We start from the raw sequence: 72,089 nt of genomic DNA on the forward strand, positions 1-72,089 counted from the left end.
CAGATACTCCCTTACGGAATGAATTTTGCGCTGGAAGGCTGGCAGAGAGAAGTTACAATGGGAATGCCAGTACTAGTGAGACTTCAATGTATATTTATTTTCAAATATGCCATACATATATTCATTTTGCATATATGTACTGATAGAGATACTATGATATAGATTTATATACCTTACAATATTCTGTTACATTTGAGATGATGCTCATATCCTTTTCTCTGTGTATATAATTAAATACATACACACTATATGAATCACACAACCAGTAATGTGCCAATAAATGCTTAACAAGCAACTTTCAAAGTCATCTATTGCATGACACATGTAGATTATTATTATTAACATTTTGTCTGTCACTTTCTCAAACAAGACAATCGATGGAACAAAAAAACAAACTTTGATGTGCAGTACTTGATAATTTCCTAGGTGTAAAGACTCATACTGAAACTTTAATAATTACCTCTCCAAAGCAGTCTATAGCTGGTTAATGATACAGTTATTTATTAATTATTTATTATTTCATCATTGTATCATATATGATGTATATGAACATATGAATAATATATCATTATGTTATATTATTATTATATATTTATAAATATATAATAAAGTTGATCAGATATCTATAGCATGCATATGCATATATACATATGCATAGATCATTAACCTGTCATTGACTAACTATGTGATCTTAGGTAAATAGTTTAACCTCTCTGAACCTCAGCACCCTCATGTGAAAAATTAATCTAACCTTTTACTTAAGATCCTTTAGTGTTTTAAAATGATGTAAAGTTTATTCATTTAGAAATAAACAAAGGTCCATCATCTGAACAATATTATCCAGTGACGTTATATGCCTGTGAGGCATCTAAAGGAATAAAGTTCAGATTAATCCAAAGTGCAACGGAGATACCCCTGGTGAGTAAGAGTAGGATTCATCAGATGACTAAGCAAGAACTGAACCATGGAAACCAAGCAAAATGTTATCAGAAATGCAGGACTAGAAAAGTCGGTGAGATGGTCATATAGGGAGAACATGAAATAATTTATATAGTGCCAAAAGAATTAAAGTGAGGCTGCTCATATACAATGGATGGACCTCTAATGGATGATCAATAGGAAAACACGGAAAAAAATCCTCCAGTATTATGGTTCCAGGGTATGGGGTTTGGAGACTATTGAAATGTTTAGACCAATTCTGTTATTGCTCTCTCTCTCTTTCTCTCCTTATTTTCTTCTCTGTCTCTTTTTTTTGTCTTTCTCCCTATATCTGTCTTTCTGTCTGTCTGCCTTTGACAAGTGTTCTGGGATTCTCTAACACTTAGACTGCTATCAAAGCAGGAAAAGGACATTTATCCAAGACTTTATTGTTGCTCAGCAAGAGGTGACCTCTAAAACAACCTTTCAGAGAAGATCATCACTGCCAGAAGGATAAGTCATGTCTGATCTTGCCAGAAAGTCAGATTGAGTTGCTTAGATAATTCTTGCTAGAATGAAGTTGAAATACTTTCAGTAGCTGCACAAAGTCTTCCATGTTTTAATGCTTTATCAGCCGCCTAGAAGAGTAATTAGTTGTGTTATACCATGCTTTAATACAGAGCATACCTAAAGTCTTAGTTCAGGTTTAAGCTTTAATAATTTCAGAAGTATGAATGCGACATACTTACAAAGACAATGTTTGAAAGTATATTTATTTAAAATTTTCGAGTATCTAAGTTTCTCCTTAAAATTCATTACAACAAACCTCTTTTGTTTTATATGCCTGTGTGTGTGTGTGGTGTGTAAACTCTACTTGATTTTTGAACTTTTAAAAAACTTTTTATCAGTTGTTGCTCAATGATTGAAAAAATTTCCTTAGTAATCTTAGCCTTAAAATCATTCGAAGAATCAGATTTTGATGTACCCACAACAGTTCTGATGTCATCCAACAGGAAAAATTCTAATGGACATAGATAAGATGACTATGGTGGCCATGCATTGAACGGCCTCTATTGATTCTGGGAAAGTGTCATCCAGATCATCAAGTTAAAATTTTATAAATTATTTTTCAAATTCACAAACTAATTGGGAAATCAATTTAAATAAATAAATGATTTTTAGGGGAAAGTATATTCTTTATGCTTCTGAAGTTAATTAAGTTTAAAACTAATATTTTTGTAATGCACTGAATTTGTCAATGTATACTAATAAGTCTTTCATAGCTTAAGCATTTCTGTAGGAAGATATAAATGACCTGAGAAAAACAGAAATAAATAAATTACCTGAAAATTCATACAGGATGAGTGGACAGAAATAGATTTTGATTTACAAACACTGTTGGATGGAGTACCCACATGAATAAAATCAAAGGTCTATCAAAGTAACAAAGTATGAGAAATATGTAACATATGTTACAGACTACATTCTTTTTTCAGAACCTATAAGCAATATAGCCGTAATATTGAGATAAAGATGATAATGATAACAATAATAAGAGTAGATATGGCATTTATATGATACCTAATATGTGATAGGCATTGTGCTAAGTGCTTTACCAATATTATCTCAGAAAAACATGACCAACATAAATAGTAAGGTATGATTTCATGAAGACCATATATGCATACTATGCATTGACTCCCTCACATGATTATAACCTATTTAAAAACAGAACTACATTTCCCCTTTATAATTCTCTGTAGGACTTAATAAGCAAGTGTAAGCTCATCAGTGCTGTTGTTTCTTGACTGGCAGACTTGCCTTCAAAGGAATTTCATGATATTTGTTGTGGAATATTTCTTTTTCATTGAAATAATAATTTCCATGGATAAAAGTTTAATGGTCTAAAGTATAGGTACAGACATTTCTCCAAAAAAAAAATAACTTTGAAACTATTAACAACTATACAGAAGATGGCTCTGTATCACTAATCATAAGAGAAATGGAAATTTCAAAAGGTCCAAGGTATTACCTCATACCCGGAAAATTGTCAAAAAAGGCAAAAGGTAGAAATAAGTCAGTTTTGAAGGAGAGTCAAGAAAACGGACACTAATGCATTAATAGTTGAGCCATGGATATGTGCAAACTTTCTAGAAAGCATTTTTGAATTATGGGAGAAAGTTGCTAAACCTTTGATCTTAAGATCCACTACTGGATATGTAAGGGAGTCAAAGACAGAAATAAAGCTGCCATGTAAATGAAATTATTCATAATAGCAATTTTAAGAAAAGAATTGGAAATGGAAACAAAGAAGTGCAAAAAATATATAGGTTCTAATTATCTTGATACTACTTAAGAATATTCTGCTAGATGAATATATTCTTACAATATAAGAAAAGGGAAATGTAAGGAGTTCAATAAAACTTGGGAAAATTCATATGAACTATTGAACAGTAAAATAAGCATAACGAGGGAAACGTGATACACCATGATTAAAATAAAATAAATGAAGACAATACAACAAAGCTGCAGATTGTATTTCATTAGGTCCAATCTTGGCTCTAGAGAAGACATAAGGAAAGGTATCATCACCTTTTTTTTTATAAAGTGTGTGTATGTGTGTGTGTGTGTGTGTGTGTGTGTGTGTGTGTGTGTGTGTCTAGACACGGTGGGACATCATGGTTGTATAATGTAGTATATACTGTAAGATTGGTCCTTGTGTTGATTAGTTAGACTTTTCAGTTTTTCTTTACTGGAAGAAAAGTTTACATTGTGTATGTGAGGGAGGAGGTAGTGTTGGAGAAATATAGGGATCAGAGAGAGCTAAGGGAGAATTTATCTAGAAATTACTTTGGTGTTAAAAATACATTAATAAACTAAAGAAAAAAATTAAAGAAATTAATGACACACCAAATTTCCAAGGACCTGAGGTAGGACCTTAAGCCTTTATCCCAAGGTTAGTAATTGACGAGGCTAGTTGACCTGGATGCCATTTTTGCTTTCGGAAGTACAAATATATGAAAAAGGAAAAGTAATCAACTCTTTCTGAGCTATAAAACAAAATGCTGAGAGCATTTCCTGGCATTCTACTTGCCCTCATCTCCCCAGCCAGAGCAGAAACCAGCACAGTAAATAGTAAATTGATTATCAACTTTCAATTAAGTTTTAAGACGCATAATCAATTCTCTGTATGTATCTCAACATGAAGGTCCCTAGTGATAGCAATCTTACATATTTTGTAGTCATTGGGGAAGCAAAAACAAAAATTATTGCAACAACTGGGTATAGGCACCAGCACAGAGTTGTTATTTGCCACCAATTTGTATTGACTTGCTAACTTGAGGAAATTTTTCTCTTCCAAAGTCCAAACAGACTAGCCTTAGGGACAAGGGCAGATTTGCCAATTCTTAGAACCATATTAATAAATGCGTGTAAATGAATATCATTGAGAACAGGTGGCTACATGTTTTGACAGGTAATAGGTGACCATGGGAGGGTACTATTTCCCTTTCTATTATGCAGCTTTGTGAGAAACGCTCAAATAGCATCCCCTGAGCCTCTCCTTTATTATAATCCATCATGTTTAGCTGGTCTAATTTGACACTAGCTACTGCTTGCTGCCAAAGCATTCATGGACAATTCCACATCGTTGCCGCTAATCTCTAGAATGTAACCACAGCGGCTGGCTGACATGATGGAGAGAGGCCATAACGCAATCCAGTCATTCTGAATTATATACCTCCTCCCTGTCCTCATTCCTAGGAAATGTGAGGGGTGTGTGTGTGTGTGTGTGTGTGTCTGTGTGTGTGTTCTGCTGGGCTATTTTTCCTCCCTTAAAGAGAGAAAACTAATCATAAAAGCTGAGAAATGGGCTGTCTGGTTGGTTTTACTTTAACACTGAAAAACTAGGATGACATGCAGATATTTCAGTATATGTACAAATGCTTGAAATACATTATCAAAATAAAAGTTTAAGAGAATAAATTGTAATAAGCAATAATTTTTTTTGCAGTTATGGAACTGAAGCCATGCCAAGGCTGATTCAAATGATTGGAAAAATGGGTTTACCACTACAGCAATCAGATGAAATAAGAGAACATACCAGATGGAACATTGGACTAAAAGTCAGACGATCTAGTTCCTATTCTTGGAAGTATCATTTATGAGGACCATGCTCTTGAGCTGTTTCCTTGATCTTTCTCAATGTAAGATTCTTCATTTGTGAAACTGAGGCAAGAATACTTAGCTTACCTGGCAGGCTTGTGATATCAAGTGAGATAACAAAATTTTAAAAATGCTGGACCCATGTATTAGAAACAGTGCTAAATGTAAATGCTTGATCCTAGACATAGGTAAATGTAAATTTGAATTTTCATATTTAAAAAAGATGCCATTGTAGATTGTTCATGCAACTCTTGCCATAAGTCTTTCAATGAAGAATACTGGAACAATTATGGTATTAACATAAATTGGGTGATTTGAAAGAATTGCCAGCATTCAGAGGAGATGATGAGTCCAATTTTTAATGTGGTGAGTTTGAAGTGAGAGTGAACCATCCAAAAGGGGACATTTGAAAGGCACTTTGAAACTGGTTTGGAACAGGTCAGAACTTTGGCCTGGATATGTAGATTTCAGTCATCTACATAGATGTGAAAGATGAAGTCATAAGAGTGGATGAAATCTGTGAGAGGAGGAGTCTATATTGAAACAGAGAAGTCTAGAGCTGGACAGTCTAGCTCAGGTGTTTCATTTTACAGATAAATAATGTAAGATGAAGAGAGGTTAAGAGACTTGCCCAAGATCATACAACTATTTAATGGAAAAGTCAGGAGTAGAGTAAGGGCCCTTGACTTCCAAATCAGCATTTTTTCCTCAATATTCTTAAAACAGTATTATTATGTTTGGGAAGAAAATCATCTAGTTTATTTTTGTTCTTTCATATGTATATTACAATGAACTTAACCAAATCTTTCTTTAATGACCGATAATCTTGTGAGGATTCAGAGTTGGCATTCTGAACATGGGTTCTCATTGCATGGGATGATAGACTGTAAATATAGATATTGGAGACTTGAGGGAATGTGGGCTGACACACGACATCACCCCACTCCATACTTTATTAAAATTTTAGTAGGAGCTTATTTTCATGGGATTTGCTTTTTTTATCCTAAAAATGGACTGTGTGTGAAGGGTGGGGGTGGGGAGGTGTTAGTTAAGCCTTCAGTGAATTAAGAATTATGATTTATTGAGTTTTGTATAATCAAGATTTTATAAAAATTAAGATAAATGGAGAAGTGGAAAACAAACTAAATACATCATGCATTATAAATGTCACGGCCCAGGGCCTCCCAAGATTTGAGCTGGGACCTTAACTCCAAAAGGTCATTTTCTGTCTCTGGCTCATGACCCCACCCAGATTTATCCAGGAATAATTTTTAAAGTAATGTTTAGCTGTATACCGTGTCTAGCTCTTGCTACAACTGGATAATAGAGCCCCCAAAGCTTGCAATGGCACTCAAGGTACAATGCAAGTATTATGTATGGGACTGTCTTTATTTCCTCTACCATAGAAAACAAATAAAGTGTAAAAGACTCATTGGAGCCCATGAATGAATGCAGAAATTGAAAGATTCAAATATCCCTTCAGACTTCTTGGATTCCTTCTATATTCCATGAAGGTGAGAGACTTTGGACTGCTAAACAAGTATTCCATATCTGGCAGGGGTGCCCTACCTCCTTGCCTATTTGTCAAACTTCCACTAACCAGATCTATGGGCAACAAGAAAATCAACATGACTATTTGTAGTATTTGGATGGAATAAGTCATCAGCTACAAACCTTCTGGTGGAATGGAGAACCACTAGGCTTCACTATCTCCCATTATGTCCTCCAGAACCCTAAGGGTGTGTTAAAATTGCTACTTGTTCTGATTCTTCCCCCTTATCCTCCCCCCATCTGATGAGTTTAGTAAATAAGTTGCCAGTATAAAGTAATAATAGTTGAAAGTAAGGCTCAAACTGTCCCAAATATCAAAGGAGCATAATTTACAAAACTGTATCATATGTTAACCACAAATTATACCCTGATGATTAGTGTTGAATCAGGGGAAGCCATTTAGGTTTAGAGGTCAGAGACTCGTAATCCCATGGTATGTAAATCTCAGATAAATTCCAGATATTCTCAACTGAAACCAGCAGAACACGAAATGTTACTGATAACTTTGGGTTGATATGGATGTGTTAACTGTAAAGTTTTACTGACAACTTTGAGATGATCTGTATGTGTTAATGAACTAACCCCAAGATGGCACAGATAAGAGGTAGTCTTCTACCCAAAATCCTATAAAAATGAGACCCTAAACCTCTTTCTCTTCAAACCGTTGAATGTTCCCAGCTCTAATTCATAGTTACATGTGGAATTCTCTGTGCCTCTTCCTCTGCCTGTCCTCTATCCCACAGTATTTTCTTTCCTCTACCAACCTATCCTTAACACCACACCATATATGCCTCTATAGCCCTTTTTGCCACTTTTCTCTGTACTTTCTGTTCTGCTTGCCTTTACATCTACTCAGTGCTTTGTTGAAATAAGGTTGCAGCCTTATTTCCTGCTGCCATTAAGGTCTTTTCCAATGAATATACTAAGAACTAGGAGTGCCTGTTCCATGTCATAGTTTCCTAGATTAATTAGCAATTCACGTGGGCACTGTCATCTGACTTGCCATACAGAATGATGGAACTTGCCATCTGACTGATGCCACTCTCTTAAAATCTGAGGGTCTTTCCATTAAGAACTGAGTTCTTAATTTAGATTTTGAGTTCCTAGAAAGTAGAGATAGTTACATTGGTGCTATTTGCTTTATTTACTCCTTTCTTTCTAGATTACAATGCATATTTCTTTGTCTCCCACCCCACCCTTTTCTTTTTATATGTTGTCTTCCCCATCACAAATATAAACTGTTGGAGAGCAATGACTGTCTTTATTGTGGTTGTACTGTGTTTATATTTTCAGCATTTATCCTTCTCACTGGACTTTGATGAGAGGGTGAGGCTGATGACTTTGTGCACTTCTGCTTCACTTAAATCCAATCTTTGTGCAAGTCAAGACCACACCCTCATGTTGTCATTGGTCCTCTTTCAGAAAGAAAGATGAACAGTAGCAACAACTGTACCTGGCACATAGTAGGTGCTTAATAAGTGGTGATTGACTGACTCAGCCCTAATTATAATCTAGTCTGGAACTGCATTACAGCTAGCTCTTACAAACTGTGTGTTGGGGGATGTATGGGAGAAGGCCAAGAGAATCAGATCTTTGGACAAGAGTAGTATTCTCCCTGGGGCAGGTAGGTGGTACAGTCTGTAGAGCATTGGGCTTGGAATCAAGACTTATCTTCCTAACAGTTCAAATCTGGTCTTAGAAACCTACTAGCTGTGTGATCCTGGGCAATTCACATAACCCTATTTACCTCAGTTTCCTTGTCTGTAAAATGAGCTGGAGAAGGAAATGACAAATCACTCCAGTATCTTTGCCAAGGAAACCACAAATGAGGTCACAAAGAGTCAGGCACGACTGAAAAATGACTCAACAACAATATTTCCTTGGCTGTTGGTCATTAATCATCTTGGAGGCAGTCCTAGGAATTGTGGATTAACCAAGGAATTTCTTTGATTCTCAACATGGGGCTAAGGAGATAGATGATCTACCTCCTTAGGAGGTTCCCATCTGCCAAATGCCATAGTCCTATAATCACATCAAATTGGTTGAGTGACTCAGAACATTGATCAAAGGCTGCTCTAGTCAGCTTTTATTACATAGGGAAACAAGAGCAGCTAGACCTTTGGTCTCTTAGTACCCCTAGTGCTCTGAGCTTAAAAAAAAATCTTAAGGAACTGAATTGCTTGTAAGGTTGATTGAACTCTCAGCAATAAAGACATTTAAAAACAATAGGACCCCCCAGTTCATTGTAGACATTGTCCTTGTCCATCTCGTAGTGATCGTGTTGCTGTTTAGAGTTAATAATCAGTAGGAAAGGAACCTTTAATTCTCCTCCATCATCACTCCTCCCAGCATAATGGAAGTATCTGATATTCAATCACACACACACACACCAGTTTTAAATGACTCTTATTTGCAAGCCTGTGAAGATACTATTACACAATACAATATAGTCTCCATCATCAATAACTTTATAATCAAATGGAATGATAAAAATGCACTGAAATTATCATGATAAAAGGTATGACATAATAAAGCTAATGGAGAGATCCAGATGAAATGCCCTGGGAAAATTTAAAATGAGAAACTTTTGTATGGGGAAGAAGAGGATAGAGATTAGTGTAATTTGGGGTGAGTGGGTTGTGGAAGGTTACTTATGTAGCATTTGAAGGAAGGGAAGAGAATGGTTTCAGGAGGTGAAACTGTGGAGGGAACACCTCCCAGGTATAAATAGAGGAGGAACCCGATTTTGGTGTGAACATGGTGTTTCTCTAGGAGAGTAAGGGTCTATTGTTGATATGTCTGAAAAACTGATTTCATTTTTTGGGGTATGTCTGATTAACATGAAAGAGCTGAGATGGCTCTGGAGACAAAAAAGGGTACAGAAAATAACTATATTTTTTAAAAATATTATAGAATTTTGGAATTGGAAGGGACCCATAAGTCATCTGGTGTAACCCACACTTGCTAAAGGATCTCTTCAGTGACATATCTGACAAATGATCACCTAACCTTTACCTTAAGACCAACATTATAGCAGAAAACACTAGCTTCCAGGGTAGCCCATTCCACTGTGGTGTAGTCTTACTTATCACGAAATTCTTTTTTGGGCAACAGAAGGGAAAGAGATCTTTTTTCTCCCTAAGTCAAGCTTTAATAAGACAATAATCTTCACCTGTTGATCTTCTCCAAATCTAAAAGACCAAGTCATATTCTCTTCAATGTCCTTCAGATAGTTGCATAACTATCACATTCCTTCTAAATTCTCTCTTCTGTGGTGTTGGCATCTCTCGTTTTTTAAATTAGGCCTTCATGGAATGATTTTAAGGTCCTTCATCCTATTAGCCTTTCTCTGGGTACTCTCCAGCTTATCTATATATTTGAAAAAAGGAAGAACCCAGAACTCCATGAACTACTCCAGATATGGCTTGATCAGACCAGAGTAAAACTTGGTACCACTTATTATTCCTTTAACAATACAAGGTAGCAATAATATCTTCTTGAATAGTTAGGTCTTATCTACCTAATTACATTTAAGTTCTTGGTGGCCTTACACATCTTTATAATGCCTATAGCAACTAGTGAATAGTATTTTGCGTATAGTTGGTGCTCAGTGAGCAATTATTGAATGAAAAATATTATAATTATTTTTCCTAATGAAGATAAACCTATGATTCTGGGAAATGTAGTCATTTCATTTTAAACAAAGAACTACAATATAAGTACCTTTAACATCGGCCCTGGGGTTGCAATTTTGTGTTGTATTATTTTTCTCTTTAAAAATTAATCATCTTGTACCATAGCAGCTGCCTTTTAAAATTTATTGGCATTGATTCAAGTCCACTCCAGGGCTATGATGGATAGCTTTGATTTGGAGCTAGCTGCAGGAAACAGGACAAAATGAAGGCCTTGCCAACAGTACAAGGGCTGAGAATTTAAATAAGAATATATTTCTATTTTGGTTTTATAAAAAATACCTGCCCTTACAGAAACATCCACAGGGATCCCAAGAATTGGTTTGTTACTTTTTCTCAATTGTTTTTAAACAAAGGAATATTGTAGTGGTCTTTCTTTTCCATTCCTTAGTAGAAAGGTTGATGCGAACCAGGGAGGTTGTTAGAGATCTATAAACTAGCCCTTAACCTTCCATTCACATCCTCTTTTATTACCCATATCTCCCATTTGTTAATTGAATAAAGAAGATGGAGAATGTGGGTTAGATAATAATATACTTAGGTGAGTTTGGAATTGATTGAAAATCAAGATAAAGAATGTAATCATTAATAGTTTGATGTCAACTTAGATGAGAGTCTTTGGTGGATTACCTTAGGAAACTGTGCTTGGCCTTATGCTATTAAACATTTTTATCAATGATGTAGAAAAGGCAGATAGTAAACTTATTAAAATTTACAAAATTTGTTGACAAAAAAGCTATGAAGGTTAATGCAGTGGATAATGTTGGATTGAGGAGCTAAAAAAGATCTTGGTAGTCTAGAACAGTGGGTCAAATCAAATAAGAATACACTGATTATGGATGAATTTTATGTTAAATATATTTTTAAAATCAATTTCATAATAAAGATGGGAAAATTAGAGCTAGAAAGTGGCTCAACTTTAAAAAAAATCTGGTCATTATAGATTTAGCAGAGGGTAAAGGGAGAAAGGGAAGCCTCTCCCTTGTTGCTTTCAACTCCATTTTCAACTGAGAAAAGGAAAACAAAAACTAAAACTTTGCAAGAAATAAACATAATCAAGTGAAACAAATTGCTACTTGGGTCAAGTTAAAAAATCTGTCTCATTCAACATCTTGAGACTATCATGTCTTTGTCAGGAAGTGAGTAATGTGATCCTGTGCTGTGGCTGGGAGCTTGGAGTGAGTGCACGGTGGGGTGAGTGTGATGCCTGTACCTCAGGCATTTCAGAAAAATCTAGCTTGGACCCTTAACTGTGACTTGGGGAGGAGAGGAGTATCTGAGGTTGGGAACCTGGAAAGAATTCAGAAAATAATAGTAAGGAGTGCCTGAGACCTGGGGCACTGTTACCCACAACTAGGGATTAAGTACAATAATAAAGTATGAAGAAATAATACAAAGAAAAAGAAGAAAGAAAAAATGAGTAAGCAATGGACAAAGAACCTGACCATAGATGGCTACATAGTATAAAAGAGTATCTATGTTCATATTCAAAGAAAGAGTCAGGTGAAAAAAAAAGTCACTCCTACCCCAAAGGGTAAGGTCAAATAGTCACATGTCCAAAAAGAGTTCTTGGAAGAATTTAAAAAGAAATTCAAAGAAGAGAATTTGAGGAAAAATTAGGGGGGAAAAGCAATCCAATAAAACTATGAAAAGAAACTTAGCCAATTAGAAAAAGATGCTCAAAATCTTAAGGAAGAAAACAACTCCTTGAAAACTAGAATTGGACAAGAGGAATCAAATGATATCATAAGACACCAAGAAATAATAAAACTAAAATAAATAGAAAAGTATCTGGACCATCTCATTAGAAAAGCAACTAGATCTAGAGAACATATAGAAGAGAGACAATTGGACTACCTGAAAGTTGTGATTAAAAAAATCTTGATACAATATTACTAGAAATTATTAAGGAAAATTTCCCTGAAGTTCTAGAACAAGAGGCCAAAGCAGAAATAGGAAAAAAAATCTACCAACCACAACATAAAGGAGATCCTTCAAAACTTATATTTTAAGGAGAAAACATTGGAAGCAACAAAAAGAAAAAAGCAATTTAAAATCTGCAGAAATTCAATCAGGATTTTAGGAGAACTAGCAGCTTCTGGATTAAGATTGTAGATCTTAGACCATCATATTTCAAGGAGCAAAAGATCTGGGGTTGCAACCAAGAGTAAAGTTGAGTATAATCCTAAATAAAAAAAAAAAAATGGATATTTGAGTAACTGAAAGACTTTCAGGTATTTGTGACAAAAAGACCAGAACTCAACAGAAAATTTGATATAAAAGATCCAGAAGAAATATAAGGAAAACATTAGAGCCTCATTAAGGTCAAACTTTACTCCTTATATATGAAAATGTTATCAGCATTCTTAAAACTCATCATTACTAGGGTAGTTTGAAAGAAAGGTTGAGCTGAGTTGTATATGATTGGGTGATTCTAAAAACAAGATCGGGTAGGAAAAAGTAAAAAAAAAAAACTATCATCTCATAAAAATGGGGTGTTAAAGGAAGAACTGATACAGAGAAAACAGGTGGGGATGGAAGGCTGGTAATGTTGGAACCTTACGCTCATTGGATCTGTGTTAAAGAGGAAACAAGCTGTACATCTGGAGGGGTGTAGAAGCCTTCTAGACTTGTAGAAGAATGAGAGAACTCAGGGACAGGATTCCAGAGGGACTTTTAGAAGCATGTATACATTAAGATTTGGGAGGGTGGGGAAGAGGATAAGGGAAGGACTCTTACAGGGGTGCATAGAATAAGAAATAGGAGGTTAAGAGGTAAAGATAAGATAACCAGGATAGCGTAAAAAGAGAGGCTTAGAAAGACAATGTGAATAAAAATAAGATGGAAGGAAATTAGTAAATAATATAAATGTGAATGAGATGAACTCACCCATAAAATGAAAATAGCAGAATGGATTAAATATCATAATCTAATAATATCTTGTTTACAAAAAACACATTTAAGATTGAGATATATACACAGAGTTAAAATGGAGGATTGGAGTAGAATTTATCATGCCTCAGTTGATCCAAAAAAGGTAAGGGTAGCAATTATGATCTCAGACAAAATTATGTGCAAAACAGATTTAATTAGAAGAGATAAACAGGATAATTACATTTCAATAAAAAGTACCATATATAATAATGCAATATCAGTGGTGAACCTATATGCACCAAACACTATAGCATCTAATTTTTTTTTTAAAAAAGTTAAATAACTTAGAGGTAGAGATAAATAGTAGTGTGGTAATAGTAAGGGACTTCAATCTACCCCTCTCAAAACTAGATAAATCTAACTAAAAAATAAATAATAAAATTCAAGAAAGTGAACAGAATTTTAAATAAACTAGATATGACAGATATCTAGAGAGAACTGAATGGAAATAGATAGGAATACATCTTTTTTTTCTCAGTAGTTCATCATACCTTTACAAAGACTGACCATATATTAGGACACAGAAATTTTATAGTTAATAGCAGAAAAGCAGAAATATTAAAACTATATTCTTCAGATTACAAGGCAATAAAATTTACATTTAGTAATGGATCACAAAAATGCAAATTAGAAACTAATTGATTAAACAACCTAATCTTAAAGAATGAGTAGGCTAAAAAAAGAAACCATAGAAACAATGAATAATTTCCCTCAAGAGAAAGATATTAATGAGCCAACATATAAAAACCTATGGAATACATAAAAAGCAGTGATCAGAGGAAAATTTATATTTCTAATCATTTGATGGTAGCCATATCTTGGGGGTAGATGGAAAAAAAGAAAAAAAATTACATGATAACTTTCTTCTATATTTAAAAGGAATAGCAAATTGTGCATAACAGATTTGCAGTTTCATGTGTAATCCTTTTGTATTATCCTATTTTATGGAAACGCTTGTTTTATTCTATAAATTAAAAATAATAAAATAAAAAGACTCTCCTACTCAGTCAGAGTAAGCTCTCCTGTAGCACTCATTGTAGGTGCCCAGGAGCACTTATATCATATTTCCATATCTGCTATCACCCTCCCCTCCATGATCAGATGTCTTCTTTATTATATTTTTCAGTTTTAATTTAAAAGATTATTCTTCTGCTTTTCTCTTTTGTGGAATTTGGACTATGATGCTTTAAAGATGGAGTAATTAAGTATGAAATGCTATTGTCTCTGCAAACACAATTCATATTATTGCACAGTAAACGATTACATTTCCTGACTGCCTAATTTTTTTATGATTGTTAGAACAATTAGAAGCAGAATTCTACCATTTAACCATTGATAGAAAAAGAAACCATTTAAGATGACCACTGAGCCATTTCCTTTCTTTAAATGCTTTTAAACAAGCTCCTATTTAGCAAACATTTGGGCAATTGTCCACAGTGTCTGCGTCTCACATATCTGGAATTAATTTCATGTAGTTTCCAAGAGAACCATAAATCAATTTCTACTTCTGGAATTTATTTTTTCTCCAGGGGAAAAAGTACAGTGTAGTGTATATGTGTGTATATATACATACATACAGACATATATATACATGTGAGTATGTAAGTATGTATCATAAATGGCCTAACTCTACAAAGGTTTTTTTCAATATATATTTATCCTATGCTATAAAATTTCTGTTAAGGAATCAAATGATTTGGTCTAACTCTACTCCAGAAAGTATTTATATATACATACATATATATTTTTATACACATGAACATGCATAATACATGCATGTATATATTTAAGTGTATATATGTATGTATATCTCCTTACTGAAGCAGAGAAAGGACAAGTCATTTTACTCCTCAGCAAAAATTTTATAGCTTAGGATAAAATTCAATTAAATAATAAAAAACTCATCTTTGTAGAGTTTGGTTCTTTATAACATACTCTTTAGTATGGGTGGAAAGTTCATGAACAATAGCCAATACCTACATTTGAACAAGGAATCTGTCTTTCTCCTCATATATTTTACATACCGTATACTCTCCCTCAAACTTGCTAACCAGTTTCTCAATCCACTCACTTCCCATGACCTATTCCATCAACCCTTTTTCAGCCACACAAAAGAATGTCAGATCCTTGATCTTTCCATCTCACACAAATGTACTACCTCTGTCTTAAAGATTGAGAAATTCCCTTATCTGATTTATTGACTATTCACTTCTTTCTCTACCTTCTCTTACTAAACCTTGCTTCTGCTGCACATTTTGATTTCACATCATTAAACCTTTCAATTCTCTTTCAAGGCATCTCTCATGTAATAGCCACTCTCCTTTTTCTACTTTCTTGACTCCTTGGTAAACAAGTTCAACTCCACATTATCCTATACTGTACCCTTTTCTTGAGTTCCTAGCCCCATTATCATATCATCAGCTGTGCCCTTTCATGCCTCAGCCTTGGAGTACTCCCACCATCTACTACCTATATTCTTATACACATGCTACTGAATGAAAGTGAAGAAAATCATGCAATTGTTCTGCATGTCCACTAAAAATTCCTATCAATTGAGTCCTCACTATTCCCAGGCAATTTGATTATACCTCACCGATCAACTCACAATTCTACTCTCAATCCTTCCTCAAATTCGCATAGTTCTTTCTTCCCCTAACTTCTCAGCTAAGAGCATCGCTTCACATTTCACAGTAAAACTTGGGGCCTTTCAATGAGTTCTTCTCTTTCACCCTCTTTACCTATTATGACTCAAATGTTTTCTGCCATTACCTCCTCCTTCAGCCCCTGCTTCATATCAGGAGGTGGCCTTTCCCCTAACCAATGCCCATCCTCCTACCACTTCAAAAGTTCCTACCCCATCCTATCAACTCCAACATATTGCCCCCTCTGTGATCCCCATTCTATCACTTTTTAAAATTCTTTTCCTACTTCTTGTTCCTTCCCTGCTGCCTATAAATATCCTCATATCTTTCCCATTCTCAAAACCTCCCTTGATCCGTCCATTCCCTCTATCATCCTCTATCTCTTATGGCTTTTATGTCTAAACTTGAAAAGGCTATATACAATAAGTGCCTCCAATTTTTTCCTTTCACTCTCTTATGAACTCCTTACAATCTGGTTTCTGTGCTTAACATTCCACTAAAATGACTCCATACAAAGTAACCAGAGATCTCTTAGTTGAATGGTCTTTTCTTAATCCTCATTCTCTTTGACTTCTTTTCAGCTTATCACGCTGTTGATCACCCTTTCCTCTTGACACTCTACTCACTCTAGGTTATCAGGACACCATTCTTTCCTGGTCCTCCTCTCATCTATTTGATTATGCCTTCTTTGTCTCCTTTGTTGGATCCTCATCCAGATCATGCCCTCTAATTGAAGGTGTCATACAGGGTTATGCCTTGGGTCTTCTTTGCTCTCTCTCTGCTTCATTTGGTGATCTCATCATATTCCATGGATTTAATTACCACCTCTAAGCTGATAATTCTCAAATATATTTATCCTGCTTTAACTTCTCTGCTGACCTCCAAACTTGTATCTCCAACTACCTTTCAGATATCTCAGACTGGATTCCAATAAACATTAAGATGTCAAAAATAACATTATTTTACCCCATGCCTTCTCTCTGGAAACTTCCCAATTATTTCAAAGGGCAATGTCATCCTCCCAGTGTCTTAGGCTTGCAACTCAGGTGACATTTTCAACTCTTTACTCTATCTCACCCCACTCCTATATCCAATTTGTTGCCAGGATAACCTATCACTCAGTAAGTCAGTAAATGCTTATTGAAGGCCTACTATGTGACTGGGACTATATTAAGCACTGGAAATATAAAAAGAGGAAAAATATGGTCCCTGCACTCAAGGAGTTAACCATGTAATAGTACAGACAACAAGCAAACGAATATGTGCAAACAAACTCTACATAGAATAATAATGAAAGAGTTAACAGAGAAAAGACATTAGAATTAAGAAGGTTTGGGAAAGGTTTCCTTTGGAAAATGGGATTTTAATTGGGATTTAAAAGAGGTCAGGAAAGTCAGGAAGTAGAGAATTCAAGGCATGGGTGACTGCAAGAGAAAATAGTTAGAGGTCAAGAGATGGAGTGTCTCGTGCATGAACAGCAAGGAGATCCCTGGATCAAAGAATATGTCTTGGGGAATAAGGTTTAAGAGAGCTGGAAAGGGAGGAGAGGTTAAGTTATTAAGGGCTTTGAACACCAAACAGAGAATTTTGTATTTGATGCCAGAGGCAATAAGTAGCCACTATTTAGTGGGGAGGTGACATGGTCAGATCTGTGCTTGAGGAAAATCATTTTGGGGGCTGAGTTGATGATGAACTGGAGTAGGGAGAGACTTAAGGCAGGCAGACCCACTAGGAAGTTATTGCAAAAGTCTAGGCATGAAATGATGAGAGCCTTCCATGAAGGGGTGGAAGTTTCAGAGGAGAAAGGGAGTCATATTTGAGAGATGTTCCTTGATAAATTTAGGTTACACTAAACTCAACTGGGCTTTCTTTGTTACTAGACAATCATTCTCTACTCCTACATTTCAGCTCACTATTCCTCTCTCCACATCAGCTCTTCCAATCCCATGGCTTCCTCTCCCCAACTGAGAATCTTGCCTCATATTTTACAGAAAAAATTGAGGTCACTCACCATTAGTTCCTCCTTTCCTCCTCTTCTGCATCTCATTCATTATTCATTGGTCATCTTCAGAAACAAAGGACAAACAAAAGTAAATGTTACTGAATGACTGATTGTAAGCAGGAGTATAGCATCATGCTGGTAGTTCAAGGAATGTGGTAAGCTGCTGGATGTGCAGTCTGATATTGGTATAGACCTTATCATGACTTCATGAACATCTCCTGGTTTGTTTGTTTGTTTTAGTTGTTTAAAAGAAGAAGTATAAAAGGAGTTAGGTGAGACTAAGAAGATACCTGAGGGCAAGTAAAAAAAAAATAGCAGTGATCAAAGCCACACCAAATTCCGTAAGGGGTAGGAAGACTGCAGGAAGTAGAAGCAGAACTGGAATTGGAAAGGGCAATGCTTTGGTCTTAGAATCAGAAGATGTGGTATTTCATCTTGCTGTAGTTTAGTGGAAGAATCATTGAATTTGAAAACTTTGGTTCAAATCTTAACTCTGGTCCTTCTTACCTTTGTGATAATAATCAAGTTTCTTAACCTTTCTGTGCCTGTTACCTTATCCATACAACAAAGAGACTGGACTAATTGCTTTCAAAATCCTTACAATTTGAAATTCCTCATTTTTTCGTAGTTCTATGACCCTAGACAATTCGCTTAACCTCTATGAATATCAGTTTCTTTACTGATAAAATGGAGATTATAATATTCAAACCACTTACATCACACAATGACACTGAAAACTTCAAATCACTTTGGGAATGTGAATTATCATCATGTAAGTAGCAGCATTATTAGTGTGTGCAATATGTTTGTTTTAATGTTAATTTTCTCAGAAGAACAAATACCTGACTCCAATTTCCTCAGGTTGTGTTGGAGGAATGGTTGTGAATTAAGGTCCCAGAGTATTGGCAGTCCTATACCTCTTGAGTTACCTTCTTATGCATCGAAAAAAGAAATCCACCTTCCTGAGACCTGCTGTATATCTTTGCTGTCCTCTAAATTTGGCTTTGCCTGAAGCAAATCTTTTCTTGATCTGCCTGTTTATGGGGTCTGACATTGTGGAAAGAGTGTTGGATTTTGTTTCAGTTTTGAATGCTGGCTCTGACACTTAGTAGTTATAAACTTTCCCTCAGACCAATCATTTAACTTTTCTGAACCTCATTTTTCTCATCTGTAAAATGGGAATATTTATTTTTATAAGACCCGTACTCATGTGAGGAGAGTACTTTGAAAACTTTAAAGTATTTTATAAACTAAAATTATTATTACTAGACACTTGAATTCTTATAGGTCTCCATTCCTATCTTATTGCTGAATCCAAGTTGCTATTTGTTCTTTTTTGTTGTTGTTTTAGTGGGTGTGGGTATCTTGCGAAAATGTAGGTTCCCACAAAAGAAATGGGATGACTCAATGCCTCCCTCTTTTGAGAGGCAGTCTTGGCATTGGGACAGTTCTAGAGCCCAAGTCTTAGAAGGGACATAATTGATAGCAGAATAAGAACCAGTTGCTGGATAAGGAAATAACTGTGGTTTGTTCATGCTAGGTGAACCACTAGGAATAAGCTAGTGATAGTGTCTGTGGGTGAACTAATAAAGCCATGTCCTGAAGAGCTGGTCTAAGTCAAATCCAGATATGGGAGAATATAAAAATGTAGTGAGCTAAGTGACAATAATACTACTGGAAAATCCACTTCAGATTATTTTCCTCTGTGCTTCATTGGCATATCTCTTGAGTGTCTCTTAAATATGAGTATAACCTGATTGGAATAGGCAGATTGGACCCCCATGTTCCTATTCTCCCAAGCAAAGAGAAATGTCTATAATCCCCTTTCCTTCATGGACATCGGTGATTAGAAAAGTCTTAAAGCCAAACAATTAAGCATCCTAACAACTAAGGGAGCCTTTGATAGGACTCTGCTTGAGTCAAATGCCTGTTCATAAGACTGACACCTATAGAGTTTGGAACTGACTCTTGCAATTACTGCTCTATACCAGGGAATGGAAAACTATAACCCATGCACAAATGCTGCCTAGTTTTGTACCACAAGCTTGTTAGTCAATAACTGCTCTATCTTAAGGCTAAGCCTTAATCTGAGACCCTAAAGTAAGGTAGTAGTGGTCCAATAGTGAAATTTGGGCTGGCTGTCACATTCTTGTTATCTTTGATATTTGTAAAGATTTTAAAGCCATTTTGCAACTTGACACCAACCAACTTTTGTAGGTTAATTTAATATTACTCCTTCTTCTATGTTCTGATATTCAACCATGCTGGCTTTTGGTTTTTTGTTATCAACATTCAAACTTTTGATTTCCATTCTCTGGGACTTGATCCATCTTTGCTTCCTCTTCATTCAAGACCTGCTTTAAGCTCAAGATCAAGTATTACTTTCTTTTTGGAGCATTTTCTGAGTCCTCCACCCACATCTTCCAGATTTACCTTATTTTACCTTATTTACCTTATATTTAATTACTTTTCATTTACTCTCTTCATATTCTTTGTATGCTTATATGTGTCATTATTTCTTCACTATAATTTAAACTTGTCGCAAATAAAAGCTTCATTTATTTTATTTGTCCCAATACATAGCACAATGCTTAGCAGATAATACATGCTTAATAAGTGTTTATTGATTTGATATCGATTCCTTTTATTCTAACCTAGGAATTTATCAATTGGAAGTCTTTGTAAGATCGGTTGCAACATGGCTGATAAACAGGAGAGTACAATCTAGGACACATCCAGAACAAAGAATCAGCCTTTCAATAGAAGTCAGAGCTACATTTCTGGAACCTTTCCAGCACTAGATCAAGCTATACAATATTAGGCTTTGCTTTAAGATAGCTTCCAGGAATAATAATGGCAGAGCACAACTGGAGTAGTGTGTTCAGTTTTCTGGAATCATCTTTAGGAAAGATATGGAATATGTTTGCAGATGTATGGAATATGAAATAAAGAGGAATTTCCAGAAGAAAGCAATGTGCATGGAAAAGAACCCTGAATTTGGGTGATATCTTTGAAGAAACTGGGAATGTTTAACTTAGAGATGATTCGACTTAATTTTGCCCTTCATAACCTATCCACTTCCTATCTTTTCAGTCTTCTTACATCTTACTCCCTAATACACACTCTGATCCAGTGAAACTGACCTCCTGACTGTTCCATGATCAAGACTATATCATTCAGTTCTAGACATTCTCTTTGGCTGTCCTACATGCTCTCTCTCTTCTGTTCCTATTACTAGAGATCTCCCTGGCTTCCTTAAAGCCTCATTTAAAATCCTGTCTTCAACTGGAAGCCTTCCCCAACCCCCCTTAAATCTAGTGCCTTCTTGCTTTCATTTGCTATTTGTCTTGCATACAGCCTGCTTTGTATATATATTTGTTCACATGTTGTCTTCTACATTATACTGTAAGCTCCTTGAAGGCAGGGACTGCCTTTTTGTATCCCAAACACTTAATCCATTGCATGGCAAATACTAGGTTCCTAATAGATATTTATTGCTTGACTGATTACTAACTGTCTACCAGTATTTAAAGGGCTGCAGTAGAGAAAATAGAATAGACTTATTCTGCTCACCCCTCTCCTAAAAGAGGCAGGTCTAGGAGCAATGAGTAGAAGTAGAGAGATAAATGTTAGCTTGATGTAAAGAAAAAGAACAGTGTTATGATAGCAACTTAAAAGTGGAACAGGCTGTCCAGAATGATAGCGACCTGCTCCTCACTTGGTGTCTTCATGTCTTCACAAAAGAGTAGATGTTCATTTATGTAGTAAATTCTGGAAGGGATTTTTACTCAATTATAAGGTGGATTAGATTCTCATGGAAATCCATTTCAAATCTCAGATTCTGTAATGAGGTAATCCTGTGAGCAGTGATAGGTAACTTTTGGCGATGAGTGACTATTTGAAGTGCTTAGGAGTTCCACACTTTTTCTATTAGTTCTAGAAGGTGCATTCAGCTTAAAGTTCTTAAAGTACAATCATTAGCATATCCCTCATTTAATCAGAAACCCTAAGTAGCTCCCCATAGTCCAAAAGATAAAATCTAAACTGGGTAGTTGAACATTTAAGGTTCTCTATAATCTGGTTCCATTTTACCTTTCTCAAATGAAATATTTGTTTAAACAATACTAGTCTTCTTTTTTTTTTCAAACATACACACACACACCACACACACACACACACACACACACACACACACACACACACACACCTAAGCTCAGAGATCATTTCTGTCCCAGTCTAAATACTATATCACAGATGAATAAATTAGCATTTTAGAAAAAAAAAACTTTATTATATGAAATTTTTATTATTGCCTTATTATTTTATTTTAATTAATATTGCTTTATTACTTGAAATGTACTAATTACTCTGAAAGTGTGCTGAATGTAAAACTTTGTTTTTTTTAATTAATTTATTTTTAATTTTCAACATTCATTTACATAAGATTTTGAGTTCCAAATTTTCTCCCCATCCCTCCCCTCCCCACACACTAAGACACCTTTCATTCTGATTACCCCTTCCCCCAATTTGCCTTCCCTTCTTTCACACTCCTCCCTTCCCTTATTCCCATCACCTCTGTTTTCTTGTAGGGAAAGATAAATTTCCATATGCTATTCTCTATATTTCTTATTTCCCAGCTGCTTGTAAAAAAAATTTTAACATTCACTTTTAAAACTTTGAGTTCCAACTTCTCTCCCTTCCTCCCTCCCCATTCATCCTCACTGAGAAGGCAAACAGTTCAATATAGGTTATGCAGGTGTAGTTATGCAAAAGACTTTCATAAAAGTCTTTTTGTGAAAGACTAATTATGTTTCCCTCCATGCTATCCTGCCTTCCCATTTATTCCATTCTCTTTTTTGACTGTTACTCCCCAAAAATATTTACTTCTAATTTCCCTCTCCTCCCATTTGCCCTCCCTTCTATGGTCCCCTCACACCACTTATTCCCTTCTCCCATACTTTCCTGTAGTGTAAGAAAGAATTTCATTCTAAATTGAGTGTGCATATTTTTCCCTCCTTCAGGCAAATATGATGAGAATAAGCTTCACTTTTTCCTTCTCATCTCCCCCTTTCCCCTCATTGAAAATACTTTTGCTTACCTCTTCTTTGCTTCTTTGCCCCATTCCATTTTTCCCTTTCTCCTCCCAATGTATTCCTCTCTCACTCCTTAATTTTATTATTTTAGATATCATCTCTTTATATTCAACTCACCCTCGGCCTTCTGTTTATATGTATATAATCCCTCCAACTACCTAAATACTGAGAAAAGTCTCAAGAGTTACAAATGTTATTTTTCCATGTAGAGATGTAAATAGTTCAACTTTAGTAAGCCCCTTATGATTTCTCTTTCCTGTTTACCTTTTCATGCTTCTTTTGATTCTTTTGTTTGAAAGTCAAATTTTCTATTCAGCTCTGGTCTTTTCATCAAGAATACTTGAAAGTTCTCTATTTCACTGAATGATCATTTTTTCCCCTGAAGTATTATACTCAGTTTTGCTGGATAAGTTGTTCTTAGCTCCTTTGACTTCTGGAATATCATATTCCAAACCCTTTGATCCCTTAATGTAGAAGCTGCTAAATCTTGTGTTATCCTGATTGTATTTCCACAACACTTGAATTGTTTCTTTCTGGCTGCTTTCAATATTTTCTCCACAACCTGGGAACTCTGGAATTTGGTTATAATATTCCTAGGAGTTTTTCTTTTCTGATCTCTTTCAGGATTCTTTCAATGGATTCTTTCAATCTTTATTTTACCCTCTGGTTGTAGAATATCAGGGTAGTTTTCCTGGATACTTTCATGAAAGATGGTGTCTAATCTTTTCATTTGATCATGGCTTTCAGTAGTCCCATAATTTTTAAATTGTCTCTCCTGGATCTATTTTCCTGGTCAATTGTTTTTCCAAGGGGTTATTGCACATTGTCTGCTATTTTTTCATCCTTTTGATTTTGTTTTGCAATTTCTTGATTTTTCATAAAGTCATTAGCTTCCATCTGCTCTATTCTAAACTTTAAGGAATTATTTTCTTCAATGAGCTTTTGGATCTCCTTTTCCATGTGTCCAATTCTTCTTTTTAGGGCATTCTTCTCATTGGCTTTTGGGATTTCCTTTGCCGTTTGGGTTAGTCTATTTTTTAAAGTGTTATTTTCTTCAGCATTTTTGTGGATCTCCTTTAGCAAGCAATTGACTCATTTTTCATGATTTTCTTGCATCATTCTCATTTCTCTTTTTTGTGCTGTTTCTCTTACTTGATTTTCATAATCCTTTTTGAGATCTTCCATGGCCTGAGACTAATTCATATTTTGCTTGGAGGCTTTGGATGGAGGAGGTTTCACTTTGTTTTCTTCTGTTTACATGCTTTGGTCTTCCTTGTCACCAAAGAAAGTTTCTATAGTCTGATTTTTTTCCAGTTTTTGCTCATTGCCCCAACCATTTACTTGGCTTTGAAGTATTTTGTCAAGGTAGATCTATGTTTCCAGTGGAGGTGAGGGGTATACTGTCAGCCACTTGATTCCCTCCATAATCTGTGGGCCTAGAGCTCCAGAAATAGTGACTGTAGCTGCCCCTGCTGCTGCTGTGGCTGCTACGGGTTCCTCTGCCCCCCTTCCCCTCAGCTGCCCTGGAACTGGTGCTGGTCCACTCCACTTTCCTGCACTGGTCTCAGAGGTTTTTCTCACTGACCTTGAAATTTATCCTCAGCATTTTGAGGTCATGAAATTGTGAAACCACCCCAGGTATGAGACATTCAGTCTCCCCAAGGCCTGCTCAGGTCCTGTTTGTGCTGACGAGGCCCATGCTGGACTGTGCTCTGCTCCCAGCATAGCATGATAGACCTTTCTCAGTGACCATGCAGGCTGACTTGGGCTAGAGATTTGCTTCACTCCATCATTCTTTGGGTTCTGTAGCTCCAGAATTTGTTTAGAGTCATTCTTTACAGGTATTTGACTGGGCTTGGCAGGAGCGTTCTAGAAAGTCCATGCTGTTACCATGCCATCTTGGCTCTACCCCAAGACTAGTATTCTTACTGTCCCTTAAAAATTCAAAGCTCATTCCCACCTCTAAGTCTCTACTTATGCTAATGCTTCTCCTGGAATAACCTGCTACTACCTCTCTATCTATTCACATACTATTTATCTTTCAGGGTCCAGCTTTCACTCTTCTTCTATATGCTTCTTTCATATTTCCCATCCATTAGCTTCCTTTTTCATTTCTGAAATTCTATATTTTATGATTATATTCATACTTGATTCCATCTTACCAACTAAAAGAAAAATACCTTAAAAGAGACAGTGTATTCTCCCTTTTTTATGTCTCTCATGGGTACTATTGGTAGGCTGGGTTACTTGTTCAGTAAAGACATTGCTGAAAGAGTGGGTTGAAGGTGTTACTTTACCTTGTATAGTAATCAAGGTTAGGGACTGTTGCTGATTCATGGGGTGAGAGGACTGGACACGCAGGGAATTAGCTGCCAGTTGCTATTGAAACTTCCCCCATCGTGGGGTTTTCAGCAGTTACTTTAGGCCTTACTTTGGTGGGGTAAATTAAGGGACTTGAATGTCCCTGGAATTTCTTCATTTAGAAGGGTGAAAAGAATACTGAGGCCTTTGTACAAACTTACATTAAATTCCTGAGAAACTGAATCTACCTGGAGACCAGTAGTCTGTAATATGGTTTTGAATGACCTAAGGGCATGATTGGTGGTACCAATTCTGAATAAAATAACGAAGAAAGTCTATTTCATGTACTTAAATAAATAGAAAATTAGAACATTTAAAGTATTGCAGGAAATCAACAACTCCTCCCATTTAAGGCAATACTATTATCCTTTTAATTAATGCATCAATTTATTTTTAAATTCTCATTTATTTTGGCTATGGCAACTCAGCAAGCTGGCCTGCAGTGAACTGAAAATCAAGCTGAAATATGCCCCTGGCAATGACCATGTCTTTCTTATATTATTTATTTAATTTTAATTTCTTCCTCTTTGGGGTTTTGTGGTGATGGATGAGGTGTCAGAAAGCCTTGCTCATTGCTGAATGTTTGCAAGGTGGAGTTGGCAGGACTGGCTTAGTGTTTGACTTTCATCATCTGATCACTGCTGCTGCCCTCTGTCATCTCCAATGTGTCCCTTGCCAGGACTGTCTCAACTCCCAGAGGAAAGAAGAGCAGTGAGACTCACTTTTACAAGAAGAGAAAAGTGTCATAGTTTTCCTCAGGAATAAAACAATGAATATTTTATAAATTGAAAAATATGAAAGAGATATTTAGAAGAGCTATTTCTATGTATGTGAGCCCACAATTTGTTATTTTGGCATTGTTCAGTCCTCTCTGACTCTTCATGGCCTCATAGGAGTTTTTCATGACAAAGACACTGGAGAAGTTTGCCATTTCCTTCTCTAGTGCACTAAGGAAAACAGAGGTTGACTTTCCCAGGGTCACATAGCTAAATGAGTGTCTGGGCCTGAATTTGAGCTTACATCTTCCTGACTCCAGACCCAATAGCTCTATCCACAGAGTCACCTAGCTGTCCCCGTGTCATTCAAGTACCTTGGCTACCAGGGAATAAAGCCATTTAATATATATCAGGTCATTAAGGAATTATTTATTTTGTGCAATATGGGGCATCCCTTCAAACCAATGAGACTAATTGCTCAAAGCCTTATATGAATTATAGGTACAATGCTAGTTTAGTCTGCTGGGGTTCTTAACTTGGTGTCTTGGAATTAAAAAAAAATAATAACTATATTTCTATATAATTGGTTTTGTTTTTAATCCTCTGTATCTTATTATGTGCATTTAATGACATTATTTAGAGAAGGGGTCTATAGGTCTCACCATACTGCCAAAGGAGTCTATCACACATCCATACTCATCCACACACACAAGACATGAAGATGTTATAAAAATGGAATGCCATACAAGATTCATCCTAGATTAATTGTCAAATAAAAGAATTTTTTTTCTGATCACAGTGTCCTATTATTTATTTATTTTACAATTTACTTAGGGCTTCTCATTATTTGACTTTAGACAGCCAATGACCTTTGCAACATTAAAACTTGCAGCTAGGTGTTAAAATGCATAGAAAAATGAAAAATGTGTGAGGAAAATCTGAGTCCAAATCTTACTTCAGATACTTAATAGCTGTATGACTGAGCAAATTACTTAACTATAGTTACCTGAATTTCCTCATCTGTAAAATGTGCATAGTTATACCACAAAATAATATTTATAAAGTACTTTGCAAACCTTAAAGAATATACAGTGCTACTGGTTGTTGTTATTACAGTTGCAGAGAAGTCTGTTAGTTCTGCATACTTTAGTGTGAATTGTAATTGGTAGCCTCTATCTACAGGTGCGCTCACATTTAAATCTTATTTCCTGTGGTGGAATGAAAGCATTTCTATCTCATGAAAGAAATCTGAGGAACTAGCAAACAGATAGATAAGATGAGGTTTAGGTTAGCAGATCATTCTTGAAATTTGACCTTTTACTTAGTTACTTCCACTGAAGGCCATACCCATTGCCTTATTTTGAAGAGATTTTATCTAGCCTCTTACTCCAAGTAAGCCTGTGTCCTAGGGCAGTGGAGAATTTAAACATTCTGTGAAGATCCCCACCAAAATAGAATATTTGTACAACCTCCCATCCTCCCTCCCTTCATCATCCATTTCTGAATTTGACAACTCCTTGATTCACATGGGCTACAAGGACAAATTCACTGGCAATCCTTCATTGTGCAATTTCTCCTTGTTCTGTTCCTGGTGAAGACAGAAATAACCAGCCACCATTCCCTGAACCATATCCATTGTAAAATAACCTTTTAGCTTTCTCTTCCCCAGGGTAAATTTCTTCATAGGTCAGACTGTGTAAAATTAGAACAGTAGCCAGCATTACCACTTCTTTCCTTTCTTACATTTCTGGTCGCTAGCCTTCTATTTTCCTTTAATCATTATGTCCATCTTGGTATACCAGCATGAATTATATGCTTTTTTAGGCGTGGGTTGATTTTATTCTAGAATAATGCAATAGGGGAGATTAAAGAAGAAGAATTTCTCCTCTCCTTATTGCCTATGGATTTTATTAGGGAAGTATTATAAAGAAATCCATATGTATCAAGGTTTCTTCATTTGCTTTACTCCACTATATATCTCTGTCACCTCCATGATCACCCATGGTTAACTTGCTGCACTGTGTTCTTGCATTGTGTATCTGCTTTCCTTTAAATTACTTGGCAGCTGGTAGCATTTATATGAAAAGTACTAGATGAATGTGGCTTGAAATAAGGTTGTGGGTGTTTTTTTTTTAAACAAGTTTGCTTAAACCTTTAAAAAGACTTAAAAAAATCTTTCTCTTGAAAAAAAAGTCGAATGCTTAGTGTTTTAAATGGTACTAAATATAGTAGGACATCGGGTGTACTTTATAATGGAGAGAAAAGATATACCATTTTGAAGTTCAATCATCCAAGTCAGAATAATAGAATAGCTCCTTTCTTAAAGCAAATGAATACTATCAAAGCAATACATTGTTAACAATGATTGTGTATGCATTGTCTATGTCCTCAAAGGGGTGATAATGCCCTTCTACTCCTTCTATAGAGATTGCTGAGTGGAACAGTAGACAGAGCAGGGGTAGGGAACCTGTGGCCTAAAGGCCACACACGTGGTCCTCTGGTTCCTCAAGTGTGGACCTTTGACTGAATTCAAACTTCACAGAACAAATCAACTTAACAAGAGGATTTGTTCTCTAAAATTTGGACTCAATCAAAAGGCCACACCAGAGGAGCTAGAAGGCCATATGTTGCCTCAAGACTTCAGTTCTTCAACCCTGGGATAGACCATTGCATCAGGAGTCCAAAAGAACTGAGTTCAAATTCATCCTTAGACAGAGGCTGCATGACCCTAAATAAATTATTTAATCTCTGTTTCCTTAACTATAAAATAGTGATAATAATAACGCATACCTCCCAAAGTTGTTATGAGGATGAAATATATATAATGCTTAACACAGTATTTCTGAATCTGGTGGTCAATTTCCATCAACTTGAAATACTTGCACATTTGCATAGGCAATGAAACAAGTGAATTTCTGTTTGTTTGTTTTTTTGGCAGGCAGCAAGGGTTAAGTGACATGCCCAGAGTCACAGAGCTAGTAAGTGTCAAGTGTCTGAGGCTGAATTTAAAGTCAGGTCCTCCTGACTCCAGGGCTGATGCTCTATCTACTGTGCAACCTAGCTGGCCCAAATCTCTGTCTTGGCATACCTCTTCATTTCCGATGGGGAGCACAGAGGGTATTTCTAAACATTTGTCACTGCAGAGCCACAATCTTTCCCCTACAACACAAACCTTCCTGGATGATTAGTCAAATATATGCTATTTGTTTTAAGAGGCCCAGCAGTGTCATCAGGACAAGATGGTGGCTTAGGTAGTGACTGACTTTTCACTTGTAACTGGAAGTAAGTGAATAATTAGCTACTAAAAAGAGAATGTAAGTTGCAATCCAGGGCTCTCTAAAAGGCTAAGGGCTCTTATGAATTAGGTCTGATTTCAGGGGTCGATCCAAAGGATTTTCTCTTTGGATTGTAAATCCTACCTAAAGTTGATTCAGAATCATGCCCCCACAGTGGGGACGACATAAAATTGATTTGTGCCTAGGTTTGCACAAAAGTATGTAACAGAGAGCCCAATTCCAGCATAAATAATCAATGTACACTATGGGTAATAGTTATATGCACATCTTTGCTTTACTTGCCACAGAAAATGCTCAAGATACAAAACACTTACAGTAATCCATGAACAAAAATAGAAACCAAAAACAATAGAATAGCCCATTAGACTCCTCTGTTAAATTTAAGATACTTTGGGAAGCTACTAAATAAATATTCACCATTCACCACAGATTTATACCAATAGCTCACAGCTATAATAGAATTAGCAAGAACCAGGTTCCTTTCTCATCCCTGGAATGACTTTTACATATTTAGCTAGAGGACAGTCTACCAGTGGCATGCTACCAAGAAAATTTGCTTCTAGAAGATCTAGTGTCCAGATATTCAGACTCATGAATTCTTGATTTTAAGAACTTTTGAGCTTCCATGGAAGGTCTCTGAACCTTTATCTGTGTTCAGAAAGACAGAATGTGTTCAGGAACTGAAATCCATGAGCTCCCCATGAGCTTGCTCAGGTAAGAATAGGAAGCACTTGATCTGTACTTCTTCTATCAGTCATAATTTTTGTCATCATCCTGGCATCAGTTATTGTTTTTCTAGTCATCATCATATTTGGAAGGAGAGGGGATTGGGAAAGAGTTTAAGAAGAGTGACAAATTCACTTCTCCTCAGTTTGGAAGACCAAGGAGAGAAAGGATAGGAAAACAAAAGGGACAAACTATTTTACAACTTGCCTTGATAGACAAAAAAAAAGTGGGGATCTCTATCAATAAGCATTTGTCCCCTTGGATTTTACTTGGCAATCATGCCCAAATCACTAACCAATCAGTTGACCAGTCAGAGGAGTTCTATTTGTCCTTTCAACAAAGGGGTAAGGACCATGTCTACTCAATGGAAGTTGCCATTCTGATGAAGGCCCAAGCCCTAAGATTTGAATTAGTTTATTGGAGAATTCATCAATTAGATCAAAAGGGTCTTAGATCAGCCTCCCTTACTAAATAAAACAAAGTATTGCAACAATCAAAGTTGGAGATATGGATGGGTAAAGTACTAAATGTTGACAGGTCGATTGACATCTCTCATTCAGCCCATGATAGATATGAAAGAGAACGCTGAGGTCATTTGTATAGGAATATGCCCTGCTGAAACCGACTTTGACCTTCTCTCTAATTGCTCCTCTCAGAGCATCTTCAGACTGTTGTGCAGTATGTGAGACAGGATTGAAACTGAGGAACTTCTAAGGCTAATGTCATATCCACTGCACTTTGTTGTTTTGTTATTAGATTGTAAACTCGTTTTGACCAGGGTCCCCATCTTCTTCTCTGTGACAACATAACACTTTTAGATTGAAAGAGATCTTAGAGAAGATTTGGACTAAGAGTTCATTTTACACATGAAGAACTTGATATACAATAAGGTGCTTTGCCTGTGGTCACAGAAATAAGTTGCAGAATCAAGATTTAAATCTATATTGTCTGACTCAAATCCTGTGTTCTTTATACTATACTAAAATGTTTCCTTTATTACCCCATAGCGAAGGGTTAGGGTCATACGTTGGATGCTCAGTGAGTCCTTGTTAACTGATCTCATAGGATTTCTTCTTTTTTAAATTAAATTATTTTATTTGTTTTCAGTGTTCGACAATCACTTCCATATGTCGTAGATTTTTCCCCCTCCCTCCCCCTCACTATCTCCTTCCTCCCCATTCCCTCCCTGAGATGGCATACAATCTTATATAGGTTCTACATGTACTTTCCTATTAAATACATGTTGCATAGAAGAATTAAAATGAATGGAAGAAACCACATAATAAAACAAAATGAAACATAATATAAAATAAAATGATCTGTTTCTATTGGCTATCCAATTCCATAGTTCTTTCTCTGGATGTGGAAGGTGTTTGGCCTCGAGTCCATTGGAAATTTTTCAAGTTCATGCATTTCAATGAAGTACTATCTACCAGAACAATTCCTCACACATGATGGTTGTTGCTGTGCACAAAGTTTTCCTGGATCTGCTCCTTTCACTCAGTATCAGTTCATATAAGTATTTTCAGGCTTCCTTGAAGTCTTCCTGTTCATCATTTCTCATAGCACAATAGTATTCCATTATATTCATATACCACAACTTGCTCTACTTGCTCTATTTGCTCAACTTGCCCAATTGATGGGCATTCCCTTGATTTCCAGTTTTTGGCCAAAACAAAGAGAGCTGCTATAAATATTTTTGTACTTATGGGACCCTTTCCCATTTCTGTGATCTCTTTGGCATAGAGTACCAGAAGCAATATTGCTGGGTCAAAGGGTATGCACATTTTTGTAGCCCTTTGGGCATAGTTCCAAATTGTTCTCCAGAATGGTTGAATCAGCTCACAGTTCCACCAACAATGAATTAGTGTTCCATCTATCCCACATATTCTCTAACATGTATCATCTTCCTGTTGTGTCATGTTAGCCAGTCTGATAAGTATGATGTGGTACCTCAGAGTTGTTTTGATTTATATCTCACTAATCAATAGTGATTTAGAGCATTTTTTCATAGGATTATAGATAGCTTTTATTTCTTCCCCTGAAAACTCTGTTCATATCCTTTGACCATTTATCAATTGGAAAATGACTTGAATTCTTGTATATTTGACTCAGTACTCTATATATTTTAGAAATGAAATATTTGTCATAGACACGAGTTGCAAAAATTCTTTGCCAGTTTTCTGCTTCCTTCCTAATCTTGTTTGCATTGGGTTTGTTTGTGCAAAAACTTTTCAATTTAGTGTAATCAAAATTATCCGTTTTGCACTTCATAATGTTCCCTATCTCTTTTTTAGTTATAAATTTCTCCATTCTCCATAAATCTGAAAAATACACTATTTCTTGCTTCCCTAATTTGTTTATAGTATCAATCTTTAGTTATATCGATTTGGACTTTATTCTTGTATTCTTGTATATGGCATCAGGCTTTGGTCTATACCTAGTTTCTGCCACACTGTTATCCAGTTTTCCCAGAAATTTTTGTCAAACAGTGAGTTCTTATCCCAGAAGCTGGGGTCCATGAGTTTATCAAACAGTAGATTGCTATATTCATTGACCAGTATGTCTTGAATACCTAACCTATTTCACTAGTCTACCCTTCTGTTTCTTAGCCAGTACCAAGTGGTTTTGATAATTGCTGCTTTATAATATCTGGTAGGGCTAGGCCACCTTCCCTAGCATTTCTTTTCATTAGTTCCCTTGATATTCTGGACCTTTTGTTCTTCCACATAAATTTTGATATATTTTTCTAGCTCTAGAAAATAATTATCTGGTAGTTTGATTGGTATGGCACTAAATAAGTATATTAATTTAGGTAGAATTGTCATTTTTATTATATTAGCTCAGCCTATCCACGAGCAAATGATGTTTTTCTACTTACTTAGCTTCTACTTGCCCAATTCTAATTTTTATCAAATTGTTTTCTTCAGTTAACTTTTGCATCTTCTTTTTTATCTGTCCAATTGTTCCTTTAAAGGAGTTATTTTCTCCAGTTAGGTTTTGTACTTCCTTTTCCATTTGCCCAACTGTCCTTTTAAATTCTTCTGTGATTTCTTTTTTCATATTTTTAAAGTCATTGGTCAGTTTTTCTTCTATTTCTCTAATTTGGCTTTTAAAATCCTTCCTGAGCTCTTCCAAGAAGGCTCCTTGTGCTTCAGACCAGTTCATATTTTCTTCAGAAGCTTCAAATGGGAGTAAAGTCTCAATACTGACCTCTTTGGTATTTGTGTTTTGGTCCTTTTTCCCATAAAAAGATTCTATGGTCTTTTCTTTCCTGTTTTGCTTCTTATGCATGATAATTATCCTTTTCCTGGCTTTTAAAGTAGATCTCTGTTTCTGGGGCACAAGAGGCTCTGTCCCACAGTTCTTGTACCCAAAACTTGAGGCTTTGTGTGTTGTGACCTCTGGTTCTTTCAGCTAGAAGCTAAAATGCTGATGCTGAGCTGGCTGGTGTTGGATAGCAGAGGCCAGGTGAGGTCTTTTTTTGGTTTCTCCACAGTTATTCTGGAGCTAGCTAGTTAAGTGTGGGGGAGGAGTGGTCTAGCCACAGGAGGTCTCCTCTGCTGAGCTAGAGCATAGGCAAGTTCAGTGGCTGGGTGATTCTATTTGTGCTAGTGTCTTCCTGATTCCCCTGGAGTGCTAAGGCATGCCTAGTGTCCTGGTGTTGTTGATTGCAGGCTTCACCCCTCTGGGGCTCAGGATCTCCTGGTTTGCTGAAATGGGGTTGTCTGGGGCAGCTCTGGTCCTGCACTGATCTCCTTCAGCCACAGCAAAAGGGACCCCCCCTTAACTATTTTCCTAGCTTCACAGACCCCCAGGGAGATATTCTCTGGGTTCATCAAGGTCAACAAGAGCAGGGAGATAGCAATTACCAATCACTCTGCCATTTTGGCTCCTAGAACTGGAAATCAATCCCATAGGATTTCATATCATATTGTCCATTATGTTATACTTATTCGTATATGCTTTATTTAACTTTTACTAGATTGTAAGCTCCTTGACAATAGGGACTCTGATAAGAATCTTTGGGTTTTTCTTAGCATCTAATGCAGTGACATAAGAACAGTGCTTAATAAACACTGAGTGAATAAATTAATAAACTGAATTGGTTGAAAATCTTTTTTATTTATTTTTAACACATTTTATAACAGATAAAGCAATTCAAACTTTTGGTCAGGTGATATATCTTTTTATAGCATTTACAATATGGACCACAAAAGAATTTTTTTTTTTAAACATAAGCCAACTGAGACACAGATAATATTGATGTTGCTAACTTCACAATCTCTTGATCTCATTGTCTCCACAGTATTACTAAGAATAAAAGGACCCTAACTTAATGTTGTTGGTCTAAAGTCCTATGCCTAATAACTTAATTTTAGACAGCCTTGGATGTTCCTCTACCCATAATCTATAATTGAATAGATCTCGTATTAAGCTTACAAAACTTTTGACTATAAGAAATTGCCAAGAGTAGGGACATTTCAGGGAAACAATATCTCCCCAACTTCATGTCTATTCCATGCAGGAGTAGATTGTCCACTTGCACTCAGTCAGGCTTAAAGTCACCAGGTGTCAGTGGTGAAACTGAGTCAGGAGAATCCCACCTCATCCCATGCTGAACAGCTGCTCTCCCACTCTTCCCTTGAGATCACCTATGCAGTTCATACAAGCAGATCCTGAGCATACTGGCATCATGTAATGGAGGATCAGATTGCCTTTCTTGCCTCCCATACCTGGAGTTAGACTCAGAAGAACAGTCACTTAGTAGTCCCATAGCATCTAAAAATGGCAAGTTCCTATAACCAGGTTTCAAATATGATTATAGTTTCACTTTGGCTAAGGAACATCTTTTAGGCAAGTCTTAAATGGATTACATGTCTTTCTACACATATTCTAGTTCCTGATTAAATGGCAATCATAAAATCAAATTTACCATTAAAACCTTGACTTTTCCATCAATGCCAAATTTTATCAGAGGTTACCTTCCTCTTGGAAAGTTAGACTGAAATTCTTTTCTCCAAGCTAAAGATGTCATTGATTTCTTCTCAGTAATTAATTCAGTCTATTGTTTTAATACTTATTGCTGTTACCTCACTTTGTAACACGTCCAATTTTTCTCCCCATCACCCCACTCCCCCCATTTCCTAGTACCTTGCAGTGTGGTTGCTCCTTCCCTCAATGTACCCTCTCCTTCATCACACCCCACCCCTGTCCTATCCCCATCTTCTCTCTTTTCTTTCAGGGCAAGATAAATTTCCATACCCCTATCCCTGTAATTCTTATTTCCTGATTATATGCAGTAAAAATTCTCAACATTCATTTCTACTACTTTGAATTCCAACTTCTCTTCCTCCTCCCCTCCCTCCCCAGCCCCACGAAGAAGGGAAGCAATTCAATACAGACTAAACATGTGTTGTTTTGCAAAAGACTTCCATAGTAATCATGTTGTGTAATACTAATTATATTGCCCTGTGACCTACCCTATCCCCCTTATTTTCCCCCCTACAATTGACCTTCTCCCTTCTCAAAAGTATTTCTAGTGACTCCCTTCTCCCATTTGCCCTCCCTTCTAACATTCCTTTCGCTCCACTTGTTGCCTCCTCTCCTACTTTCCTATGGTGTAATACAAATTTTCATACCAAATTTAGTGAGCATGTTATTCCTTCCTTCAGCCACATGTGGGGAGTGTAGCTTTATTCCCCTCCACCTCCCCTTCTCCCTTATCTCCTCTATTGAATAAGATTTTTCTTATCTCTTTTATGAGTTATAACCTGCCCCATTTCATTACTCTCTTTCTCTTCCCAGTATTTTCCTCCTTCACCCCTTAACTTTTATTTTATTTTATTTCATTTATTTATTTATTTATTTATTGTGTGTGTGTGTGTGTGTGTGTGTGTGTGTGTGTGTGTATGTGGATATCTTCTCTTCTGATATAACACACCCTGTACTCTCTATCTATCTATGTGTATGTGTATGAGTGTGTGTACAATCTTTCCAACTATCCAAATACTGAGAAAAGATTCAAGAGTTAAAAATATTTTCTTTCCAGGTAGTAATATAGACAGTTCAGCTTTAGAGAGTCTTTTATGATTTTTCTTTTTTTCTTTTTTTTCCCCTGTTTACCTTTTCATGCTTCTCTTGATTCTTGTCTTGGGAAGTCAAATTTTTAAATACAAATCTAGTCTTTTCTTCAACATGAAATCTTCACATTTGTCTCTATCATTGAATGTCCATTTTTTCCCTTGAAGTATTATATTCAGATATGCTGGGTAGGTGATTCTTGGCTTCAATCCCAGTTCCTTTGACTTCTGAAATATCCCACTCCAAGCCCTTCGATCCCTTAATGTTGAAGCTACCACATCCTGTGTTACCCTGATTATATTTCCACAGTATTCAAATTGTTTCTTTCTAGCTGCTTGCAGTATTTTCTTCTTGATCTGGGAACTCTGAAATTTGGCCACAATATTCCTAGGAGTTTCTCTGTTCAGGTTTCTTTCAGGGGGTGACCAATGAATTCTTTCAAAATCCATTTTGCCCTCTGATTCTATAACATCAGGGCAGTTTTCCTTGATAATTTCATGGAAGATAGTGTCTAGGCTCTTTTTTTGATCATGGCTTTCAGGTAGTCCAATAATTTTTAAATTATTTCTCCTGGATCTATTTTCCAGGTCAGTTGTTTTTCCAATGAGTTCTTTCACCTCATCTTTTATTTTTTAAAGTTTTTGGTTTTGTTTACTAACTTCTTGGTTTAACTCATAGTCATTCTTTTCCCTGGACTCAATTCTGTCTTTCAATGAATTATGTTGTTCAGTGAGCTTTTGAACCTTCTCCTCCATTTGGCTAATTCTGCTTTTTAAAACCTCCTTCTCCTCATTGGCTTTTTGGACCTCTTTTTCCAATTGAGGTAGCCTCTTTTTAAAGCTGCTATTTTCCTCAGTGTGTTTTTGGTTCTCCTTTAGTAAGCTGCTAACTTGCTTTTTAAGGTCTTCTATTTCCTGAGCCAAGTTTAAGTCCCCTTTGGTGGGAAGGCCCTTGACTTCCTCTGACAGTATGCCCTGTTCTTTCTCATCCAAAGGGATGGGAAGAGACATCTGTTCCCCAAGAAAGTAACTTTCTATAGTCTTATTTTTTTTTTCTCCCTTTTCTGGGCATTTTCCCAGCCAGTTACTTGACTTCTGAGTTTCTTCTCCACACCCATCTTGACTCCAGATCCACCCAGCTAGTGCTTGGATGCTGACATTCAAATGCTGCTTTCCAGCCTCAGGGCTTTGGGCAGGTGGCGGGGGCTGCTATTCAGTGTGAGATTAAGTTCAAGTTCTGAGGTGGGGGCAGGGCCACCACACGGGGCTCACTTCCCTCAGTGGGTTTACAAGGAGACCTTCAACAATGAGTCCGAGCTCTTGCCTGCTTTGGGAGCCCCTGTCTGCTGCTGCCTCCACTGCTGTCTCCCGAGGGGGTCTGAGTCATTGGGACACCCTGCTCCCCTCTTGGCCTCCTGAAAAGACCCTCTCACTGACCTTTGGTGCCTGTGGGCGCTGCTGCTGGAGATTCTGTCCCTGAAGCCTGCTTGGATCTGCTCCTCTCTGTGCTGTGTGGCCAAGGCAGGGCTGGGTTCTGCTCTGCATCCAGTGTGCAACAGATCTTAGGTGTCAGTTTTTCAGGTCTGGAACAGAAACCTCCTCCACTCCGTTGTTCTGTGGCTTCTGCTGCTCCAGAATTTGTTGGGAGTTCTTCTTTACAGGTATTTTATGGGCTGTGGGTTAGGAGCTAGCATATGTGTGTCTTTCTACTCCACCATCTTGGCTCCTCCCTGATTGAAAATCTTTTAAAAGTAACTGTGAATTCTCTAACATCAAGTCTGATAGCATTATTTTTTCACTTTTATTTTTATTCCAATGGAAACATTGGAAATAAGGGAAAATAGTGGTAGCAAGCAGGTTGAAATGTATAGAATAACTCCCTATTGTCACAGGTTGTAAATCTTTGGATATGGCTGCCAAATGGATTACTTTAGGTTCATGGTTTGGAAGAAAGGATAGAAGGAAGTAAATATTTATTAAATACTTAGTATATTCAAAATTATGCTAATGACAGATACAAATAGAAAAGTGAGACAGTACTCGCTCTCAAGGAGCTCACATGGGGGGCTCTAATTGGGGGGAGTCCAACACATATGAAAGATTTTAGCTGCTACTCAGATGAAAAGGTCCCATAATCCTAAGGGTAAGGCAGCAAAGCAGATGGTAATATCTCTTCTTTAATATAATTTCTACTGGTAAAACTATATCAATTTCTAATATTGAACCATTTGACAATACCAGCGATTTTGATGTCAAGAAGGTTCTTTTCTGAGACTTCATTCAGTAGCTGTGGCTATACCAACCGCAGGAGAAGTTGCCAGGATTCATCTCAAAAGGGTTGCTTCCCAGGATGATCACTGAGGGAACTGGATCTGAAGAATTGCTATTCTGAGAGCTCTTAGGTTAAGGATCCTAGGGTATCTCCTTTGGGGTCTGAGAAGAGATGATGGTCAAGGTGGTACAAATGTATAACTTAATTGACACATGGTGCCTCCTATTTCTTTCTCTGTTCTTTGTTAATTCAATTAGACTAACTTGCCTACCTTGTCTGTGGCAGCTTGGTTGCTGTTGTTTGGGATGGCTGGCCTCTTTGCCATAGGGATTTTTTCCCTAGATTATGATTATTTGTGAGTTGGGTTGGATATGAGATCTGAGAGGTGCCATCACTCCCAGGGCTTCTGTTGATGGGATTTGGATGTCAGTTATTACTGGTATTTATGAAGAAGGTGGGACCCTCACTGCAATGATTTTGCCCCTTAGTAATGGCTATGGGGACTGGGTTGGAAATGGGTCTGATAAGTAAGAATCTTAGGGAAGATGGTACTCAAGGTGAAAGTTTCATTTACCTAGAACATTCAATGAAAATTGAATATGGAGAAATATCATGACATTCTTTTATAGGCAGGTAGGTAACAGTGAACAGAGCATTGGACTTAGAGTCAGGAAGACCTAAGTTTGAATCTTACTTCACATACTAGCTGGGTGACTCTGGAACAGTTTCTTAATTTCACTCAATTTCACTTTCCTCAGCTATAAAATGGGAATAAGGATAATACGACACCTCAAAAGTTTATTGTGAGGATCAAATGAAATAACTTATTCAACGCATTATGCAAACCTAAAAGTTTATAGATCACATCTCCACAGATGTGATCCAAAAATCAGAAATATTTCATGGTTTTAAGAGTATAGATGTGGACACTTAAAAAAAGACCTTCTTTCTTTGAGAGGGGGAAAATAATGTAACCTGAATGGGTGAATAACAACAAAGGTTCTTCATCTCAATAGGAGGGAGGGCCTAGAGAAAGAAAAAAAAATCAGAAAACTGAGTGAAAATTGCAGAGTAAATTTAAACTTGGATAAGTGGCAGTGATGTCAGCTTTCTCTCTCACATGAAAAGGCAGCTGGATTGAGAAACTTGGGCCACCCACTGCCTAGTGAAACTCATTGGAATCTTTTGTACCTTTGATTCACTGGCTCTATAGGAGGTGAGAATACAGCTTTCATGGTGAGTGCCATTGAAGCATGTTTGGTTTTATCAGCTGTATCCCTTCCCACCCATCACCCACACACTGTTTCTAATTGAAGACTCTGCTAAAGAAAGTTCCAGCCTATATCTATATCTTCAATCTATTTGTTGTCTTAGAATTGTTCATCTCTTTTGTTTCTTTTAGCATGAGATTCATTTTAAAAAGGTGTTTTTAGTATCCACGACAGCAGCAATTTAAAGCATGTTCTTTCCTGAAATATATATGTTAATTTCAGAACTAATGAAAATGACTAAGAAATTGTAACCTTGTCATCTTTAGCAATAAAATTCTTTAGGTCTTTGCCCTACGTCTACCTCCTCATCCCATTTATGATTTGTAAGCCCATGTCTTTAAGAAAAAAAGATGTCTTTGTTAGCCAAAGAAATGATCCCATCCTTTATGTACAAACTCACTTCTGTCTTTCGCTCTTTTAAAAAAATCTTCTTTTGGCCATTTTACCTTCTTAACCATTTGCCAAAAAGTTATCATAGAGATTAGACAGGGTCTCCACTGGTCTTAACAATCATTGAGTAAAATCAAGATTCGTTCCCTTCAGTTATTACCTTTAGCCCAGACTCTCCCTAACTACCAATTATTTTTAGATATCTTATAAGAACACAGTGTGAACAGTTATTTTTGCCTGACCCTCCAATTATTACTTCCAAGCAATGTTTTTATCTTGGCAGCAACTTCATCTGCACCAAATTGCCTACAGCAGTATTTTCTCAAGACTCATGCTCTAAATCTTCCCCTAGAAGTAAAGCCACATGGCAACTATGGTTGTGTAAAGAGAGCAATCCTACAAACCAGGATGTTAATGGGTTGACAATCCATTTATTTCACACAACAGTCCATGAATATGAGAGGCAGCAGGATACAGGTGGGGCAAGAGCCCTAGATTTGTGTCCAGGGGATGTGGATTTAGGTTAAGATGCTGGTACTTACTGTCTGTATGAATGTGCACAAGCCAATAAAGATTCCTGGACTTCAATTGCTTTATGTACAGAATAAAAGAGTTGTATTAGGTGACTCTTGAGGTGTCTTCTAGCTCTAAATCTATGGAGAGTCATGGAAATCTTTCAGAAATCTACCTAGAGTAGATTTAGAGAAAACGTTTGGAATAGATGTGTTTCCTGGGAGACAATCATCACATCCTGATTCAGCCTTGGCTAGTAGGTTGAGAGCCTGCAAGTCTAGTTCTCTTGTTAGAGAGAAGTACCCAGAAGGAACTTAGGGGCTGATACAAGCACAGAGAGGAGCTGAGAGGTCATTCACCAGCCACATGACAAGCCATGAACTGCATCCTATTTGTGACAGTTATACCTATTCTGTTTTTTTTTTAAAGGAAAATGCTTTCAATTGTAAGGGACATCACAGCAATTACTTTAAAAATGCAGAGGAAATATTATCCATCCAGAATGGTTGAGGTTAGTTAATTAATATTCTGACTCAAAATGGCATATAGATATAGAACCAGAGGTTCTCAAACTTCTTTGTCTACTGCCCCCTTTAAAAAATATCATTCTGTTGCCCCTGGAGATATACTTTCTTTAGCTGTTTTTTTAAATTTGTGTCACTTGAGGATACTACCATCTAGCACCCCCCATAGGGTAGTATCACCCACTTTGGGAACCTATGAGAGATCATCATATTGATTAGCTATTTCCAAAGAATTAAAAATGAGTCATGTGTCCAAAACTAAAAGAGTAGGCTTGCATGGTTCCAGGATTATGCTATGGTAACGGCATAATACACTGAGGGGAACAAGTCTTATGCCTGGCCAGCAGGCTGCTCAACCTCCTGTGGAGCTCGCGAATAAAAGAATGAGGCAGGAGAGTGGGTCATGAAGCAACTCCAATGTATTTGGGCAAGCACTCTGGTTATATAGATTCAGTATACATAAGCAGTCCATCTACCTTCCTAGGACCTATCATATAGTATTTTACCATATATAGTATAATCCCACACCCAGCACCTGGAACTGTACCTGGATATGCCACATAGCACATGAATGCCATACTCATACAATCTCAGGTCAAAAGAAGGGTGGGGCCATCCCTTCCAGCACCATCTTGTTCACCCTTCCCTGCACCGGACTCAGTTTACCTGATGTCCATCAGTGTGGCATCCCAAGTGGTGTGGCGGTCAGCGCCCCTACAGGATTACAACCAGAACATCCGAAGTTTAGGTTTGGAAAATATAATTAAATGTGCTGGGATACTGACTGGTCAGTCACTTGCTAATTTAGATTCTATACTGGAACAAAATGAGATATTCTAGGTCATTCAACACTGGAACAAAAGGTTGTTTACTTAGCCATAAAAGAAAAGACACATAAGACAGCTAGGCAGAACCTTGGATGGAGTGCTGGGATAGGAATCCTAGTGAATCCCACTGAAAAACAGCAAACAACAAAAGAAAAATTGTTCAATAACAGCATTTCATTAGCTTGAGTAAATTAGGCTTCTAAATAGAAATACCTCTTAGAGGAAACGTGTGTGATGACTTATTCAGTCTTAGGACTTCCTCCAGGTTCAAAGGGCCTTGATTCCACTCATTCAACCATTTTGCAGTTGTGTCTGACTCTTCTGTGACTCATTTGGAGTTTTCTTGGCAAAGATACTAGAGTGGTTTGCCATTTCATTCTTCAGCTCATTGTACAGATGAGGAAAGTGAGGCAAAGATGATTAAATGACTTTTCCAGGGTCACACAGCTAGTGTCTGAGGCTAGATTTGAACTCAGGAAGATGAGTCTCCCTGACCCCAGATCTGGCACTCACTGTGCCCCATAGCTGCCCTGACTCCATTTGGGTGAGCCTTTTTTATGGGCTTAGGTGAGTAGAAAACCAAGAGAATAAAGCCAGAGGTCACCTGGATGCTATTTCCAGGAAGGCTTCACTTGAACTTTAGCCCTCTGAGCCAATCAAGTCTAAGAGACAACTTTATCTCCTTCTAGGGAGGAAAGAAACTAAGTAAACTTAACCAACTTGGTTGTAATGAATGTGACAGTGGAGGGGACATGGTGAGGGTGACATTAAATACCAACACTATAAGAGAAAGCATAATCTGTCAATCTATGACATAGGCTGTCAATCTCCACTGATGTATTGATTATATACACTGTTGTACACATGATATTTTAAAATGATACAGATGGTGAAGACTTCATCTTCTTAGAATAGTAAATCACACTATGCTTGGCTATGATTGGTTGAACACCCCCATTATAGGCTACAAGGAAGGCACATGGTTTGCCTGTTTTCCCCTTTTACCCTGTAACTCTCCGCCATTAAACTGATTAAATTAAACAGTCTGTCATGGTAACAGATAAGGAATTACTCCCTAATAGGGGAATTGATTTCCATAAGACATACATGAAAATTATTCTCACTTCTTTGCAGTCATACTATTGAGCATACAGATGATCACCCATAGGTGATCAGCCCCTTGAGAGACTGGCTTGAGACTGACAATAACTGACAATAGCTGCTTACACTGGTTGTTTCCCATGAGTAACTACAATGTAGTGTCTTGATTTGTCCCTACTGGGTATTTCTCTCTTTAAGAAATAGAGTCTGGTCCTTCTCCAAAATAGTTAACCAAGAACCATGGAATTATAGATTTGGAACTGAAAGACAACTTCTAGGACATCTAGGACATCTACTCTAACCTCTTCATTTGACAAATGAGAAAACTGATATCCCAAGTTGTATATTAAGTAACAGAGTTTGGATTCCAAATTCAGCATTCTTTCTATAATACCATGTTGTTTCCCCAATGTTCAAAGCTGTATTGGGTTACCCATTGCCCTGCCATACACACACCGAATTCCATTTTGTTCACTGAATAATTCCAGAGTATTATTCATATTACCTTACCTTGTAGTTTCAGTGTAGTCTTCTTTAACTTTAACCCTACTCTCCCTAATCCTCTGTTTTTAAATGCTGACTTACAAAAACATATATTTGATAATTTTTGTCTAAGGGAATGTGTTCCCAATTGCCACTGGTTGTCTTTATTTCTTATCACATGTCCAGGAGTTCATGTGGTATGAATATTAACAGTTACACTAAGAATTACATTTTCTTTTTGCTTAATGCATTATCCCAAGCTTCTGCAATTGCAATGCCTTTTATGAACATATTTGTTAGATTGGTGCCTTGTATAGATTACATAAAACATTTGTAAAATATTTACACCGTGCTAAGTGCTGAGAATAAAAATACAAGAAAATCAGTTAGTTCCTACCCTCAATGGCTTACATTTTACATATAAAAGGGAGGTAGATGGAGTATGATTTACTTGTATGAAAGAGTGGAAAGAAATTGATTAGAGGTCTGGACCCTAACAAGATAAGGCAAAAGGTAAGATAAATTATCAGCCTGAGGGGCCCAGGAATGGAGTTCAGGTTACAGGTGAGTAGGAAGTGGAGGATAGTGATTTGATCTGCAATGGTGTAGAGCAGAACTGGGAGTAGGTTGGAGGGCTGGCACTGACAAGATAAGACAAAAACTAAACTATTTGGGCTGAAGGGCCTGTAAATGTTGAAGGGACACCTGCATTGGCTGCTTCCACCATCATTTTCCCCTTTCTTCCTAAATCAGAGTGCAGGCAATATTGTCAGGATTGACATAAAACGTTCCAGCTATCTACTTTTCCCTCTTCCTCTATACTACCATTGGCTTACACTACTTCCTTACCCCATATCCCCAAATCTAGGATATGGTTTGTTATCTCCATTTCACTGGTGAAGAAACTGAGGTACAAAGAAATTAAGGGACTTGAGCAAAGTCACACAATTAGTTAATAGCCAAATGAGACTTACAACGCAGGTCTCCTAACTTCTAAATCTGTGATTGTCAATTAACACCCTCTGAACTAGAAATTAGGGGCCATTTGGGACTACAACTTGATATCCTAAAGCTAAATTTCATGACTTCGTGTAGATTGTGACGCTAATGATAATAACCAATAAAAATACCTAACATTTAAAAATGTTAGCTCATTTTTTCCTCTCAACAAACCTGGCAAGATGTCTTTGTTTCAAAGATGAGGAAATTGAGGCAAAATGAAGCTAAGTGACTTGCCACTCACTTAGGGTCTGGACTAGATTTGAACTCAGATATTCCTGACTCCAAAGTTACCACTACACTACCCAGTTGCCCCAGGGATCATGTGGCCACTCTGGGCATCAGATTCCTCATATATAAAATTTCTTTCAGTCACTCACCAAAAATTTATTAAGTGCTCAGATGTGTAGGTTCTAAGAGATTATAAATATGAATAACAATTAGTTCTTGTCCTGGAGGAATATGTATGTATAGGAAAATATTATTTAGAACTGAATGAGACCTTAGGGGTCATCTAAAAGATCATCCTCTTTCTGAAAGTGAGAAAACTATTCCCTATAGTGGTTAACTGACTTGCCCAAGGCCACATAAGTTATAACTCATAAGTGGAAAAGCAAGAATTTGAAGCAAGGTTCTCTGATTGACCTTTTCCATTGTAGCAAGGGATGAGACACAAATAAGTAAAATTAAAATGTTAGCGATTAATGAGTAAAAATGGTTCAAACATATTTCATGAGTTTATTTCCCTGGGAGAGATCAGGGAAAGCTTCATGGATGAGTTGAAATTTGAGTTGAGTCTTTTTGAAAGCATGGATCCTAAGAGGTAGCGATGAAGGTCAATTTATCCTAGGTGGATGAAGAGTTAAGTAAAAACACTGAAGTGGTAAAGCAAATGGGAAAACAGTATGTCCTTAGTGAAAAGGAAAAAAAATGTCTATCTTGACTGGAATATAGAGTTCATAAAGAAGAATCATGTGAACAAAAGGTGGACTATAAAATCTCTTAGGTTTATTCCAGCTCTAACATTAGTGTGAATTTATGAAAACAGCATATTTAACGGTGGCTGCTGGATACCAGTGTTCATATTGGACTGTTCTACTTGGCATTTGAGTTCTAGAAAGTCCAGGAGGAAGGTGTTAGGAATGAGTGAGCCAGACAATGCATCTATGTCTGTAACAGACCAACTCCTCTTTGCTCCATCAATCAACTACAGGATTTCTGAGCAACTGCCTCATTAAAATTAATTGAACAACAAACTAATGCCAGGTTACAGGGCAAAGAGGGAACCTCTGATGCACTCATTTTCATGGAAACTGCTACTACTTCTCTTGCCCTATTATCATTAGATTTTTGGTACTTTGGAGTCCATTATCTTTTACAGCAAACTCCTGACCAAGAGCTAGCCTCCTAGGACTTGATGCTATTACCCAAGTGAAAGATTTGCTTTAATCTTCAGCCTTGAGAATTAAACTTCAACCCTGAATTCTCTTCAGTCCTCCACTATCACAATGAGTTGTCAATAATGATCATTGGCTCAAACATCTATTAAGAGTTTAAGTGCTAATAAAATCATTAGCATCAAATTAAACCTACAAAGCTCAGCTCTAAAATTCTAAAAGCTTGTTAGCATATACAACACAGCTACAGATCCCATCTTTGCCCAGTTCTTCCCTTCTTAAAAGCCAGGTCATGTTTCTCTTTCTATCAACATGTCTTTGTTAATCCCCTGGAAAAGCTGCTCTATGTAGCATTCGATGCCTTCTTGTATTTCATATCATGAAACTGGCTATTTGTTCGGTTTTCTGTCCACCTTTATTTCTTTTGATTTGCATTATGATCATTCTTATTCTTTGCCTTTCTTTCATGCACTGTTGTGTTTGTATCATGTATTTTCAGATTTCCTGCTCAATCATGACTCACTGACATATTTATAAGAATTTCCCAGTTAAATCTGTGCCAATGACAACTATATTAACCAGCATCATGTACCTTTTTCCCCCACTAAGTATTAGATTTCTGAAATACAAATAGACTAACTCTGCTTATGAGATGAGAAACTGATACATTTTCATGTTTTCTACATCATATTTGAACTGAGTTTCAGATGCTTTTCTTAAAATTTACATAATCATTCATGAATCTCTTTTCATCCTGAATGGTACTGTAATGGCAACTTAAGATATATTGTTAGTTACTCAAAATGAATTTCAGTGATTAAAATATAGCTTTATTTATGCAACTGTTTTAATGTTTGCTAAGGGTGATACAATTAATAATTTTGATATTTTGAATACTGATGAAATTCTGAAAGCATTGATCAAAATGCATCATAGGAGCTTCTTTGAAAATAAAGAACTATATCAAAGTTTTAGAAAAATGAAAATGTGGAAAAATAAAAAATAAAGTGTGATTTATCCTGAAAAAAGAAGAAAAGAAGGAACTGTTATTTTTCCAAGTCTTTTAAATTTTCCTGTGTTATGTATGTGCCTATTTGTATATATGTTCAGATATTTGTGTGGCATTCATGTACTGTTTATACAGTTATAATGTACATGGCTCTATACCCCAGTCTCCAAATAATAATAGAATAGGGTTGGTTAAGTGATAGTGCTAAACCAAAGGTGAACTCTAATCCCAGTGGCAATGTTCTTCCCTAATGCTACAAACATATAAACCCCAATATATAAAATAATTCTAAACACATAAGTGAAAATCAAAGCAAAAAGTCACTGTCATCCAGAAATTTTATACTATCTATTTTTCAAGGCCTAGCTCAAATCTCATCTTCTTCTCTACAGGAGGCTAAAAGTGACCTCTGACTCTAAACTCCCATGGAATGTACTGTCCCTCTCACATGACATTTATTGTTTACTGCTTGGATTTGAATGCTTTTTTTTTTCATTCCCAACTCAGTTGCAATTTTCTTAAGGTCAGTGATCCTGTTTCAAAATTCTTCTAATTGCCCTCAGGAGTTCCTAGCCAGTAAGGAAGGAACAACATAGAAGATTTGATTACTGATCAGCTGGTGTCTTTATCCACACGATCCATGGTAATCAGATGATGGGATAGATTGAAACTTGAATTTTTATATAACATTTGTCATTATATCTTAAGAGTCACCAACCAACACAGATATTTCCAATAAACAAGGAAGGACTTAAATAGGGGAATGCATATGAAACTATGAATCTACTCCATCTTGATTTTTAAAATACGTATTATATTTAACATGATTCTACCAATACTCCTCTGCTTGTTGGTGTCCCCTTCTAAACTTCCACTGCTCTCCTCTTTAGATTTTTAAAAAGTTTCATTAATGTTTCTTCTTTCTTTTCTTCTTTGTCTTACAATACTCTTGCTTACTCCTCCTCCTCTATTGATTTCCACTTGATCTTCATTTTTTTTTTACTTTTAATCCAGATTTCTATCTTCATTTAGATATAGTAAAAGTTTAACTGAAGAGTAAAAGTCCCTATAATGTTTTGCTTAAAGCAACCATGGCAAATGAGGTGTTCTCTGGTTAATGATCTAATCTTTTGTATTTACACTTGAATTACTCTGGAAATAATGTGAAGAACATTACATTGATAAGCTTGGGCTTTTCCCCCATTCAAATGCCTTTAGTAACAGTTACTTCACTGGCAATCCTAATTTTAGGCTTTAAATGACATGCTGGGTCCAGTTGTCAAAGTGGAAATGATGATTTTCATCTGTGTAGCTAGAGGGTGGCACCACTGTTCTTGATTGGCTTGCCATCTGAATTCTCTGGGGCCTTAGATAAGGCCCCCAAGTTTGGCATACTATCAGAATATTTTCTTCATCGTATTTCCTATCTTAAGCCTTGGTGGAAAAGTGACTGGCACTGGAGGAACTGTTGCTTAAATTGACTGAGAAGGTGAAGAATGTTTCAAATTGAATTGGATGAGAAATGCTCTATTTGGGGAAAAAGAACACTTTGAAATTTTCATGTCTGAGAATGAACATAACGTATCTAAATTATGTTATACCCCAATACAACCATGGATCTGTGATTTAATAAATGGAGGCTATCCCCACCAAAAATGCAGATCATATCCCATTGAGGCTTGCCCGTCCTAAGTGACTCTTGCCCAAGTCCTCTAATCACAGAGGGTCTCCTTAATGTGCTTGGGGGCCTTCTGTTATATTCTCAAGCATACCAATGGATCATACATGCTATTCATGAGGTGTTCCTTGGTCCTGGTACATGCATGGCCCATGATCTTTTTCTATTATATCCTTCTTTTATAATATCCTACTACTTCTTATTATTCTTTGTCTGTAATATGTTATAGCCAGTTCACATCTACTATGTACCCTTCCATTACCATTTGGAAGACCCGAAATTTCAGTGACTCTCAGCCATACAAGATCACAAAAGAAATATTGATGTTCAAAATATGAACTTTTGTTTAAGTAAGAAAAGTATTTCTCTTCTTATGATATTTTTATTTCTTAAGCTTCTCTATAAGAAAAAGAAATAAAGACAAAAACTACAATGTGTTATAAGGAAGGAAATTTGGAATACATCACCATTTAGAACATAGATGCTGATTTTGACCCATTCGTAATCTAAGCATATAGCAGGATAAAGGCCTTTATAAAGGAATTTTCTTATATTTGAATTAGTCTCAAAATTTCTACTTAACACATCACTTGTACAAGCAGTTTGTACACTCAAAAGATGGCATATTATCTGGGAATTATAAAAGACTCATGTAAACTCACTGATATCTAGAATAATAACATTTCTCCTCTATGTATGGGATTGTTATAACAGCCTTTACTTCAGGACCTTAAGTCATGGTCTGAGTATAAGCTTCACATATTATCATAATCTGTAAAGTGTACATATCTAACCAAAAGGCAAGACTTATGGTGCTGAAATGGAAAACAAATCTCTAGAGGAGAAGATAAGAAAGATTTTTAGAGTCAGGTATTCATGCAAAATAGAATATTGGCTATTCATAGGCAGTAGAGGATAGCACATGGTATTACAAAAAGATGATTGAATTAGGAATATCTGAATTCAATAACTATCTAACTTAGCTGTTTTTAGAATTGAAGAGGTCTCCCAAATTATCTATTACAGCCCCTACCATTTACAAAACAGCCCACAAAGACAAAAATGAAAAGTATCGCTTCCCTCAGATATCTTACATTATATCCAGAAGTAACTTTCCCTAATTTTGTGAGTTCATGGAATGGTCACAATTTTATGGAAATACTAGATTGGAGTTCAGAAGATATGAGTTCAAATCCCACTTATTGCTCTAATTCAGCAAGTCATTTCAGTGCTTGGAGTATCACGTCTTGCCTTGTCACTAGAGTAGTAAATCACTCTAATATTTTTGCCAAGAAAACCTCAAATGGGGTCACAAAAAGTGACAACATGACTGAAAAACAGCTGAACAACAATACTTGTTGGATATCTCTTGTCTCTCTCACCCTCAATTCCACATCCAATCTGTCTCCATGTTCTGTAAAATATATTTGTTTAAAAGCTCTCTAATTACCATCTTCCACTGGACTCTCATCACCACTTGCTTGGAATATTATAATTGCTTCTTAATTGTCTTGAAGCTTCCAATTTCTAATCTCTCTCATTTTTAATTCACAGAATCATGCACAGAATCTGACTTGAAATGGACCTCCATACTCATCTATTCCAATGCACTAAAAGAAATCTCCACTATAGCTCACATGAAAAGTAATTTTCCAGCTGCTAAAACAGTCTTCCAAAGACATTGATCCTTACCATCTTTTCCCCACATCTAAAAATCTTTGGTGACTCCCCGTTCTCAAATAAAATAAGAATTCCTTATCCAGCCTTTGAAGACCTTTATTTTCTGACTCCAACCTACCATTCCAGGCATATTTCACATTTTCTTCCTTTAAATATTCTTAATTCTAGGCAAACTGTACGTACTATTAGCCATTCTGCAAATGTGATATTCAGTTACATTCTTCTGTTAAATTTATTAATTCTATTAATTTCCTCATGCCTGGAATACATTCCTTCTTCAGCTCTGCCTTTCAACAATCCTTACATTTTTTTCGAGACTTAGCTCAAGCTCTACCTTTTCATCATAACCTGATCTCCTCCCACCCTGGCAGAAAATGACCCCTCCTTCCTTGAATATTCTTAGAACACTCTGGTTGAAAAGTCACCACCATCCTTCTCTACCTTATATAACATGCAATCTTTGTGCACATTAGTTCCTCCCAGACAAATATAATCTTCTTGTGTCCTGAGTATCAAATGCAGTGATTTGCACATTGTAAATACTTGATGAATGTTGCTTGAATTGGATTAAATTGCAAAATCCCTGACAGCTTATTTTGTTTTCATTTTCTTTGTTTTCCTAAAAGCCAAGCATGAGGTAAAGTGTCTACTTAATTGAGTATTCCAATTAGTAGGGATTTTAACATGTGCTTTAGCTTTCCTGGAAAGATAAAGTTATTTTTAAAGCAAGTAACTGGTGTCAAGAAGGAACAAGAGACCCTGAATGACCAGTTATTTGGTTTTACACTAATCACTATGCATAAATGCACACAAACACATGATCACACACTATTACTACTACCTTTACTACTGCTACTACTACTATGCAGTCTTTATATATCTTATAATCTAATGAAAAATATTAATTCTTGACACCAGGACTACTCCACTTCCTTTGTTTCTTACATTATTAATCTACTTTTAAATTCATTCTAACTGCCTCCCTCATTGTGTCCCTTTGGGTGTACTTTAGTTAGGCAATTGTTTCATTTTGTTTTCCTTCTTGCTGGCACCCTGAAACATATGTGGGAGTGGGGAGACTAAACAATTTTATGGTTTGGCTGTAGATGTGAGCCCTTCCCCTGCCGCCCAACACTTCATGTTCCCAACAACTTTCATCATGGCACAAGATTCATACCTATGTCTTAGTTGTCATGCCTTACCCATGTGTAGCACATACTACCCTGCAAAAGCAGGTGGGGCAACAGTTGCGAACATGGAGAAGGAATAAAAATTCTCTTCTCATTTTTTAGCCAGAACTAATTATTTTGAAGTTTGTCACTTACCAGAAAAACTCAAGTGGCAGGAACCAATTCAGTTATTACAGTAGGTTTGTTATAGCAATTTTTTTCCCTTTTGGAACCTTTTTAGTTTATGTTACAATTGTGTAATAATTCTCCAACACTACTCAGAAACCTTGAATTTAGGAGGTGTTATGTAGCAGTGATTGAAATTCCAATCTTATTCATAATCATTCTAAGGATTCTTTCACTATTATCTTAATGAGCTCTGTCACCTAAGATCCTCTGAACCTTGCCATCTGTCCCACTGTTGTGCTCTTACCATATCTAGGTCTTTCTAACTGTCATGAAGCTGAACTTTCTTTTATTTGTTGCTAACCTCTATTAGAATGTGAGGTCCTTGGGAACAGGAACTGGCTTGATTTCTTCTATTTGTATCCACAACATTTAGCAAAATACTTGGTCATAGTAAGAACTTAATAAATGTTTTTTTATTCATTCAGTGATTCTAATAATTTCTTCAGATTTTCAACTTGAACCACTTTTGATAGAATATATATGGCTTATTTGTTATATAATTTAACCTATCTGATCTAAATTTTTACTTAAGTTGATTTTCAAGGGAATTGCTCTTACCCTCTTTCTTGAGTAACCCTCTGACATTGAGAATAGGGACAGGGAGTGCCTCAGAATCTCATTCTCAGTATTGTCCAGGGCTAGTTTTCATCACTGGCTATCTCCCTTTAATAGAACTCAGGTGTTCCTAACTGAATATTCACAGTTGAAACTCCTTGCCATTACTCAAAAGCATATACAAAGTAGTGTATTCCCTACTTTCTTGGAAACAAGCAAACCAAAAAAGGGACGTAGTTCCTGGTGTCTAACTTGGATTGGGTGACTCTTGGGCAGAGACATGAACTTACACAAGAGGAAATTGGAGAAAGGACCCCTTTAAAAGAAGCTGAAATATTAGCATTCCTATGTAAATGCTCCGTCTGTGAAATTCCACAGTTACTGCTCCGCAGTATCTTGTATCAGCTCTGTGGAATCAAACAGCATCAAATAACATAATGCAAGCAATATGAAACAACATCAAAAGAAAAATCTCTGATGTTTATTCTTATAGACTAAGTCTCATTTCCTCCAGTAGGTATAGCCAACAACGACAACCTGCTCAGCTCTATTCTCTCTGTACTTAATATTCCCCTTTCATAAATCTATGCAACCATATTGTTATGGTACATCAGGCTATGCTGATTGCCTACTGAATGAAGTTTGCTCTGAAACACTTACACTTTAACAGAATTTGGGGATATTCAGTGTCTTCTAATTTGCCTCTTGTGAATGTTTGTGTCTTTTCCCTAAGATCAGTCCATTTGAGATTTACACTGGGGGAATGTATCCCAGGTTTGTATTTTCGAAGACCTGGAGACCCTGCACAACCAATTTATCTAGGCTTATTGGATGTTATTCTTTTCTCTCACTCTGAGAGAGTCAAACTGGCCTTCTTTCTCTCTTCCTCAAAGACAACAGTACATTTCCTTTCTTTCTACTTTTGTTTTGGCCATATTTCACACCTGTAATGCACTCTTCTCCTTGCCTTTACCTGAGTCTCCCTCTTATTCGGGGTATTCACCAAATTGAATAGTCTTTTTAATTTTTTTTCTATTTTCATCCTCCTTGATCACTGCTGCATTTGATGCAGTTCAGTAAGAATTTCTCTAGTATTGTCTGTCTGCCTTCCTCCCTCCCTCCTCTCTCTCTCTGTCTCTCTCTGTCACTGTCTCCCTCTCCCTCTCCCTCTCCCTCTCCCTCTCCCTCTCCCTCTCCCTCTCCCTCTCCCTCTCCCCCTCCCTCCCTCCCTCCCTCTCTCTCTCTGTCTCTCTCTCTCTCTCTCTCTCTCTGTCTCTCTCTCTCTCTCTCTCTCTCTCTCTCTCTCTCTCTCTCTCTCTCTCTCTCTCTCTCTGTCAACCATTCCTCTTCTGTATTCTTAGCTATTAATCTAGTTGAGACTCTTCAATGTTTCTTCTTTCCAAGGTTGTTTTCTTTGCTCTCTTTTATATTCTCTGTACTCACTCTCTTGGCAATTTCTTTTAGTCCCATGCCTTTAAATGCCCCCTTTTACAGATGATTCTCAGATTTATACTGCTAGTCCTGAACTCTTTACTGAGCTCTTGAAACCTTTATGTAATTGTGTAAAGGACATTTCTATCTGGAAAGCAAGCCAGAACCTCAAATTAATCATGTTCCTAAACATGCTTATCATATAGCAATTAAATCTTAGAATTGAAAGAGACCATCTAGTTCAATTGACACCTGACAAAGAATCCCCTTCACAAAATCCCTAACTGCTGATCACACAATCTGTGCTTAAAGATCGCTAGTAGAAAAAATACTTACAGAGGCAGTCCTTTACCCTGAACCTTGTTCTTCTACATTCAATATTACTCTCAATTCACCTAGTTTTTCATGTTCACAACTTTGGGATTATGTTTGACTCATCCATCTCCCTCAATCTTCATAGCCAATAAGTTATGATGTACTAGGTATTCTACCTTTCTCCTTCACTTCTCACTCCATTTCCATTGTCAGTACCCCAAGAGAAATCTCCCATTACCACCTATATGAAACATTGTACTAGCATCTTTTCTATCTTTACTCTTCCCCAATTACAATTCTTCCAAAATATCTCTTTCTCTTCTGCTCAGATAGCTTGATAATAAAGTAGATAAGAGTTCTGTGCCTCTCTAAGTGAGATAAAATAAGATAACATTTGTACAGCTTTTAGCACAGTGCTGGGTACATAGCAGACACAAAATAAATGCTTATTCCCTTCCCTTCCCTGCTTCTCAAAAATCCTTAATGGCTCCCTATCACCTACTGGTTAAACAAAATTTCTTTCTCAGGAACTTAAGTTCTTTGATTGCTGGGGATGGAAGCTCAATTCCATGTGGACAATCTCGGGTGGGTAAAGGTGGGAACTTCTAAATCTTAGAGTTCTCATGAGGCCCCCCAAAAAACAGTAGGGAATCGAGGAGTGAGACCGAGCAATCTCGTGTATTTCTGCCTCTTCCCATGAGAAACGTGATGGGAAGAGCATCCCCCTCGAGACTGTCCCGGATCTGGGCACACCTATTGTTATCTAACAGGCACAGTATTCAGGTGCAAACTATGCGGCTGGAGAGCTTAATTAGGATCAAGAAAGCCTGAAGGCTCTCTTAGCGCGGAGGGGCCCTGACAGACAGAAGGCCTCTCCTCCCTTTTCCTCTCTTCGCTCTCCCCTCCCCCTCTCTCCCCACTTACACTTCTGCTTCCAATCTCTTATTATAAGATCTTTGCCTCCTTGGGAGATTTTCTCTCTCCCTCCTAAGGAAGAGTTCCCCCTGCACTTGTAACCAGGACCCTGAATAAAGCTTAACCCTTGTTCGACTCTGGAAAGTCTCTTCGCTCATACGTTTATCCGGTTTGGCCAGCCGAAGACCTGCGATAGAAGTAAGGTAAGACTCAGGTAGCCCTCAGGCCTCTAGGCCTGGCATTTGATAATCCAGATTGCTACACTTTTCAAACCTCATCTCATATTAACATTCTCTGTGTTCTAGCAAAATAGACTACTCTTTGCCCCATAAACACAAACTAATATCTTAATGATCAAACTAAGAGCGTAGGATAAGGTTTTATAAAGCTATAAAATGAGAGATATGTTCCCAAATCTCCTTCATGGATTTACTGTTTGAGTTCTGCACTGAGGACAACGGGAAATAGATATGCTAAATATCTTTCTGTTTCTCATTTTTTGTGGGACTAACTAAGCCCTATCCTTTAGGCAATGTTTTCTTTTTTTTTTTTTTTAGCCATAATGCTTTCTTCAGAGCTGGTGATGTTTTTATTGATATCTATTCATGAAGCAAATTACAGGCATTCTCAGGGGAACAGGTAAGTAGGGGAGGAGGCATAAGCTATGTTTATGCATGTGTGTGTGTGTGTGTGTGTATGTGTGTGCACACCATATATAAGGAGTCACTGGTGTTATCTGAGATAACCTCTTCAGTAGAGTAGTGGAAGTAGTCAGTTGCAATGAATTGAGGAGAGAATACATGGTGAGGAAGTGGAGGCATATCTCCTCAGCAGAATTTTCCAAATGTTGAACTGGTTTAAGAGGTGAAAACAATTGAAAATTGACAAATTGGAAAAGAATCAAGAGAAAGCTTTTCTAGGACTGGAAACACGTGAGTGTGTTTGTAGGAAAATGGTAAGGAAATAATGGTAAGCTAGAGAATGAGGATGAATGAAAGTACTAATAAATAACTGCTGGAGTAGTCCTGGAAATGGGATAGTATGTGATCAAGAACATATTGATTATCCTTTGAGAGAAGTAGATTTGTTTTTGTTTCTCTTGAGATCAAAGAAAATTAGAGATAAGGATGAGGCTGAGAAAGTTCAAACTTTGGAGGAAAAGAGCTATGTTCATATACATATTAGATAATGTAAATCTTTGTGAAGTAGGAGGTACAGTTATCAGATATAAGTTTGAATGAATAAATAAAGCATTTATTAAGCCTTTTTTTATTATTATACTCTGGCAAGTAATATGGATGCAAATGAAAAAAACAATTATTTCTCTGCAGAAGCTCACATCATAATGGAGGAGACCACACATATGGGAGGGTTTATCTGCAAATCAGATGGAAAACTGTGGAGAGTTGAAATGAAGTTGAGTACTAGAGGGCAGAGGAAGGTTGCAAAGGGAATAAGAAACATGTACATGTACAAACAGAATGTACAGTGTGATTTAATCCTGGGCCTCTGTTCTTCAAGTTTGATTTTCATGGCAACCTATTGGGATCACAGTATTTGAGAAATGGAAGAGATTTCGTTTGTCATTTATTCCAACGCATAATCCCAAAGAGTGTCCAGCATATTGTACATAACAAATGGCAGTTTAGCCTCTGCTTGAAAACCACCAACAAGCAAGAACCCAATAACTCTGGAGGCATCTCATCCCATTTTTGGTTTTCTTGATACAACCAGAAATTTGCCTCTCTGTAATGTTTTTCCATTTTTCCTGGTTCTTCCCTGTAGAGCCAATCAAAACAAATTTAATTCTTTTTCCACCTGACAATGCATATTTGAATACAGCTATCATGTCTCCTTTGATTTTTCTCTTCTCCAGGTTAACCCATAGTTCCTTTAATTTTTATTTGACATAGTCTCAAGATGCATTTTTGTTTCTAGAATAAAACTTCTAATATGCTGTTAGTATAATTATATGGCAATTGCAAAGAAACTTGGGTATATCTAGAAGAGGGATATAGGTCACTTTGTGCCTATATAAATTTAGAAATTGTAGAAACAGTATTTTTCTAAGTAACAGCTTTCAGAAAGTCTCTCAATTATGTGTCTGACCATGCTGACTTGCAGATCTCTCCCACTATGATGTGCTGATAAGTCATGATAACAAAAAATTCTGGACTTCCAGTAAATATCAAATAATAAATCCCTAAAAAAGTTAGGAAAAGAATAGTAATGATAGGTTCCTTGGGCCTCAGTTGTATGTTGTAAAAAGAGACATTAGTGATGTCAGGGGCATAAGAAGTGGTAATAAATGGGCAATGGAGATGGCATTGCTTTGTATTAAGCAGTCTTATTTAGAGCTAGTTTAGAGTAAGGAGTAGCAGCATGAGTTGAAACCTATGAGACTGTTTAAGCTCCTTCACGGAACATGCCTTCTGTTTTTAAGGACAATGAAAGTCTCTGGATGGATCAAATGAAAGACCCATCCTGGGGTCTTGGTTGAGGTTATAGGATTATAGAATCATAAGGTTTGAGGAGATTTCAGTTTGTCTGTCCAACTTCCTTACTTTATAAGTAAGGAAACTGAGACCTAGTAAGGTTAATTAATTAATTAACTGCACACATGTAGTATAAATAGCAGATCTAGTATCTGAACCCATATCTTTAAATCCAATATTCTTTCCACTAAACCCTGAAACTATGCATAGGCTTAGTATAAAAAAAGGTCCACTGAATAAATCCAAACATCCATATACTTTGAAATATAGGCATATCTTGATATAAACAAAGAAAACTTATCTGGATTAATGAATGAAAAATTTCACTTTTTACCAAGATGATTATGGATGAACAGGGAACATGAAGGTGAATCCTGTCAGTTATATTAGCAGAGGTAGAACAGTTGGAGGATTAGATGATAATTGGCCTTTCCCTGAGTTAAAGTAATCTTTGTCTCGAGCTGAGTGGCTCTAAGAAAGAACTGTCACTGGCCTTTGAAAATATCAAAAGAAAATTATTCCCAGTTCAATTCTTAGTGCCAGAGGTCCAGTTGGGATTTTGAAGCAAAGGGCAATTACATCACCATTAGGAAGAAATCACTTTTTGTGAGTGTAATTTGACATGGTGATTAGGAATGATCCCTAAACCAGATCTCATTGTATTATGATATTATCATTTTGTGTTACAAAGGTTGCCCCTTGGAGTGAAATGGGTACTGTTGTTTCATGGACCTATTTATGTTTCCATTCTGTATCAACTTTTAGAATAATAAGCTTCATATATTACTGTTTGCTTGTATAAAACCATATTTTTTTTTCTTTCCCATAAACCTACATGTCCTATAAAGTCCTCCTTCAATTCCTCATCAGATTATCTTGGATTTTTGAAACTTTGCCTCTGAAAGTACCACAAGTTCTTGAAGGTTTTATCAAACTGGAAAAGATTAAAGTCCAATTCTAGTGATAAATTCTAGGTCTGTTGGCTGAGGACCAGGCTAGAGTAAGCTCAGTGAGGGTTAATCTCATATTTGGTGTGTCTGAATGGGGTTAGTAATAACAACAAGGCAACAATAATATGATCATCATGAAAACTACCATTTCTATAGCACTTTAATATTTAGACAGCACTTTACAAATATTATTTGTTTTAACTCATAATAGTTCTGGAAGATTAGTGCTATTATCACTCCCATTTTGTAGATGAAGAAACTAAATAGATAGATATTGAATGACTTGCCCAGAGTCACAATCAGTATCCAAGGCTTGATTTAAACTCAGATCTTCCTGTCTCCAGGTTTAGCACCATATCCATATCACCTAGCTGTCTCTTTTTAATCAGGTATAAAAACTCTTGAAGAATTCCAAATAAGCAGAGGAATTATTTTCTCCATTGGTAAAAGAGGTACCCAGTGCAATAGAGTCACAGTTTCTTGCAGTTGAAGCACTTAAGTGCTACCTATTTGACTGGTTCCTCCAAGTTACAGTTTCTCTATGTCCCCTCAGCACCTTGGACAACTCTAATACAGTTCCTGGTCTCTCCACTTGGATACTCTGTCTTCTCAGTTACTCTACTGCAGTCTTCTTCAGCCCTCTGCTTCAGCACCTTGGACAGCACTAATGCTGTTGCCTCTCCTCTCCAGCTGGATAGTCTGTCTTCTCAGGGTTACTTCACCCCAGTCTTCTTCAGTCCTCTGTTGATTTGACTTTGTTCCACACCCTCAAGCTAGATCTCCAAACACTATGTCCAGAAATAGCAATGTCTCTTCACCCCATATTCACAATCTGGGATCAAGCTTTATCTCTGTCATTTTTATTTTTGTTGTTTAGTCTGTTCAGATGTCACCAATTCCTTGGCAATGACAAATAGTTCACCGGAAACAGGTATGGTTTTATGAGTCAAAAAAGGTATTAAAGAAAGTAGATTACTGTCTGCTTTGCAGACTTTTAAACTAAGAAGGAAACAAGCATTTATTAAGCACCTTAAATATACCAGATACAATGTAAAGTAAATTATAAGTATTATTTCTTTTGATCCTTACAAAAACCCTAGGATGTACTATTTTGCCCATTTCCTAGTTGGGAAACTTAGGCAGCCAGACGTAAGTGACAAACACACAGTATTTGATGCAAGATTTTAATTTAGATCTTCCTGATTCAAGGTCCAAGGATGTATGCACTGAATCACCTAATGTATCAAGGGAAATATCCATATGACCTGCAATTGAAACTTACTACATGTATTATCTCCCCATATTACAATGAAAACTATTTGAGAGCAGGAACTTCTCTGGTTTCACTGGAGTTTGCTCAATGCTTTGTACTGTGTAAGTGTTTAACTTTATCATTCATTCATTTGTATTGTTTTATTTAAATATAATGCCATGACTTCCTTCAAGGCTTAGTTTATGTGCCACACCCTATGAGAAGCTTTTCTAATTGTGAGTGATATTTTCCCTCTTCTTCAAGTTACTTTTTGTAAATTTGTCCATTTATGTGCTGCACCATCTCAGTAGAAAGTAAGATCATTCGAGTCAGGGACTTTCCTTTGCTTTGTCTTGATGTCCAATCAATCAACAAGAATTTATTACATGCAGGATATTCTTCAGGGTGCTGGGGTTCCAAAGACCAAAATGAATCAGTTCTTCCACTTGGGAAACTGCCATTTAAGCGCAGGATCTTCCACACAGTAAGTGACGAATAAATGCTTGTTGGATTTCCTGGATCCTTATCCCAGTCCATGACATGGGATAAAACTAGTTCAACATCATCAATAAATTTTGCAGTTGGTCTTAGGAAGACTTGTGTTCAAGTCCTACCTCTGAAAGGTATGAGAAGTATAACTATGTTGGGTGAAAGATGAAATGACTGAGGAAACAAAGATTTAATCTTCTTAGCATGTCAATTTTTTAAGCAGTACATGCCAATTGCCTAACAAATTGAGATCCAAACTACTCAACTAAGGGCTGAACCTTAAATACAGAAGGAGACAGAGTTTTGTACATTAAAAATAATTATTCAAATAAGACCAACTAATGAAAAGGAAACAACACAATTTTAAGTAATCTGATCTCTAATTGGAAGAAATATTAGGGGCTTTCCAAGTGGGAAGGGGAGAGTGAATAGACACAATTCCTGGAAATCAGAAAAGGTGTGCTACTTCCTGCAAGTGTCTGTAAACAATAAAAGGAAATGGAAACATTAACTGTTTGACCAGAATAGGGGCAATTTTCAAATAAAACATTTGGGTTGCTTGAGATGTGTTATTGTGAGAAAACTCCTTGTATCACTCTTTCAATCTGACTGAGTTTCTGGGCAGTATAACCTAGGTCCTTGGCTAAAAGTGTCTAAAGAGCAAGTAGAAGAGGTCCAGTTTTCCTGTCATGTATGGCTAGGTTCACACAATACTATAAGATTTTCTCCCAATTTCCACAATAGAATAAACTTTTTCTCACAAGATAGAATTTTGACTAGATTCAAAGTAGAATAGAAAGGGAAATGAGCTAGCTTCAGAACTGAGTCACAAGTTGAAATCAATGTGATTCACTCAATTCCAACAATTAACCACTTGCTGTCCTAAACCCCTCAATTTCATCATGACCCACGGACAAACCACTTAATGTCTCTGAGTCTACTTCCTCATTGCTCAAACAGAACACTAATACCTGTAGTATCTACCCCACATGGTTGTGGTGAGGTTTCTCATTCTTTCCCTAAACTACGTTGGATTCATTTTGTGCATATTGGATATGTGTATATGTACATATGCAATACATATATGAAATATGCACATACATATATGCATTTACACATATATACATATATTATATACATACATGTTTTCTCCCCCATATGAATGCCAACTAACAGAAAGCAAGGGATATTTCTGTTTTACTTTGTATTCCCAGAGTTTAGCACAGTGCCCAGGATGAATATTAGATACTTAATAAATCCTCTTTGTTTGGTTGATTGAGCAAATGAAAGCATCCCAATCTATCCCCAGTTGTCCTGTTCTCTATCTTGCCATTGGACCCAGATGAGTCAGAAGAGAGTGAGGCTGATGACTTTGCACAGCTCTGCCTCACTTAAATCCAGTTCACTTGCCAATCATGACATCACCTTCCTGAATGTCATGGTCCTCTTCTAGAAAGAAGGTCAAACAACAATGAACAAATGAAATAATGCATGTCAGGTGCTTTGCTAACTAAATCCCTACATAAGGCTGCTGCTGCTCCGGTTAGCAATATCGTTTCTGTCATCTATCAGGTTCTATGTCTGACACTGGGGTTACAAAGATATTTAAGAGAAGATATATGACCTCCAAAAGCTTACCATCAGTGTGTAGAGATGGCAAGGTACATGTGGTAGTAATAAAACAAAATGTTTCAAGGCAGCCTAAGTGTCAGATGCATAGTACCAGTAATTGGCACTGCTAATGAATGGTACACACGATAAGAATATTCCTTGGTTTGCCTCAGAGGTACTATTTTCAGAACCCAGCCCTCTTGAACCTGTTCCCTAGCTGGCATGGTGGTTCTCACTGCCTTTTAGATTTGCTCCATTCCTGATTTGCCCCACACCCAATTCAGGCACTCTGTCACCTCTACTTCCCAGAAATCCATAGCTATACTCTCTGTTCATAGTCTCTTCTATAATTGGGCTCTTACTATATTCATAAGACATTTCTCCTGCCCATCATTGGAGCTCACTGTGCAGCAGTTGCTTAGGAATTCTGTTGTCATTCATTTCCCTTTTACAACCCACCCAGAAGAGTTATGTTTCAATATATATTGCTTCAGAGTAGGGAGGCTGGCTTCAATCCAAGACCTCATTGTCGGGAATGCTGTCTTCCCATTTAATTCAGCAAGACTCCTTGATGGAGCTGCTCAAGAAGCCATTGGAAGCCTAAGCAGCTCCAGGTCTCACCACTGTACAAAGCAGCAGCAGATGGAGGTAATGAGGGACACACACTGTCTGCCAGCTGCTCATAAGGCTCTCTGGCCTTCTTGGCTCACTTTGCTACATAATGGGCCTGATCCCATCAGAGAGCAGGAAACAGACTGGTTAGGCCTGGAAAATAGGTTAATTTTTTCAGGGTAAGAGTTCAGATGATTATAATCTCAAGAACAGAGAATGATTTAGCACCTGAGAGTGGTAGAGTTTTAGAGCTATAGGGGATCTTAAGAATGATTTAAAACAACTTTCACTTTACGCTTGGGGAAAGAGAAGTTTATCGAGACATGAAGTATCTTGGTTCACATGAGAGGTTGTGTGGTAGAAAGGATACTGGGCCTGGTTTTGGGAAAGACCCAACTCCAAACTCCTTCCTTCCTAATCTTTGGGAATCAATTTATTGTTGTTTGCCCTTCATTGTCAAAGAGGATAGGAATTTTGGATAGGGATGTTACAGAGATGATGAGTTAACATACATTTTCCAGGCATGATGGTACTTAATTTGATTATCATGTACAGGACAAGAGGAAGACGGATGAGAGACATAAATAGAATGGCAATAGGCAGATGACAAAATGGCCTACCTGGATGACCGGATGGGATGTGAAGCTGAAGCATGGCTTTATCTTCATGACCAGAGTGAGTTAAGAGTATTAATTTAAAATCACTCAGTTAAAATCAACTGTGTAATAGTTCCAAAGATGAGTGAATTTACTTCCCAGTCCAGGAAGATTTGTTTGAATAAACAAAGATCTAGAGTGCAGAGGTCCAGGTATAGGGTAGAGGGTTTTTATAACTAAGTTCTAAATTACTCTCTGACCAGGACCATATCCTGCCTTCTCCAGAAGATTGCCCCTACATTCATCTCCTATTCTCATTAGCGTTCAATCTCTCCCTATTTTCTTTCCCTACTTTGTACAACTCTCTGCCATCTTAAAAAATCCTACTGTACTCCTAAGTTATTACTCTACACATCTCCCCATGTCAGTTAAATTCTTTGAAAATGCTATTTATACTCATTGCCTCCATTTCTCCTTTTCCTCTGTTCTAAACTCCCTGTAGTCTGACTTCTGACCTCATAACCCAATTGAAACTACTCTTTCCCAAGTTCAAAATAATTTCTCAATTCCCAAATCTAAAGTCCCTTCTCAGTCACAATCCTTATTTAGTTTTCCACAGAACTTGATGCTGTTAGCTGCCTTCTCCTTCTAGGCAATTTCTAGGTTAGCTTGTGTTGTTGTTATCTTTCTGACAGACCTTCCTGTTTCCCCCTCATTGATCAGATATCTTCTTAATCTCATTTCTTGGATCACACCCAATAATTGTGGGTAAGGCACAAGACTATATCCTGGGCTATCTTTTTTTTTCCTCATTCTATATAATCTCTCACTTAGTGATCTAATTAGCTGCTATGAATTCAATGATCAGTTCTATTTAAATAATTCACAAACTCCCAGATTTATATTTCCAATTCAAATCTCCTCAGCTCCAGTAATGTATTGTGAACTGCTTGGTCAACATTTCAAAGTATATTATCTCAGAGACATCTCAAACTCCACATGTCTAAAATAGAATTTATTATTTTCTCTCCAAATCTATCCCTTTCGCAAACTTCCCTATTACTGTTGAGAGCAGCACCAAACTTCAAATCAAGCATATCATCCTCATTCCTCATTCTTACCTCACATATCTAATCAGCTGCCAAATTTTATCATTTCTATATTTATGACTCCAACATATATCCCCTCCTCTCTGGTCAAATGGTAATTCTTCAGTTTGGGCCTTGTCACCTCTTACCAGGATTATTGCAATTTCCTTTTATTTGGTCTCCCTGTGTCAAGACTCTCCCCATTCCAATCTATCCTGGGGACAATGACCAGAATGATTTTCAGATGGCTCATCTCTATCTCCCTCCTACTCAATAAATTCCAATGGCTGCCTGTTATCTCTTGGATCAAATATAAATTCTTCTTTCTTGGCATTTAAGGCTCTTCAAAAGATGGTTCCTTTTTAATTACAATATTTAACGTAATTCTATTTAATTATTATATATCATGTCTTTCATTCACTACAGTATAGCCACATTGGCCTCTACATTATGCTTTATGTTCAGTTTTCTGATTCTGTGTGTTTGCAATAGAATGAACTCCTTTCTCACTTTGAACTCTTGGAATTCTGTTTTCCTTCAATAAGTATCTCAAAAGCTACATCAAGTCTTTTCTGTTCCTCCAGGTTCTAGGATCCTCCCCCCTCAAGTTATTTATTCATTTGGCATTTTTTTACATATATAACTTGCTGTATTTCCATTATAAAGTAAGCTCTGTGAGTAAAGGGACTTTTCCAGTTTTATCTTTTTGTTTCCAGTGCTTAGTGTAGTGTCTGGCACATAGTAGGCAAATAATAAATGCTTCCTTCCTTGTTTGAGTGTATTTTGGAGCAAAGAAATGAATCTAACTTTAATAACTGTGAATCTAACTTTAATAACTGTGAATATGCACAGTAAAGGCAGATTTCAAATGCTTATTACTAAGATACATATACAATTTCACTAAATCAAATAAATAGTATTTAGAACATAGTGCAGAAAATACAAAAGTATTTTCCCCCAGGGAGTAGGAAATTGGAAGTTTTCTGGACCTCTGATTTCATTGGTATGGAGATTTCTTAATCAGAGTCTCTGAATCGCAATTTCAGACTAGGAAAGGAGCAAAGCAACCACCTGGTTCCACCCAAACTTTAAAGAGCAGTCACACTACAGTTTACTTCCAAAAGGATCATATATTATTATGTGATTATATATTTAAAATGAATAACAAGTTGTACAAAATAGATTTGCAGTTTCATGTGTGATCATCTTTTAAAATTATACTATGTTAAAGAAATGTTTGTTTTTTGATAAATTAAAATAAAATTAGTAAAAATTGATTAAAAAATTGAAAGAAAAGGATCAAGCAAACTCTGATGGAAGAAACACGCAGTGAGAGAAGGTTCTACTATCTGAGGCACTGTTTTATGATTCTGGGCAACTCTAAATTTTAGAAAGTCTTCCCTGACTTTAATCCCAAATTTGTCTTTTCTTTTCTTGTTTTTTTTTTCTTTTTTGACATGAACATGGGAGTTTATTTTGCTTGGTTATATATGCAAATTTGTTGCATTGTTTTTAATTCCTTTTCATTTGGAGAAGAAGGTAAGGGAGAAAAAATGGCAAAGCAAAACAAAAATGCAGTGTTCTTTCCACTATACGTTGATTTTCCCAAAAAGGCATGAGATAAACCCCAAAATAAAATGAAAAAGAACAAAGGACATTTATCCTACAGAAGACTTGAGTGGAACATCAATAACATTCAACTATTTTACAGTTTCTCATATGGAAAAATTACTTATTTTTAACTTTCACTTAGAATAAAACAGTAGAACCAAATAAGCTGGAGAGGTAAATTTCAGCTTAACAATTAGGAAAAAGATCGTACAAACAAAGGTCTTTTTAGTTGAATGGATGCCTCAAAAGATAGGTTCCTTACAGCTGGAGGTCTTTGAATCTAGATCACTTGTCCACTACAATATTATTGTAGAGGATTCTCATGCTTGATATACTGAATTTGTTTCTTTATAGCTTCTATCAACTACTTGTTCCTTTTTCTGGACATCAGGGCCAAACCAAACAAGACTGATCCTTCTTCCACATGAAAGCCCTCCATATGCTCAAAAGCAGTTTTCTACAGATTCAAAGCAGCATAGCATTTCTTCTTTGCCTTTTAAAATGTCTTGGGGGAAGTGAAAACACCAGACCACCTCCATAAATTCCTGCAGATACCTCTAAGAAGTGAATCTGAACAAATTTTAGAGTGGCAGAATCCACTAGGAGGTAAAGTGTGGTGGATTTCTTGCCCAGGACAACCTGAAAGGTCAATGGGAAGGATCTGTTACATGGGGCTGGGGGAATGTAGAGCACACAAGAAAACCTAGCACAGACTCGGCCCATAGCATAGAGGGAGTGCTCCAGGCAGGCTGAATCACCAGCAGCAGCTCTGATTTCCAAACCACTCAGCACACAACAGGAGTCCTTTAAGAACTGGATGAGAGGGAAGTGCAGGGCATAAAGCAGCTGCAGCAGCTACCTCTGGGGCAATCAGCTCAGAGACTAAATGTTTGAAAGCCACCTACTTGACTTCCAGGAGCCAAGATGGTGGAATAAGCTTTAAGTGCCCTCACCCTTCTTTGTTGACCTTGAAAAACCCAGATAATGTTGCCCCAGGAAAAATCCTGGAATAGTGAAGCCAGCAGAAGGGGTATAGCAATTTTTAGCTCTAGAGGGTAGAGAGATCACCTGGTAGGGTCCCTCTTGCTGTGGCCAAAGGGGACCGGTGCAGGACCAGAAGTGCCCCAACAAGCCCCACCTGAGCAGACCAGCAGGAGATCCTGAGCTTCTGGGGAGTGGAGTCAGTAAGAGCCAATGCCAGGACCCCAGGTGTGCCTTAGCATAGCCAGTGGAATTGGGCAGACACCAGCATAGACAGGGTTAGTGCAGTCTTAATGGAGGAGGAAATCTCCTGCTATCAGATCAAACCTCCCCCACACCTCATGCCCTAAGCTTCAGTGTAAGCCCAGGGAAATTCAGATTTCACCTGGCCTCGACCTTAGCACACTCCAGCCAGCTCAGCACCTGGTAAGCAGCAGAATTATATAGCTTCTAGTTGAAAGAAACAGAGGCCACAGTACATAAAACCAGTAACCAAACCTTAGCTTCCAGCACAAGAAATGTGGTACAGAGCTCTCTGTGCCCCAGAAGCAGAGATCCATTTTAAAAGCCAGGAAAAAGGCAATCACCATGAGCAAAAAGCAAAATGTAAAAGCAAAGACCATAGAATCTTACTATGGGGACAGGGAAGAACAAAATATAAATTCAGAAGAAGACAACATTTACACTATTTGCATATCGCAATCCTCAAAGGGGAAGATGAACTAGTCTCAGGCCCAAAGAACATTTTGGAAGAGCTCAAGAAAATTTTAAAAACCAAATCAAAGAGAGAGAAAAAAATTGACCAATGTTTTAAAAAATACAATCCTTTCCTTAAAGAGTGAAATTGGCCAAATGGATAAGGAGATAGAAGACCAAACTGGAGAAAATAACTCTTCTAAAAAGGAAGTACAAAGGTTAGCTGAGGAAAACAATTCATTAAAAATTAGAATTGGGCAAGTAGAGACTAATGACTCTATGAGGCATCAAGAATCAGTCAAACAAAATCCAAAGAGTGAAAAAATAGAAGCAAAGTAAAACATCACTTAGAAAAAACAACTGATCTGGAAAATACATCCAGGAGAGAAAAATCTAAGAATTATTGGTCTATCAGAAAACCTTGATGAAAAGAAGAACCTAGATAGGATCTTCCAAGAAATCATTAAGGAAAACTTCCCCGACGTCCTAGATCCAGAGGACAAAATAGTGATCAAAAGAATCCACTGATCAGCTCCTGAAAGAAATCCCAAATTGAAAATGCCAACACATATTGCTGCCAAATTCAACAATTATCAGGTCAAGGAGAAAATACTGCAAGCAGCTTGAAGGAAACAATTCAAATATTGAGGAACTATAGTCAGGATCACACAAGACCTTGCAGCTTCCATACTGAAAAATCTGTGGGATTAGAATATAATATTCCATAAGGCAAATCAACTTGGCCTGTAATTAAGGATCAATTACACAGCAAAACTGAGCATAAACTTTTAGGCAAGGAGATGAATATTCAAGGAGATAAGAGATTTCCAGACATTCCTGATGGAAAGGCTCAGTAGAAAATTTGATTTCAAATACAATACTCAAGAGAGGCATAAAAAGGTAAACAGGAGAAAAAAGGTGAAAAAACTTGTTATTTAATATGGACAAACTGTTTACATCCCTATATGAGAAACTGATACTTGCTAATCTTGAGAACTGTATATTTATTAGAACATTTTAAAGGGACATACATAGATAAAGGGTGTGTGTATATAAATTAACTGATGTGATAATAAAAAAAATCCTAATTAAAAGGTATAAAATGAGAAGAGAAAAGGAGGAAGCAGAAAAGGGTAAATTATATCACATGAAGAGGAACAAAAATATGTTATAGTAGAGGGAAAGAAGGGAGAAAGATGAGTATTATGTGATTTTTATTCTTACCAGATTTGATTAAAGAAGAGAATAACATTCCAGTTAGGTATAGGAATCTAACTTTCACTGTAGGCAGTAGGAAGGGAAAGGGGAGCGAAAAAGAAGGAGTGGTTATAAGGGAGGTCAGAAGTAGTAAGGGAAAAGGGAAAGAAAAAGGAAGAGGCTGATAGAAGGGGGAAAACTGAGGGAAGTAGTGGTCAAAAGTAAAACTTTTTTGAGGAGGGGAAAGAAGAAGGGAAAAATAACAGCATAAATGGAGGAGGGAATAGGATAGTATTCAAAACTATGAATGTGAATGGGATGGACTCTTCCCATAAAATGGAGGTATAGCAGAAAGGATTAAAAATCAAAATCCTACAATATGTTGCTGACAAGAAATACATGTGAAACAAAGAATACACACAGGGTAAAGGTAGAAGGCTGGAGTAGAATATATTATGCTTCAGCTGAAATAAAAAAAAGCAGGAGGAGCAATTCTTACATCAGACAAAGCAAGAGAAAAACTAGATCTAATCAAAAGAGATAAGGAAGGAAACCATATTCTGTTAAAAGGCATCATAGACAATGAAGCAATATCATTGCTAAACATATATGTACCAAGTGGTATAGCATTCAAATTTTTAGAGAAATTAAGGGAGTTACAGAAGGAAATAGACAGCAAAAGTATACTGCTGGGGTACATTAACTTCCCCTTCTACAAACTTGATAAATCTAACTTCAAAATAAACAAAAAAGAAGTTAAGGAGGTGCATAGAATTCTGGAAAAGGTAAATATGATATGCTTCGGAAGGAAACTGAATAGGATAGAAAGGAAAATACTTTTTCTCGGTTGTACATGGCATATACACAAAAATTGACCACATGCCAGGGCATAAATAACTCACAATCCAGTGAAGAAAGGAAGAGATAATCAATGTATCCTTTTCAGATCATGATGCAAAAATAATTATATGCAATAAAGGGCCATGGAAAGACAGACCAAAAATTAATTGGAAATTAAATTATGTAATTGAAAAGAATGTTAATGGGTCATGGATAGTGAACTGGAGTCTAACAACAAATCATAGAAACAATCAATAACTTCATTCAAGAGAATGACAATAATGTCTACCAAATACAAGAGAAAATCTACCAAAACTTATGGGATGCAGTGAAAGCAGTTCTTGGGGGAAGTTTTATGTCTCCGAATACTTACATGAATAAAATAAAGTGGAGATAAATAAATTATGCATGCAACTGAAAAAGCTAGAAAAACAAGAAATTGAAAATCCCCAATTAAGTACCAAATTAGAAATACTGAAAACCAAATCAGAGATTAATAAAATTGAAATTAAGAAAAGTATTGAACTAATAAATAAAACTAAGAATTGGTTTTATGAAGAAAACAATAAAATTGATAAACATTTGGTCAATCAGATTTAAAAAAAAGAAAGAAGAAAACCAAATTACCAGTATGAAAAATGAAAAGATGACTTCACCTCCAATGAAGAGAAAATGAAAGCAATAGTTAGAAATTATATCACTCAACCGTATGCCCATAAATTTGACAATCTTAGTGAAATGAACGAACATTTACAAAAATATAAATTGGTAAGATTAACAAAAGAGGAAGTAAAATACTTAACCCCATCTCAGAAAAATAAATTGAACAAGCCATCAATGACCTCCCTAGGAAAAAAATCTCCAGGGCCAGATGAGTTTACAAGTGAATTCTATCAAATATTCAAAGAACAGTTAATTCCAATACTATATAGACTATTTCAGAAAATTGACAAAGGAGGAGTTCTACCAAATTCTTTTTATGATACAAATATGGTGTTGATATCTAAACTGGGAAGAGCCAAAACAGAGAAAGAACATTATAGACCATTTTCTCTATAGATCCAAAAATTTTAAATAAGATATTAGCAAATACCAGGAATGTAGGATTGGTTCAATATTAAGAAAACTATTAGCATAACTGATCAAGTCCACAAGAAAACAAAGAGAAGCCACATGGTTATCTCAGTAAATGCAGAAAAAGCCTTTGACAAAACACCACACCCATTCCTATTGAAAATATTAGAGAACATAGGAATAAATGGAGCCTTCCTTAAAATAATAATCAGTATCTATCTAAAACCATCAGCAAGCATTATATGCAATGGGGATAAGCTAGATGCATTTCCAATTAGATCAGGGGTGAAATAAGCGTGTCCATTATCACAACTGTTATTCAATATGGTACTAGAAATGTTAGCTTTAGAAATAAGAGAAGAGAAAGAAATAAAAGGAATTAGAATAGGCAAAGAGGAAACTAAGTTATGATTCTTTCCAAATGTTATGATGATATACTTAATGAATCCTAGAAAATCAAGTTAAAAATTACTTGAAATAATAAACAATTTTAGCAAAGTGACAGAATACAAAATAAACCCACATAAATCATCTTCATTTCTATACATTTCTAACAAAACCCATCAGCAAGAGATAGAAAAAAATCCCATTTAAAGTTACTGTAGACACTACAAAATACTTGGGAGTTCATCTGTCAAAAGAAACCCTGGGACTATATGAACACAATTATAACACTTTTTGCACAAATGAAGTCAGATCTAAATAACTGGAGAAACATCATTTACTCATGGGCAGGTCAAGCTAATATAATAAAAATGACAATTCTACCTAAATTAATTTACTTATTCAGTGCCATACCAATCAAATTACCAAAAAACTATCTTTAAAACTAGAAAAAATAACATCAGAATTCATCGGGAAGAACAAGAGATCCAGAATATCAAGAAAATTAAGGAAATGAAATGCTAGGGAAGGTGCCTTAGCCATAACAGATCTCAAATTGTATTATAAAGCAGCAATCCTCAAAACTGCTTGGTATTGGCCAAGCAGTAGAGGAGTAGATCAGTATAATAGGTTGGGTGCATGTGACGCAGGAGTCAATGACAATCATAGTTCTACTATTTGATAAACCCATGGACTCCAGCTTCTGGGATAAAACTCACTGATAAAAACTGCTGGGAAAACTTGAAAATAATGTGGCAGAAACTGGGCATAGACCAATGCCTGACCCTGCATACCAAACTAAAGTCCAAATGAGTACACGATCTAGATATGAAGGTTGATACTACAAACAAGTTAGGAGATCAAGGAATCACTTATTTGCCAGATTTATGGAGAATGGAGAAATTTATGACTAAACAATAGATATAGATCATTATGAAATGCACAATGGATAATTTTGATTACATTCAATTGAAAAAAATTTTACACAAACACAGCCAATGGAACCAATATTAGGAGGGAAGCAGAAAACTGGGAAAACAACTAGGGTTAGTGAGAAAGGTATCATTTCTAAAATATATAGAGAACTGAGTAAAATTTACAAGAATACATTCCTCAATTGATAAGTGGTCAAAGTATATGAATAGGCAGTTTTCAGAGGAATAAATTAAAGCTATCTGTAGTCATATGATAAAATGCTCTAAATCACTATTGATTATACAGGTGCAAATCAAAACAACTCTGAGGTACCACATCACACTGATCACAGTGACTAACATGACAAAACAGGAAAATGATACATGTTGAAGAAGATGTGGG

The sequence above is a fragment of the Notamacropus eugenii genome, chromosome 1, assembly GCF_028372415.1.
Source record: "Notamacropus eugenii isolate mMacEug1 chromosome 1, mMacEug1.pri_v2, whole genome shotgun sequence".
Classification (NCBI taxonomy): Eukaryota; Metazoa; Chordata; class Mammalia; order Diprotodontia; family Macropodidae; genus Notamacropus; species Notamacropus eugenii.